At 50.2% G+C, this 71,864-nt stretch overlaps 1 long non-coding RNA gene across 1 annotated transcript; it reads right to left on the bottom strand.

Moving 5' to 3' along the window:
- Nucleotides 1-31,053: 31,053 nt before the first annotated feature.
- Nucleotides 31,054-66,683, bottom strand: LOC117090938. The gene is made up of 4 exons (XR_004440155.1): nt 66,623-66,683; nt 36,710-36,945; nt 31,747-31,934; nt 31,054-31,162 (listed from the first exon to the last, which is right to left on the bottom strand). It is a non-coding gene; the product is annotated as an uncharacterized LOC117090938 (long non-coding RNA).
- Between the last annotated feature and the right edge of the window lie 5,181 nt (nt 66,684-71,864).

Below are 71,864 nucleotides of genomic sequence, written 5' to 3'. Positions count from 1 at the left end.
TTCATCTGGGTAACTGCCCAGAAGTGAGATGGCTGAAACATACGACAGTGCTAGTTTTAATTTTTTGAGAAGCTGCCATATTGTTTTCCATAGCAACTACATCATTTTACATTCTTTTCAGGGGTATACAGTGGTTCCAACTTCTCCATCTCTTCACCAGCACTTACCTCTTGTATTTTTGAGAAAGGTCTCCCAACAGGTGTGGTTTGGATTTGCATTTCCCCCATGATTCATGATGTTGAGCATCTTTTTCATACACCTGTTGGTCATTTGTATGTCTTCTTTGGAGAAATGTGTATTCGGGTCCTTCGCCTTTGATTCCATTTGTAGGAAGCCTCTAAAATAGTCAAACTCATAGAAACAGTAGAATGGTGGTGGCCTGGGACTGGGGAAGGGGATGTGTGGAGTTGCTGTTCAGCTGGTATAAGTTTCAGTTCCCCAAGATGAGTAAGTTCTGGGGATCTGTTGTACAACACTGTGCCTATAGTTTACAACACTGTAACGCACACTTAAAATGTGATAAGAGGGTAGATCTCTAGTTAAGGGTTCTTACTACAATTAGAAAAGAAGATACATTGGGTTCCTGTCCTCTGATAACATCTACCCATCCATCCATTCTAATGCCTGTTCTGAGCATGTACTATGTGGGAGGCATTGGTCTTGGCACTGAGGCTACAGCCATGGACGTGGGCCTACAGCAAGCTCCCGTGGGGTGGACAGTGTCTGTGCATCTCTGGGCAGCCACATCCTGGGTAGGAGGTGGAGATCAGCAGCACCCAGCTGGGGCCCAGGCAGCTCCACCTGCTCTTTCTCTTCAGCCCCTGACAACCCCCTCTGCTGCTCTTCCTTCAGGGGCAAAGGGTGGCTTATAACAATGGGTATTTATATGGGTATTTATTCTCTCACAGCTCTGAAGGCCAGAAGTCCAAAACCAAGGAAGGTGCAGGGATTGTTCTTTCTGGGGGCTCTGAGGGACAGTCCATCTCACTTCTCTCTCCAGCTTCTGGTGGCTGCTGGAAACCTTTGGTGTTCCTTGGCTTGTAGATGCATCATTTCAATCTCAGCCTATGTCTTCACACGGCTTTCTTAGGTCTTCAGGTTTCAAATATTCTGTGATTTTTCTCTTGTAGGGACACTAGTCACTGAATTTACACCCTTAATCCAGAATGATCTCTTTTTGAGATCCTTAAATTAGTTACATCTACAAAGACTCTATTTCCAAATAAGGCTACATTCACAGTTTCCAGGTATTAGGATGTAGACATATTTTTTCAGGGACCACGATTCACCCCACTACACCCTCCATCCAGACTTCTAGCCAAGGAGTTAATGAGAACTTAGATTAGGCCACATGTATGGATCAACAGTGCAGAAATGTCTCCCCATCAGATTGATCTAAAATTCTTTTTTTTTTTTTTTTTTGAGATGGAGTCTCGCTCTGTGGCCCAGGCTGGAGTGCAGTGGCCAGATCTCAGCTCACTGCAAGCTCCGCCTCCCGGGTTCACGCCATTCTCCTGCCTCAGCCTCTGGAGTAGCTGGGACTACAGGCGCCGCCACCTCGCCCGGCTAGTTTTTTGTATTTTTAGTAGAGATGGGGTTTCACCGCGTTAGCCAGGATGGTCTCGATCTTCTGACCTCGTGATCCACCCGTCTCGGCCTCCCAAAGTGCTGGGATTACAGGCTTGAGCCACCGCGCCCGGCCTGATCTAAAATTCTGACAATCACAAAATTTTCTTTGCACCAGCATAAGAATTTATCCTGAAACTCCAGGCTCAAATTAAAGTGTTAATGAGACATTTATTCATTTGAGGTTTTTTTGTTGTTTTGTTTTGTTTTGTTTTGTTTTTTGAGACAGAGTCTCACTCTGTCACTAGGCTGGAGTGCAGTGGCGCAAGCTTGGCTCACTGCAACCTCTGCCTCTTGAGTTCAAGCGATTGTCCTGCCTCAGCGTCCTGAGTAGCTGGGATTATAGGTGCTCACCACTATGCCCAGCTGATTTTTGTGTTTTTAGTAGAGATGGGGTTTCACCATGTTGGCCAGGATGGTCTCGATCTCTTGACCAAGTGATCTGCCTGCCTCGGCTTCCCAAAGTGCTGGCATTACAGGTCTTTATTTTTTTTTTTAACAATCCCAACTGAAAATCCCACATCAGATAGAATAAGACACAATGAAGATATTCAGCTGCTGTCGATGGTCGTGACTTACATAAACCCAAAGTCAATAAACCCCTTTCAGTACTGAAGGTGTTAAGCATGTAGTTTAATTATCTCCAGGGTAAGTCTTGGGATAGATGAGGGACAACTCCTTGGTCAACCCAGAAGTGAACAAACACCCCTGCCCTCCACACCCCTGCCCTCCACACCCCTGCCCTCCACACCCCTGCCCTCCACACCAGCCCTCTTCCCTCACCAGGTCACTATTAACATTGAGATTTTCTCTGATCATCACATGCATGTTTAATAGGTGCTTGCTTGGCACAGTATGGGTGCTCTGTGAACAGTTCTTAGATGAGTGAGCTTATGCCATCCAGGGGCTCTGGTCAAGGCTCAGGCAGCCAGATTCCCCATCCAGGCCCCTGGCTCACTGGCGCAGTGCTAACGTGCCTCCAGGATCCAGGTGCTCTTGGGGTGGCCGGCCAAAGCAGTCAGGACTTTTGGGGTCACCAGCAATGGAAACCGAAGGGGAGGGTGGAACATCTGGCTGGGAAAGGACAGCTCAGGGTCCACGAGCAGGAGCTGCTCACAGAGCCTGTTCGGGGTCTCCCTGGATGTGTGAGCCCCACTGACTCACTCTGCCCATGCGGGTCTCACTTAGGACCCGAGGCATTGGAAAGTGGAGGCTGCTCGGGTGAAGAGGGGCATTTTCACCTGGATTGAATGGTGCCTGAGAGGGCTCTTCCCAGCAGGAAATGGGATGTTGTTGTTGAAGGAGGGAATGGACGTGGACGTGAGTGACTCGTGCAGCAATTGTCTACTCATGACGGGTCCACTCACGATGGGTCCACTCATGATGGGTCCACTCATGACAGGTCATGCAGCAATTGTCTACTCACGACAGGTCCACTCACGATGCGTCCACTCACTGACGGGTCCACTCACGACGGATCCACTCATGATGGGTTCACTCATGACGGGTCCATCATGACGGGTTCACTCACTGACGGGTCATGCAGCAATTGTCCACTCACTGACGGTTCAGATCAATAGATTTGTGCAAAGTTAATTACAACGAGACATGGCATGAACTCACAGGGCATAAAGGCCAAAGCTTAATCACCAGTGGTACACGTGTTGTGTCCCTGAGGGCTACAGGGCATTTCCTCCAGGGTATGGGTGACCAGGGACCTGGTGGCAGCTGCTAAGTGAAGGAGGACGTATCCCCGCGGTGTGCAAACAAATCCTGTCCTCGGCCCTCCACGGTGAGCTGGAGTAACCTTTCCTGCCTTCTTTCTTTTTACTCTGATTAATTATCCTCCGTGGAACAGTAAATCCCACCGCCTTTCAACAGCCAGGAACAGGAGCTGCTAAACAGAATTTACTGCAGGACAGTCTGCTTTCCTCCCAGGCATTTGCACGGGGCTTCCCACTCAGAAGGCTGGGCAGGAGCTTGTGCAGAGAAAGCTGGAACTCTGGGAAAACACGTTTCATCACCATGGCTGATTTGGAGTGAAAAACACATTAACTAGGAAGCTCAGTCTGCAACCCCATGTGCAAGAAAGTAACTTGGAAATCATCTTCCTATAATGGAAACGCACTTCCGTTTCTTCCTCCCATCTGCGTCCTTGGTGGAGAGGTCATCCCAGCCAGGTCAGGGTCTCCACTCATTCTTTCCCTGGTGTTCTAAGTTCTGCAAGGGTAAAACGAGCATTTCTAAAATACATATGTTTGGCAAATTTGCAGACATATGAATGTGAGCTGGATCAGAAATCCCATCTCCTACCCTAGCATCCAGGTGTGTGGAACTGGCAGCAGCAAGGGCTGATTCCTCACCTGGCTGGCTCTGTGCATCCTCCCAGCCCTGTCCGCAGCCCTCCCGAGGATGGTTCTGCACACTCCCCAAGACCCTTTACAGGAGCCCATGTTCACCTAATCAGCCAATGTCATCGTTTGTTTTTAAGGTAAGGGCTTTGACACATGTGTGGGGACCATATGGTGCCGTGACATTGTCTGGGAGGGCACCTGGCCCAGGTGTGGCTGTCCTTGTGGCCTCACTGGGACATCCTCACTCCTATGAGTCCCTCAGAGGAGTCTGGCCTGCTCAGGTCTCTGTGGCCTTCTCCTCTTCCCCTTACCTTCCTCTCCCACCTCCTCCTCCTTCTCCCTTCTTCCTCCTTTTTCTCCTCCCTGTCCTCCCCAGCTTCTCCTTCTCCTCCTTCTCCTCCTCCCTCCTCCTCCACCTGTCCCCTCTGAGCCACCTGCAGAGTGGTCTGTGGGTGCAGCATGTCCATGATGCCCTTGCATGCACCCCTCATGGGCAGAGGACGGGGGAAGGAGGAGTGTGCTGATAGCGGGCAGTGGGGGGCCCAGACTGTGCTACCACTGAGCCTCCTGGGGTCTCCCCTCCCTGCTGGCTCAGGAGATTTGAGGAAACTCCCTGTGGCAGGCTGACATAGGGACAGTAAATCAGGATCCTTCTGAGTAGGGCCTGGAGATACGAGGGGCAGCTCCCCAAGCCCGGTGCTGGGCCATTCAGAAGCAGAGTCTCCAGGGCTGGCAATTCCCCTCCAGGAAAGGCCAGCAATGCCCACGCAGCAGGATAATATTGTGAAGCTTTGACTGATGTATGTTTGCCTTGGGGTGTCTCTTTTATTCCCTGACCCTTCCCCATTGGGGTCCTCACTGTTGAGGCTTTAGCTCCCAAGAGGAAGCTCTTCAGCCAAAATAGAGAACAAAGCAATAAATTGCTGCTTTTAGAATGTGCGTGTTTCGAGTACATTCCCCTGCTGCAATGCAGAGACACTTGGAAAATGTTTTCTAAGCCAGATTTTTTTCCTAGTCCTAAAATAGGTAGAAATTATTTCTGGGTTGGGGAAGAGAAAAGAATCAGAGAAGAAACAGAGACAATGGGGAGGGTCTGCAAGAAGGGGCCCTGCACCAAATGCCATCCCTTAGTCCTCAAATGGAAAATGACGCCTGACCCTGAAACATCTGGGGTCTGAAAGCAAAGAGGACTTTGGTTCATTTCCTACCTGGGAATCTGTAAGTGGTGACCTCACAATGGGCCCCACACTGCCAGATGACGGTGGACAGAGAAGAGGTGGCTGGGGAGGCTTCAGGGCACAGAGACTCAGGAGAGGCTGTTTGGGTTCTTATCTTCCAGTACCTGGGGGAGGGAGTGATGTACCCTGGGCCCCAGAGGACCAGGTCAGGCCGTGGAGGAAGGATGTGGCAGCAGGGCTGCTCTGGGCTACAGGAGCTGGCACCAGGCACGCTGAGCACTGCACAGCCAGATCCTGAATGGGACAGGCACGGACAGCAGGTGTCGGCATGGGAGGGGATGGCTGAGGATCTTACCCTGGCTACATGAGAACTAGCAACATAGAGGCAACAGAGCAGGGAAGGGAGAAAATCCTTAATGGTCTAAAAAAAAAAAAAAAAAAAAACGACCACCCCAAATTGATGCCATTCACCTGGAACTGAGTCTACTCTTTTCTGCCATTAGGCAGTGTGTGGGCTCTCCAGAGAGACTATACTCAGTTATAAAGGAACCAGGCGATTCTCCACATGTGAGTTGATGGCTTGGGAATAGATGCCCACTGCATTTATAAGAATGCTTTGGGAGAGACAGTTAAATTCAGTGTAACAAATGTCAAATTTGTTTTAAGGCCAAAGAGAAACAAACATATTTTTTTTCTTAACCAGGAAGTAAGACTGGCCCAGGGCCAACAAGGCGGATGTGAGTCTGATACCACTCTGGATTTAGGGCAGTAGGAGTTAGGGTGAACACTCAGGGTGGGCACACTTCAGGGTGGGCACAGGGACTGCTCAACCAAGTTCTGGGTGCAGCTGGGCTGAGGAGGAGATAGCAGAAGCAGTAGACAAACGTAGGAAAGAGGAAGAGAGACAGGGCTGGGCTGGGAGAAGTAGCACTGCATTGAGGAAGCCACGGGTGGAGATCTGATTCTTTCCTCACCCTCATGACTTGGGAGGACTACCTCCTTACAGTCCAGGGAGGAGGGAGGAAGGCTTCATAGCAAAGGAGGAAAAACCAGCAGAGTTTCTTCATTAGACTCATAAAAACTTGCTTAATTCATTCATTTGTGCACTGGTTTCTTCATTGCTTCAGGAGAGTTTTGTCTGCTTCATCACTGACACTGTCCAGGTACTGTTGACCAATGGAGATCAAGGCTAATAAGGGCCCTGCTCTCTTAGAAAACAGACACAAAATGACAAAATGAGTAGCAAAGCAAGATAATTTTAGATAGTGATAATTGCTACAAAAGCAACCAAACAGTGAAAAGATAGAGAAAAACTTGAGGAGGCCACTTCCATAGGGTCAGAGAAGTTCTCACTGAAGCGACTTTTGTGCTGAGAACTCAACACTGAGAAGGAATCAGACATGGATGTATCAGGAAGAACATTCTAGACAGAGGAAAGAGCAAATGCTACATTCCATGAAGAGGGAAAAGACTCACTTATCCTTTAACTCTCAAATAAAGACCTATTAAAAGAAGAGGCATGCCAATTTCCAGGTATAAATACTATTTATCTCAATTTGTATTGTCCAGTGTTTATCTTAATTTTGAATTATATATGTGGATGTCTACCTTCCAACCAAAAATGACAAGACACAGAAAAAAAGCACAAAAGAGTTCATTGTCAAGAGACAAAGCAACCAACAGAATTAGACAAATATGTCACAGATGTTGGAACTGTAAGTCAGGGAATTTAAAATAATGATGATACTATGTTAAGGGATTTAATGCAAAATATGAAAAACATACATTAACATGACAGGAATTTTACTAAAGAGATGGCAACTGTACTGAATTAAATGTTAATGTAAGAGAAAATAACATAGTGACAGCAGGTGCAGTGGCTCACACCTGTAATCCCAGCACTTTGGGAGGCTGAGACAGGCGATTACCTGAGGTTGGGAGTTTGAGACCAGCCTGACCCACATGGAGAAATCCTGTCTCTACTAAAAATACAAGATTAGCCAGGCGTGGTGGCGCATGCCTATAATCCCAGCTACTCGGGACGCTGAGGGAGGAGAATCGCTTGAACTCGGGATGCAGAGGGTGCAGTGAGCTGAGATCGTGCCATTGCACCCCAGCCTGGGCAACAAGAGTGAAACTCCATCAAAAAAAAAAAAAAGGAAAAAGAAAGAAAAGAAAGAAGGAAGGAAGGAAGGAAAGAAAGAAATAAAACAAAAAAAGAAACCTAGCTCATGCAGAAATGCATTGGAAGGTTGGGAAATGGTGTGTATTTAATTTACTTTACCTGTTTCCTAGAGAACCCAACACAGTGACTCAGGTGCTTGTTTACATTGGCTGATTGCCCAGACTTTGGAAATGCAATTATCCCCCACCACCCCCTCAGCCACTTTCTTCAGGGGACTAGGAGGGACTGAGTGGTGCAGCCTCTGTGAAATGCTTGGGCCAGGAGAAAGCAATTCCAACAGGGCTGTGAGAGCTGAGGGGGGAAGGTGTGGCTGCACAGAGCCCATCAGGGCTTGTTACTGGAAGTAGAGGGAACAAATGCCAGGCAGGCAAAACGCCACAGGACCTGCAACCACAGGCCTCTGCAGCTTCAGTAAATGTATCTGCCTCCATATGGCTGCAGACAGAAGCTGAACGCATGTCTGTGACCAGAAATGGACCTGCCCCTTGGTGTCCATGACAACAGCCCCTCAAAAGCATCTCTGAACTAATCCTACCTGGCCCAGGTGTGGCTGTGGTGAGACATGTGTGACATGTGGGTGCCCCATGCTGGGACAATCCCTTTGTTGAATCACAGAAGATGAATTAAGACAACAACATGCCTGGAGCTGCCCTGGGGACACGGAGGAATTAAGGATGAAAATCGTCAGAGCCAGGTTGGAGAAATTAATTTTGGTGTGTGAGCACACGGTCAGGAGGACTTATTAAAGCTGAAGGGAAATTAAATCCTGACATTCCAGGAGGGCAGTAAAGCACCTAATGAGAAAGAGGAGACACACACAGCCATGCGGCACTAACAGGAGCTGCAGGTAACCAGCTGCAGGGCAGTGTGGCCTGGGTCCTAGACCAGTGGACAGCCGTGCCGGGCAGCTCTTCCTGGCTGACTAAAGTCCCAGCTATGCCTGGTCTGTGCCACCTGTCCTGACTCATGTCTCACCGCTTAACAAACCACCCAAAAAAAGCTGTCACTTCAAACAAAATCAATAATCCATTATTTCTCACAATTCTGTGATCAGGATCTCTGGCAGGGCCCAGCTGGGTGGCTCTTCTGCTGTGGCATTGCCTGGGTTCACTTCCTCAGTTGCATCCTGCTAGAGGCTGGGCTGAGCTGGAAGGTCCTGGAAGGATTTTATGCACCTGCCAGCATTGTTTTCAGGATGATTAAAAACAGCCCGTCTAATCCATCATCAAGACCTCAACAGTTACCATGGAGACCACTTTATTACCAAGAGAATTCAGGGAAGCATCTGTCAAATGAACGAAGGCTGTCAGGCGTTTACTTCTCCTCCGTCTGAGAGATGGCTCTGATCCTCAGGGCTGGGCTGTCTCTTCATGAAGTGGGAGCGGCTACACCTTGGTGATGGATCAGGATCACCCCGAGCCTGAACCTGAGGCTTTAATTAAACTTCTCAAATCTCCACCCTGTGCCACCCTCTGCCCTTCACTCTCCTTCACTTGTCCAGCTGGGATGAAGGGAGATTTGAGACACTGAAAAACACAGTGCTTGATTTGCTAATTCCCAAGAAAAGGGAGTGGAGAGAATTCATGTTCAGGGCTCTAGGAAATGTGGGTGTTGGCTCCGTCCTAATGCCTGAAACTCACTGCACCCCTGAGGGAGAAGCAGGTTTCCTCCTGCGAATGACTGAGATCCCTCAACTAAACTCCACCCGGGAAACCTGTGTCCACGTGAGGCAGGCGAGAGAACAATGGCTCAGAGACCCAGCAGAAGCCCCTGCGGACCTTGGGGTGTCCCCTAGCACCAGACAGAGGACACACCAGGAGGACCACGCGGCACTGCCAGCCCAGACTTAAAACATGGAACTAATCCCCAATAGGTAAAGAGTGGGAGATGTCCATGAATTCATCTGTTCACACATCATTTATTGCCCCCTCGCTCTGAGCTGGGCACTGCTGTGGGTGCTGGGGATAGATACTCGGGGAACAAAGACCGTACCTGTGTGCAGACCCCCTTCGTGGGCCCACGTTCAAGCCAGATCCCTGACTGGATCCAACAGCCTGGGCAGCTGGCACGGGGCTCTCCTTGCTGGAGCATCTGTGGGTGGAGCCGCTGCTTTGGGTGGGGACTGCACCCTCTTGGCGCCACCGTCCCCACCACGCCCTGTCACTCCCACACTGGGTCTGATGCCACTTGCTGTTTGTCACCACATTGGGTGACGCTTCCTCAGAATGGACCAACAGAGAAAGGGAAGGTTTTTTTTTTTGTTTTGGTCTTGTTTTGTTTTGTTTTGTTTTGTTTTATGCTTACCAAAAATAGGAAAACAGAAGATAGACTATGAGTGTTTCCAGAACCTCTGGACAAACATTTCCGCACAATTGTGGAAAATTCGCGATTGAAAGTCGAAACTCCGAGAGCAGGTTGGCCTGGGCTCTCCCTCAGCCTCCTCGTCCTGGCTGGAGGATCAAGCAGCTTCCTGTGTCTCAGACCCTCAGGTTCCTCGTCTGTGAGTGGTGATGAGAACAGCACCTGCCACTTCTGGCTCTTTTTAAAAACAATTTTAATAGAGATGGGGCCTCACTCTGTTGCCCAGGCTGGTCTCACACTGCTGGGCTCAAGCGATCCACCCACCTCGGCCTCCCAAAGTGCTGGGATTACAGGGGTGAGCCACCGCATCCGGCCCCTTTTCTGGCTCTTACGAGGGTTGAGTGAGCCCGTACACCTGAAGAACATAGATTAAGTTTCCTCCTCATCATCATCACTTTAACCTGCAAATAAGACCCCACACTGCCTGCAGGTCACTTCCTGGCCCCTGACGGTTGATTTTTCAACCCTGTGGGTGGGCGTCGGGCTCAGAGCTTTGGGCAGATGAAGCCTTAGCTTGTTGTGAGTAACATCATTTTGTCTTCATTTCACATTCAAGCCACCTTCTGTTTATGGTAAGTGAGAATGATTTTCTGCTTATGGTGGTGAAATGATGTTTCATCTTTAGAGGAATTTAGTGGAGTTGAAAATGAGATGATTTAAAGAAAAACACGAAGTAATGTGTATGGAACATGGAAGGTGGGAAGTGAAGACTGGAGTTTGGGAAGCCAAGACGAGTCCAATTTCCTCATTTTACAAGTGGGGAAACTGAGGCCCGGAGACGGGACAGATCTCACCCAGGGTCACAGAGCGAGGCTAAGGCAGAGGCAAGACTAGACTCACTGCTGATGGCTCACCCACCAGGGACAGGAGGAGGAGGAGAAGGGCAAGGAGGAGGAGGAAGAGAATGAGGAAGAGGAAGAGGAGGAGTTGGGGAGGAAGGAGGGAGGATGAGGAGGACAGGAGGAGAAGGAACTGGAGAAAGAAGAGGAAGAGGAGGAGGAGGGAAGTAGGAGGAAGAGGAGAAAGGGAGCAGCAGGTATCTGTGGGCTCTCATTGCCCAGTTTCGTCCTCTGTGGGGAAGGTCCCTGGGAGCCTGTCACGGCTCACTGGTCTCTGCACTGTCTGGCGGCTTTCACACAGTGGCAGGTTTCAGTGGCTGTGGGAGAGCCTTCATGGCCCTCGAAGATGAAGGTATTTCCCATCTGGGTCTTTACAGAAGACGTTTTCTGGCCCAGCTCTACCCTGTGGTCCCCCCCCGCGTCCCCTGTGTCCCCTGCATCCTCTCTCTGGTGTCCCTGACATTCCCCTCATCCTCTCCCCTGTGTCCCAGCATCCCTGGTGTCCCCTGTGTCCTCTTCCCTGTCTTCTCGGCATCCCCTGCGTCCTCTCCCCTGTGTCCCGGTGTCCCCTGCGTCCTTGCTCCTGGACACCAGCCACCAGGGAAAGGCCACACCAGAGCCAACGTTCCCTGTCACAGATCAGTTGACTGGGCTTTTGTGGGTCTATTCCTGGGCTCCCTGTTTTGTCCCAGTGATCCATTTATCTGTTCTTTCATTGATACTGTTACTGGAATGAATGCCTATGGAACACAACTGAATTTCTACCCTGCGCTAACTCTGCTTATCTTTAGGAAACAGGACTCCGGGGATAAAAAGTTCCCTTTGTAACCAGACCAGCTCAGACTGGTTCAAACCAAGATAGCCGACCAAACAGCTTCAAAAAGACCTTCAGCCTCATTATCATCTCATTTCCATGCTCAGTGACACTCCCACCAGTGCCATGATAGTTGGAAATCGCCATGACAATGACTGGACAAAGCCATAAAAAGACAAAAAGGAAGGTCGCACTCCAGTTCTGGGAAGCTCACTGCCCACTCCGGGAAAAGACACGAATATTCTTCCCCTTGCTTGGCGTGTCCAACCCTTTCATGAGAGAGTCCTCGTGTGTCAGCCTCCCCACCCCTCCCAGGCTGAGTGGATTTGTGAGCCGTGCTCCCGCTTCTCAATTGCATGGCCATGGAATAAAGCCTGCACTGCGGGGTACTCACTCACTTTCAGTTTCACGTATTGGCTTTGTGACACCCAACAGGGAAAGCCCCTCTCTTTGGGGGCAATGACTGTGTTGGAGACAAAACCATGCTGTCTTGATTACTGTGGTATTATGGCAGGGCTTGAAGTCAGCTATGTGGGTTCTCCAACTCTGTTCTTTCTTCTTCCTCACGGTGTTGGCTGTCTGAGGACTTTTGCCTTTCCATATGAACTTTAGACTCAGCTGGCATAACCTGCAGAATGGCTGGGATTACAGTGAGTCACCCCGTGGCTCTAATAGCCAAAATTCATAAAATGTGCAGAACTCTCTTTGAAAGAATGGCCAATGATTACACAAGAGAGAATCCAATTTCCATTAACAAATCTTAATATAATACATACAACAAAACTATGTCTAGAAACTAAGTGACATCACACATATGCTTGTCATAATCACGTGTGTTGAAAACCGTGTTGGAAAGTGCGCCAGACGCCAGTAGGGGCCAAGGGACGCTAACGCACGCTGACCTGCGCTGGTGTGGGGCGGGGGGGCTCCATTGCAAACAGGCGACAGTTGGCTGACAATCGTGTTGATCATTTATTTGCTGATCAAAAAGGGATCCTGCCAGCACTGTGCACCCTAACACAATATTTGGACCTTCATAGGTGTATTAGTCGGTTCTCCTGCTGCTAATAAAGACATACCCAAGACTGGGTAATTCATAAAGGAAAGAGGTTTAATGAACTCACAATTCCACATGGCTGCGGAGGCCTCACAATCATGGTGAATGGCAAAAGAGGTGCAAAGCTGCGTCTTACATGGCGGCAGGCAAGAGGCCCTGTGCAGAGGAACTCCCATTTACAAACCATCAGATCTCATGAGACTTACTCACTATCACAAGAACAGCACGGGAAAAACCCAGCCCCACGATTCAATTACCTCCCGCCAGGTCCCTCCCACAACACGTGGGAATTATGGGAGCTACAATTTAAGATGAGATTTGGGTGGCGACTCAGCCAAACCATATCGACATGTAAGCATTTTACTGGGCTTTGACTGTATTGAGGGATTGATTGGCGATTTTAAGATCATACGTTATAATTTTTCCCATTTAAAATAATGCAAAATGTGTTCTTAGTTGGTGCTTCCAAGCACAGATTCTGACATTTTGCAACAGGATTCCAACGTTAAGAGAAAGCTCCATGACACTTCCGGGTTCTGATGGGTCAGACCTGGACTCGGGGAATGGAGGGGCAGAGTTCGTTCCTCCCAAACCGCGGGGACTGAGGTGGGGCCCAACTGATGACCCAAAAGAACACTGGGGTTCATTTAGCAACAGAATGGGAAATGGATACTGAAAAGCAAAATAACAAATTTTACAAAAATGTTTTCTGTCCAAGAGTTAAATATGTGACACATCAATGTGCTCAATGTCCTTACATATTATACATGAGACATCTGTGCACAGATAGGAAGGCAGGACAGGTCTGAGCACCTCCCGCCACCTGTCCCCTCCGGGCTCAGGACAGCTGCTCATGGCTGCAGCCAACTTGGCCTCCCTGCCCTCACCTGCCCCCCAGCTGCCTCCAGAGACCCTGGGCTTTCTCCCCGTCCACCTGTTTCCTCTCCTCGGGCTGCCTCCCCCAGGCCATAAACATGCCCGGGGCACATCAGTGTTGAAAAGAGCTGTTTCTCTGCTGTCCTCACTGTCAAGCTATAGGCTACACCTTGTTTCCCACCCATAGAGAGTCTTCTAGGGAAATTAGTGCACAGGATAAGCTTTTAACAGATTATCAGAAGTGTTTTCATCCTAGTGTTTCCTGTGACCGTGTGGCCCGCCCATCCAGGATGGTCTGCATCGGGGAAAGACGGGGAAGCCGGGAGGGCAGGCCCAGTGGAGGCCTCCCCACCCACAGGCTCCTCGTTCTCCTGATGGAGAAGCCTCATCTGCTGCGAGGGGTGGGGGTGGGGGTCATACTTAGAGCAGCAATCCTGCCTGTTTATCTGAAATTCAAGTCTGCATCAGGTACATTTATTCACTCACCTGCTCCACCTGGATGATTTGGGACCGCACTTCCCATCTCCCTGGGAAGGGTCAGTGGTGTCTGGACGGGCACTTTGCACCCTGGGTGCCTGTGAGGTGGGCTCCCCTTCAAGAAGAGGCCTAACCAGTGCTCCGGCTCCCTGGGTGGGGTCTCCTCACAGCCCAGCATCTGGGTGGTCCATGCGGTCTGCAGGGCAGGCTGTTCTCTGTCCCTCCAGTAAGGATGGCCGCTGCAGGGGGCGCTGCAGGGAGGCCGGGTGCTACCAGGTTGAGGCCAGAGCTGGGGTGCTCAGTTCGCTCTGCTCTTGTCCTCAGACACCGATGCCGGCTCTAGAAAGAGGGACCCTGTTGCCTTGGCCTCTCCTGTGGCACAGGCCTCCCTCCCCACCCCACCACGGCAGTTGGGGCAGGAGCTCCAGGGACACCTGCTTCCCTCACAGCCCCGCCCTAAGGACACTGATTTGCCTTCTTGGCCACAGGTCCAGAAAAGTCTGGATTTGATCCTGGCACTGAGGGTCTCTGTGAGCTTGGACTCCTCTCCCCACAGAGTCCAAGGGGAAGGGCAGGGCCGGTGTGTCTCACGGCCGTGGCAGGCTGACGGGGCTGTCACACAGCTTTCCGGCCCTGAGCTGAGGGCTTAATGCTATCATATCACTTAATACCCCCAGGGACCTGGGTGAGGGACAGCCCCATTCCCATTTGACAGAGAGGAGGCTGGGGTGTACTGAGAAGTAATCACAGCTGTGTTGGTAACATTTAACAGCCAACTCTCCAGAAACACAAAGCACCCTGATTTGTGGAGATTGCCAGGTTCCCTGGTGCAAATGTTCCCTGCATATCCAATTTCAAGTGCGAGCAGCTTAACAACTGGCTTGTAAAACCCCTGAAAATGTGAGAGTCGGCTCCCACAAGCTGCTGTGGGACAGCTACAGCTCCCCGATAACCTTCTAGGACCTGCCTCAGTTGGGGAGGAGAGGAATCCCGACCCCGGGGGCCTGGACGCCAGGGGGCTCCACTCAGAGCTTCCGGCCCTCACCATTCCCAGGACCCCCTCTTGGGGTGTTCTTCTCTCTCCAGGGCTGGCTCCTGACACTCCTCTCTGGACAACTGTCCTTAGGCCACGGAGCCCGACTGGCCCCATCGCGGGGAGCTGGAGTGGCCTGGGGGCCAGCCTTGCTGAAGCCGCCTCCTCCCAGCTTGTGGGAGATGATTTCAGTGTTCACAGTTTTCAGGAATTATGTAAACCAGGTATGACATGGGCTTAACATCAGTCATGGTGAAATTATTCACACCCCAGGAACCTGGCAGGGGCTCTGCTGCTGCTGCCCCTGGGAGCAAGTTGTTCCACACTCAGCAGCTCGCCCTGTCTCATCCTCCCCACCCAGCGAGGCCTGGACCAGTGACGGGGTGTGGGAGCCTCCAACAGGGTGGCTGAGGCAGGTTCACGCTCCAGAGCACCCCTGCAGGACCACAAGGAAGTCATTGTGGTCAGGAGACCTGGTGCTGACGGCTTCACTTGTCCTGACCCGTCCCTGTCCCAGCTCCCAGGCCCTCCCTTCACGCGTCACCTGTTCCCGAGTCCTCATCCCAGGATCTGCTTCCAGGGACCAGGCCCGATAGGCTCCAAAGCTCTGCTCTTTTTTTTTTTTTTTTGACAGAGTCTCACTCTGTCACCCAGGCTGGAATGCAGTGGTGTGATCTCGGCTCCCTGTACCCTCCACCTTCCAGGTTCAAGTGATTCTCCTGCCTCAGCCCCCTGAGGAGCTGGGATTACAGGCACACGCCACCATGCCTGGCTAATTTTTGTATTTTTAGTAGAGATGGAGTTTCACCATGTGTTGGTCAGGCTGGTCTTGAACTCCTGACCTAGTGATCTATCCTCCTCGGCCTCCCAAAGTGCTGGGATTACAGGTGTGAGCCACCACGCCCGGCCCCAGAGCTCTGCTCTTAACCAGCACCGCAGCTGAGGGAAAAGAAGGAGGCATTTGGCTGTTGATGATGATGACGTTTTCATTATTCTGTGTGGTTTGGATTTATTTTCCCCAAGGAGCACAGTGCACAGAAAATAGAACATTTCAGGAATACCAACCAAGCTAAGTAATATGTTCACATGATATTTATGAAAACTATGATGAAACCGGCTCCACAAACAGTTGATAGAAGATGGGCTCTGTAAAACTGGTACTGGGAAAACGGGTTGTCTGTGTGGAGGAAAGTAAGACTGAATCTCTAACCAATACTGCAAACAAAGGTAGAGTCTAGATGGATTAAAAACCTGAATATGAAAAGAGAGAAACTAGGAAAACATACAGAGTCTTTGGGAATCTGTGCCTGGGAATATTTTTTTAAACACATTTGGAAAGCATAAACCATAGAAAAATGATTAGTTTTGTCACATCAAAACAAAGGATGCCTGCTTAATGAAGAAGACTATGAACAAAATTATTAGACACCTGGCAAAATGAGAAAAGAGATTTGCAAAGTTTAAAACTGGAAAGTGGCCAATGCGTCAAATATACAATGTAACTTTGTTAATCAACAAGGAAACCAGGAGAAATCCCAAAGAAGGGACAGAGTGATGTGAGCAGCCAACACCCGGGAGAGGAAATCCCCACAGGCCAACAGGCCAAGATGGCACACCCAGGCTGTCTCCTTTCACTCCTGGCGGTGATTAGGAAGCTGGCGCTGCCCGGCCTGGGCAGGGAGGCAGGGACGCAGGGGCGTCCTGCAGGCGGGGGTGGACGGAGGGCCTTGGACCCAGTGGTCCCACCTCACGTAGACACCCAGGGAGGTGCTGACCCAGGCCCAGAGATGACCTCTGAGCCTGTTTTGGGGGCCGGGAGGGGCACAGGACCTGGGTGGGTGTCCCTGGGAGAACAGAGAGGAAAACGAGCTGGACGCACACCGAGAACCATGCAGCAATGAGACAGCATGAGCTGATGCACACGGAGCGATATGGAAGCATCTTTAAAACATGATTATTTGTAAAAGTTTAAAAATACACAGAATGAAATTAATCACATGAGACCATTGATGTTTGTGCCCAGAAACAGCAATGGACACTCTCCAAGAACACGTCCCAACAAAAAGATCGTCATTAAACACGGCTCAGTGATTTCCTAAGGGCAGGGAGGAGAATGGGAGGAGGAATGGGAAGGAACGAAAACACATCATAAAGCCTGAAGCCTGAAGGAATCCACGCGCAGACAGATGATATGTGATGTGTCACGCACTGTGCAGTGGGGTTCGTTCAGCCCTGACTCTTGAGGGCCAGTCATGAAGAGGAGGAAAAGATGGACACAGTGATGTAGGCCTGTGAGACCTGTGGAGACTGCAAAGGCTGGGCGTCAGGATGTGTCCTCCCTCCCCTGCTACAGGACAGTGTGACCCCACCCCCTGCCTGGCCCCGCCCCTCCAGCCTGGCCCCACCCATGCCTGACCCAGCCCCCTCCAATCTGGCCCCACCCCTAGGGCCTGACCACACGTCTCCACCTTGGCCCCACCCCGTGGTTTGACCTTGCCCCATCCAGGCTTCCCCCAGTGCTTGACATGGCTCCATGGTTAGACTATGCCCTTTATCCTGGACCCACCCATCTGTCTGGCTCCTCCCTTCATCCTGGCCCCACCCCTATCTCCACACCCATGGCTTGGCCACCCATCCTGTCCCTACCCCCTATTTCTAGCCATTTCCTTCTCTGATCCCTGGCCTCCACCCTGGCCCTTATGGTTTAAACACACCTCTCCACCCTGACCTTGCCCCTGTGGTTTGATCCTGCCTCTCCATCTTAGCCCCATCCCTTTCTCCACACGCATGGCTTGATGACACCTGTCCATCCTGTCCCCACCCCCCTCTAGCCATTTCCTTCTCTGATCCCTGGCCTCTACACTAGCCCTGCCCTATGGTTTGACCACGCCTTTCCACCCTGACCTCACCCCTGTGGTTTGACCCCATCCATCCATCCTGGCCCCACCCCCTATGACTTGACCAGGCCTTGACCACGCCTCTCCACCCTGACCGTGCCCCTCTAGTTTGACCCTGCCCCTCCATCCTGGCCCTACCCCCATAACTTGACCCGTGTGTGCTCAATGTCACAGATGCTTTCAGCCTGCAGTCCCCCGTTGCCCACAGCCCCAGCTCCTCATGAGAGGAGCACTGGCTTCCTCAGCTCAGCACGGTGTCCCCTGTGCAGCTGACACAGAGCTGTGCTGTCTCCAGTGTGGACAGTCCTGCAGGTGGTCCCAGCTCAGGTTCCTAAGCGCTTTCTGGGGCCTGGAAGCAGAGCCCTCCTTCTATTCTTTTCTTAGGACAGGCGTGCCCTGTGGGGCCAATGCAGCCTCCTGCAGGAAACCCTCTAGGGTGGGATGGAGATGTTGAGACCCTCTGGCCACACCCAGACTCCTCTCCGGGCCACTATCCCTCCACAATCAATTAATGAATGCCCACTCTGTGCGAGGCAGGGCTGGGCAGTCTGTGAGCACAGGGTCCTGTGTCTGGGACGGAGTTGAACCGGACGCCAAGCAGTCCTGCAGTGCTGAGTGGGTGGAGGAGGGGCTGAGGCCTGGGGATGTGAGTGGGGACACCCCCCTGGGGAGGGTCTGGGCAGAGAGGGTGGCAGGGTGAGCAGGACCGGCCAGGACATGGAGGGAGCCTTGCTGGCAGAGGGCACAGGGGTCAGGGCCTGTGGAGGCTGCGGTGTCCTGGGATTAATGAGGTCCAGCAGGGCTGGGAGAAGGTTGGGGGAGATGGACCCCAGGCTCAGGGTCAGTCCCCTGAGGACTGAACTCTGCCCGCTCTTTCTCTTGCCCAATTCTTTCCTAAGAGTCCTGGGGAGTCACATCCTACAAACCACAGAATCTCACAAAACAGGTTTTTCTATTCACCTGTATATGGGGCTCACCTTCCAGCCTGACTGTGGTGCAGCTCATGGGACAGACAGCAGACCCCTCCTCTTAACCCCAGCACCCCTTCCCCGGACTCCAAGGCTTCAGACAAAGCTTGGCTCTCTCAGCCAACTCTGAGCTAAAGAATCCCGGAAACCCACCGGTGATTGGTAAGCCCCGGCCTCCCAAGGTCCCCTCTTTGTGGGCTAAGCCAGCACATCCCTTCCCTGCATGGATTCGTGATTGTACCTGCAGGCCCTGTCTCTCTGCAATGCATGAAAGCAGCTGTAACCAGCCCCTGGGGCACTCTCAGGAACTCCCCAGCCTGTGCTCGCTGGGTGTGGGCACGCACACTGGCTCAGAATAGACCTCTTTCCGTATCGTGGTAGAATTTGGGTTTTCTGTCATTAGCTTTCAGGGCACGGTCTCAGTGCTGAGTGTGAGTGTGTGTGTGTGACCTTGCGTGCGTGTGAGAGGGAATGTGTGAGCACATGTGAGAGTGTGAGCGTGTGTGTGAGTGTTCATGAGTGTGCATGGATGAGACTGTGTGTTGTGTGTATATGAGTGGTGTGTGTGAGAGAGAGAGAGTGGTATCTCCTGCTGACTCAGACACACCACCCCTGCTCTGCCCTGTAAAGTGGGCCTGAGGCTCCTGGGCCATTCTCCCAGGTCCCTGCCCCTGCCCTGGGCCAGGCCACCATCCCAGCTCACTGGGCCAACGGCAAGGGCCCTGCCTTTACAGGTGCCAGACATGATCCCATCGCGTGGCAGGGCTGAATCCAACCATGGCTCTTGGAAAGGAACAGAGAGGCCTGCACAGGACTCAGTAGGGACTGAGATGCGGCGGAGATCCTGCCACGCTGGGAGGGAGGGAGGGAGGGAGGGAGGGAGGGAGGGAGGGCACTGCCAGAATTCTCATTTCACACCTTTACGTTCATCCTGAGATAGGAACGGAGCCCGTTTATGGGGCAGAGCCACACACACTATGTGGACTCTGTCCTAATGCTGGCACAGAGGGAAAACTGCTTAGTCAAAATTGCCCTTACAAATCACCTCCAAAACACAATGCTCAACGGTTCTCCAAAATAGATACAGAACAGATGTAAACATATTCAGGAAGCAGAATACATACTGAAATGAACAGCGGATAATAAATGGTGTATGTGTTAAATCTAACTTGGCATTCGATTTGATTTCTCTCATTTTGTCTTGCAAAATGCATATCTTGGAATTCCCATAACTCAGATGTGGATATGTTGAGAATCCAAAGTTGCGGAATCATGGAATGGCCAATCAGAGCCCAGGCTCCCTGAACAGCACTAGACAGCCTCTGCCTCGCAGGTGCGGAGTCTCACGTCAGCAGAACCAGGAAATCAATGACCACCCGCCTCACGGCTCCACAGTGAGGGCTGCTGGGAGCTGAGGGGCATCCTGGGCCAGGCCCTGCTCTGAGCACCTTCCACGCAGGACTCAGTCAGCCCAGCAGCCCGGGGAGGTGAGCTGGCTGCTGTCCTCATTTTATAGAGGAAGAAACAGACATTAGGGAACCCGTCCCAGGTTCTCTTAAAATTACAATTGAGGAAATTACGACAGTGAAAGAAATCAGACCTAACCGACTCCATCTTGCTTGTAATCTTTAAGCTGTCCTTGTTCATTCCTGGGCATAGGCCAAACTAACATGGGGAAGGAATTCAGTTCATGGTTTGACTCTAAAACAAAATCGATCAAGGCTCTTTCCCGAAAAGGCCCCCTTCTTGCCTGGGGACGGGTCTGCCTTTGCAGGACTAACAAATTAGCTACAAGATTAGAAATTATGGTTTAGGAGTCAGCCTCCGGCTCCAAGAGTCTGAACCTCCCCAAATTGCTCCTGAGAATAACACCATTGTTGTAAAACCTGAAATCAGTGCTTGAGATATTCTGCAGACCCTGCACTGGATGGATCAGCTGCCACCATCCAGACCGGTAATCTGGCCCAATCAGTTCTGCCATCACACCCAGGAACAGCAGACAGCAAGAAAATCTCACTTCAACCCCCTATGATTCCATCTCCAACCTGACCAATCAGCACGCCCCACTTCCCAAGCCTCGACCCACCAAACTATCTTTAAAAATTCTGCTTCCCAAACGCTCGGGGACACTGATTTGAGTAATAATAAAACTCTGGTCTCCTGCACAGCAGGCTCTGCGTGAATTACGCTTTCTCCATTGCAATTCCCCTGTCTTGATAAACCAGCTCTGTCTAGGCAGCAGGCAAAGTGAACCCCTTGGGTGGTTACACAGGGAACACAGGAGTGACAGGGGAGTGGTGAGGGGCCTGTGAGGTCTGGATTCCTGCTCTGAACTGGCCACACTTGTGTTCAGTCCCCCACGAGGTCACCTGTGCACGATTCCTCTTGGTAGCCTCAGTGACACACAACTTGTGAGTGAATGACTGAATGACTGAAAGAACAAACCAACACGTGTGGGTCACTGTCCTCAAGTGATGCTCTTTCAGCCAAGCTCAACCCACCCGATCCGGGTTGTCAGGAGAACATTCTCTGCTCAAAGAATCCTCCTCACTCTGCCAAAGACTCGCTGGGCCCGCGGAAGCCACGCCCAGGAGCCCCCTTAATGTTCGAAGTGGCTGAGTTTCCCCGGGTCACCAACGCCAGGCCTGCGTGGCCGGTTTTCCTGGGAGCCTGTGGTGCTCTCTGGGGTCACAGAGCTGGGGCACCTGTGCGGCTCTGCCAGGCCTGGCTGTCCCCGCTTGTGAGGGGCTCACTTCAGGGGCACTGAGCCTGTTCACCGGTCCCATGGCCCTGCCCAGGGGTGCGATGTAGAGGCAGGTCCTGAAAAGAGATGGGCCCCCTGGGGGACTCTGGACTCTATTTGTGCCTTCCTGCCAGGAAAGACCCCAGGGCCTGTCAGGTGGCCGACGTCTGCGTCTTCTCTGATTATTTTATCCCACGGTCACCTCAAGTCCGCGCTCCTCATCACAGACATATGGGTGGGGCTCGCTGTGGGGTGGGCTGTGCCGCAGTCCTTCCCAGGCACTGGAATTGTGCTGGTGCCGACAGGAGGAAGCCCAGAGCTTCACGGGGTCAGCAGAACCGTCGTCCTGGAAGCTCATGCTGAATGCAGTGCAGCTGGGGACTGGCTGCGCTCATCAGAGCCACTCAGTGTCATGCGGCAAACATGCCCACAGGGCCAGGACACAAGGGGCCGGGTCCACAACACAGTGCTCCGGTGACAGCTCCAGCCCCGCTCTGGCCACGTGTCTCGCAGGTGTGAAACTGTGGGGAACGTTCCCCCACACGTCTGCCCTTCCCTTCCTCTGCTTAACCCCTGGGCTGACTCCACCTGTGGGGGACGCTGCAGCTGGGGGTCTCTGTCCCCATCCCTCCCAGGCCCAGGCCTGTGCTGAGGTCCCAGTGTCCCGGCCAGCAAGGGGCAAGTCTTGGGACCACCCTAAGCCGTGGGAGCCCTCTGGTGTCAGCCAGTGAGGAAGGGCCCTGACCAGGTGGCCTCAGGGTCAGCGTGGGACAGGAACTGGGAGCTGCTGTCAGAGGAGACATCTGAGGTGACCCCAAAGTCCACAGAAAACCAGACAGGCCAGGGCAGGCTCAGTCCAGCCTCACATGGGCAGAGACCCCAACCTACCTCTCAACCCGTCTCCACACCTGCCCCCCATATTCTGACACCTGCACCCGGGACACCCTTCTGCGAATGGCTCCTGAACCTCGGCCTGTGTTGATGACTCAGGGACGGTGGGCTCTGAGCGGTTCTAGCCGGTCCCCTCCACCAGGGGCCCCAAGTCCCTCGTGCCGGGCTGAGGGGAGCCCATGGCCGGTGAGGCAGGAGGAGCAGCTCTACCCTCAGGAGGAGACTTGCTTCCAAGCAGCCCCGGGCCCATCTTAGGCCATGGTGGGACCGAGGCTGGCAGTACCAGGACCCAAGAGCGCTGGGGCGGCCCGGGAAGCCAGGCCTTGGCGGATGGAGAGGCTGCCGCCTCGGGCTCTGCTCAGCGGCTCCTCAGCCTCCCCGGCTGTGTCCAGTGGGCTGACCCTCGGGGTCCAGGCTGTAAGTCCACTGGCCTCTGCCAGTGTTTGGCCAACAGAGGGCAGAGTCAGGAACTGGAGGAAAGAAGCAGGGGGCACCGGGTGGGCCCCATGCCCTGAGATTTCTCACTGCGTCCTCCACAGCCCAGTGTCCCTGGGACAGCCCTCTGCGCCCCCACCTCCCGCTGACCTGGGCAGGGCCCTGCATCCTCCCTCCTTGCCCCCCATGGCTGTGGCTGTGGCTGCTCTCTGGGTGGCCCTGGGCCCTGCACCTAAACCTGCAGTGAACTCCCCCTGTGCTCTCCTGCCTCCCATCGAGTCACCTTCAGCCTCCCGAGGAGATCAGGGCAGTGGTGCCAAGAGGCCTGGGTGGGGTGGGGCTCCCCGTGGGCACCGGCTATTCTAAACCATGGCCCTGGGGCAGCCTCAAAGGACAGGGGAGGATGCAGGGCCACAGGGTGGAGCTTGTCCAAGGCAGGCAGATGAGAGGCCTCTCCCCACTGGTTCTGCCTCATTCCTCCACCTGGGACGGGCACAGCCTCCTTCCCACCCCAACCCAGGCCACCCCTCACTGGAGCCACTCAGGGTCCCCTTCCTCCTGCCTTAATGCTGTTCAACTGCCCTGAAGTATTTGTCCTGGGCTGCGGAGGCCAAGGGCAGGGCCCGACCGGGTGAAATGCAGTTTCCTCCCAGGTCTGGGCATCCCCTGGTCTCTCATTCGAATTCCATTTCATTTCAGAATTCTGGTTCTCAACACACATCAGTCCTCGCCTCGGGGCAGCAGCTCCTCCCCGCACCCAGGTCAGCTGTCCTGGAGGCGGCTCCCGCTGGCAGGGCAGCTTTCCCTGCAAAGCCATTTAGGAGGAAGGGGAAACTCCCTCAGAGCCCTGTGGGGAGTGAGGAGTTAACTCTAGCACGGTCCCTGGTCTGGGGCCACAAGAGCTCAGGAAGGATTTTCCTGCCTCTCAGGGCCTGGTCCTAATCTGACTTGTGAGCTGGAGGCCTCAGAACTTGGAAAAAAAGAAACACGTCGTTCATGTAACAGAAAATCAGACACGTCTTCCTGAGTCAGCTCAGAGCCCAAGTGAAGGTGAAAAGTGAACATCGGCTTTCTCTTCTTGCTAAAATTTCAAGTTCAGATTTTATGTTCTCAAATAATTTGTCATGTAGATCAGGTATCTCAGGTCAAAAACGTGTCATGAACATTCAGACACAGATGACAAATGACTATGAGAGGAACGGCATGCTGTTTCCTTAACAAATCCCAAGCAGCCCTGACACAGGAACCTCTGGGAGCTGGGCTAGGTCATCAGAGCAACCAATTAATTAGGCGGTCAGTATCCCTTAGCAGAAGGAAGGAGGTTCCCTGTGCTCGCTGGAAAAATAAATCCAAGGGAGCAAGCAGAGTGGGATGAAGGACCACCTGCGGATGGTCACAGACTAACCCGCCTACGGTACCAACTCAACCCCACCCCAGGAATACATCAGAGCTGCAGCTGAACCGATCAACAAAAGCAAACACACAGAGCCTCCTGTGCTGCCACAGTTCTCACGGCGACTTTCTCCGGGTGTAGACCGCTGTGTGTGGCTGCCTGGGGAATCCAGGGTCATGACTTAAGACAGAGGGCAGGACACTCCGGACAGTTCTGGTGTCTAAATGGTGTTGGCCGCCCCTCCTGTGCCGTGCTGGGTCCCAGCAAGGGGAAGACGGAGAGGGAGGACCGTCCAGAGTCCCACCATGCGGCCCCAGGACTGTAGGAAGAGGAGGGTCTGAGCAAGTCCCCCACCATCCCACCTCTGCTCCCCACACGGGGCTGTGGGGCACCTGCCTGGGGCCCCATCCGTTCCCACCACCTCCTGTCAGAACCCACAGGCTGGGGTGCTCAGAGACCCAGAGCATCTGGGAGGGATGGAAACCTCTCAGGAGAGACGTCAGGAAAACGTCACTTCTCTAACGGCTCTCCTTTTGGGGCTTCCTCGATTAGGATAACCAGCCTCGAAGCTTCCTGCCTGCCAAGCACAGCGGGTGAATTTTATATTAGAAACATTCATTTCCTCCCATAGTAGAATTATTTTTAATTTACTTTGAAGTGTGGTCTCTGCTTGAATACAAGCCTAATTAGATCACTGTGTAATATATCAAACCATAAGAATGAAAAGTTATTTGAAACCTCTCTCTTGTTCCCACACCCTTTATAATTCAGCAGTAAACAGCATATTTATGGGAGTGGGTGAACAGTGACCGGGTGCCCCACCGCTGCCAGACACGTATCAGGGACCCTGGGGCTCTGCGAGGAGCCAAGAAACCCAGGACATTCAGAAGCTCCTGCTTCAGGGGTGAGCACGGCTGGGGAGGGGGGACGGGATCCAACACCAGAGAGGAGCTGGGGTCTTGCTGAGCACAGGGACGTCGGGAAGAGCAGCTGGGGGCTCATCAGAGCAGACAGAAACCTGGGGAGGGGTATCCAGTCGTGGGTGCTGCGGCACCAGGGTGTTACCAAAGGCTTTGACGGAAGTAGCATTTCCTAAACATCGGCCCACCTGTGTGGCGGGAGGGGTGCAGCGGCCACAGCCTCAGAACCTGGCTCTCCACGGCTGCCTCATTTGTCTCTGAATTTCCCCAGGCTGCTAAGACTGAAGTTGGGGTGGGAGGGACAGAGCAGGGTACCAACTAGGACTCCATTTGTCAGGGACAGAACCATTTCAAGCTGGCTTGAGAATGAAAGGGATGTATTGGTTCATGTAACTCAGAGGGGCAAGGGTAGCTACCTTAGGTGTGGCTGGATCCAGGGGCTCAGGTGATGCAGCCGGGGCCTCCCCCAGCCCTCAGCTCTGCCTCCCTTCATGATGGCTCCACAGTCAGTCAGGCTCCCCTTGGCATCTTCATCTGCATCCGACAGAGGTGGGCTCCTGCAAGGCAAAGCAAAGGCTGTTACCAGAGTTGGGGAGGAAGCTGGTGCAGAAACCAGTGCCCCTGGTGGACAGGAGGGAGATTTTCCTGAGATGCAAAAGGCAGACTGAAGGGCACAGGATGCCGTGACTCAGAGTGGTAAAGCCCTCGCCGTCTGGTCTGTCTGGCCTGTGGGGACCCTCCTGGGCCTCAGTGCCCCCTCTGCAGCAGAGCCCACCCACCAGGGCCCACTGATCCCCATTCCCAGGGCTGCAGGGCTCCTCTGCTGGAAGAGGGTTCTGGGCCAGTTTGTCTCTGGGGCACTGGGGAGGGCAGGTGCTGCTCCACCCACCCCGCTTCCTCACAGAGATGCCTGGAGCTCAGCTCAGGTGAGTTTCTGCCTCAGGAATGAGGGGTCAGGTTCTCCATGGAGACGGCGCTGGGGGATGCTGTGCAGCCGCTGAAACAGAGGCCCAGAAGGCTTATTTTATTGTCGTGAAGAGCCGTTTAGAAAACACCATGCCATGAGAAAGTCAGGCTTAAGAATAACCTAGACGTGGTGGTTACAATTTTTGTTAACAAAGAAACACATATCACTTGTCTGTATTTGTACAACTCGGGAAAGCGTTGGCCACGGATGGGGACATTTTTCTTTCTACTTCTCTACATTCTCTAAATTTCCTGAAATGATGAGTTGTGCTTAGACTAGGAAAACGTCGGGAAAGTTCATTTTAAAAGGAGAAACTGTAGGGCGGACAGTCTCCCTAAGTGGGAGCAGGGCTTCTTCCAAGATGCCACACCCTGGCTGGGGGCCCTGACCCAGCAGGAGGCCCGAACTTGGGGACTGGGACTGGGGAGGCCTCCCTGGGTGAGGCGTCTCCAGACAGGAACAGAACTGAGTGAGGTTCATGAAAGAGTAGTCAGGCGTCTGGAATACGCAGAAAATTAGGCACCGGAAGACACCAGGGAGCAGGAGGGAGGCCGGAGAGCCCAGGAGAGGAGCCCGTACCAGCCCAGCACTGCTCACCCCACATGCTGCCCTTGCCTCCCAGTCCAAGGAAGAGATGAGACTTTCACGCTGGCCTCCCAGGTGCAGAAGCCTCAGGTGGGGGGGCTGCTTCCTGCCCCCACTGAGTGCAAACACTGGGCCTGTACTGCCCACGCCTGCACCCCCAATGTGTCCAGTTGCTCCCCAGTTCTTTTATTTTCTACACTTTAAAAACAGGGATATCATTCACATACCACATAATTGCACCAACTGCCCAAGTTAGTAGTTTCTAGTACATTCCTAAGGCTATGCAACAGTCATATTTTCATCACCCCACCCCCAAAAATTGCATGCATTCCTCTCTCCATTCCCCAGCCCCTGGCAACCACCAGCTGTTTTCTGTGTCTATGGGTTGGCAGTTTCTGGGCGCCTTATAGGAATGGAATCGTACGGCTGTGGCCTCTGTGCCTGGCTTCCTTCACTTAGCAAAATGTTCTCATGGTTCATCCACTATGTAGCCTGTGTCAGTGCTTCATCCCCTCCTATGGCTAAATAACATTCCGTCGTAGAGATGGACCACATTTTCTAATCCACGCATCTGTTGATGGACATTTGTGTTATTACCCTTTAGCTATTATGAACAATGCTGCCATGACCATTTGTGTATATTTGCATAAACATATCTTTCATTTCTCTTGTCTATCTAGGAGTAGAATAGCAGACACGTGGAATAATTCTATGATTAACTTTTTGAGGAACTGCCCAAGTATTTTCTCTATTGGCATCACCATTTTACATTCCCACCAACAATGAATAAAGGATCCAGTTCCTCCATATCTTCACCAATACTTATTTTTTATTATTTTATTTGGCTTTTTTTTAAATTACAGGCATCCCAGTGGGTATGAAGTGGTATCTCATTACGGTGGTTTTGATTGAATTTCCCTGATGCTTAATGACGTGAATTTTTTCATGTACTTATTGGCCATTTGTGTATCTTCTTTGGACAAATGTCTATTCAAATACTTTGTCTATTTTAAAATTTATTTTTCATTCTACTATTGAGTTCTAAGAATTCTTCACATATCGTGGATACCAGATACTTCTCAGATATTCCCTGGGTTGCCTTTTCACTTTCTTAATAGCGTTCCTTGATGTTTTAATTTTGTTTTAATTTTGATGAAGTCCAATTTATGTTTTTTCCCCTTGTTTTTTTTTTTATATCAAATCTAAGAAAGTTGCCTAATCCAAGGTCACGAAGATTTGTACTTTTGTGTTTTTTTAAGGGTTTTATATTTTTAGCTATCATTTCTAGGTCTTTAGTTCATTTTGAGTTATTTTTCACACATAATGTGAGGGGAGGATGCAAGTTCATTGTTCTGTGGACTATTCAGTTTGTAGCTTTGCAATAAGTTTCGAACTTGAGAGTGTGAGTCCTCCAGTTTTGTTCTTTTTTCAAAGTTGTTTTGGCTATTCTAGGTCCCTTGCATGTCCACATGAATTTTATTTTTTTACTTGTATAAATTTATGCAATTTATAAATTTATGGGGTAAACTATAAATTGGGGTACAAGTGCGATTTTGTTGCATGCATAGATTGCATAATGGTCAAGTTAGGGCTTTTACGGAATTAGAATCAGCTTATTCATTTTTACAAAAGAGACAGTGGGGTTTTCTAGTGATTGCATTAAATCTGTTTCAATTTGGGGCATACTGCCATCCTAACAGTATTCAGTCTCCCAATACATGAGCATGGGACGTCTTTCCATTTATTAGTTCTTTAATTTTTCAACAATGTTTCATAGTTTTCAGTATACAAATATTTCATGTCTTTAGTTAAATTTCTTCCTGTTTTATTCCTTTTGATGCTATTATAGATGGCACTTACTTCTTAATTTCCATTGTAGTTTTTTCATTGATAGTGTTTAGCAGCACAGCTGAGATTGTGTATTGATCTTGTATTCTACATCCTTGCTAAACTAATTTATTAGTTCTAATAGGTTTTTTGTGTGTGTGTGTAGGTTGTTTAGCGTTTTCTATAGATAAGATCATATCGGCCGGGCGCGGTGGCTCAAGCCTGTAATCCCAGCACTTTGGGAGGCCGAGACGGGCGGATCACGAGGTCAGGAGATCAAGACCATCCTGGCTAACATGGTGAAACCCCGTCTCTACTAAAAAAATACAAAAAACTAGCCGGGCGAGGTGGCGGGCGCCTGTAGTCCCAGCTACTTGGGAGGCTGAGGCAGGAGAATGGCGTAAACCTGGGAGGCGGAGCTTGCAGTGAGCCAAGATCCAGCCACTGCACTCCAGCCCGGGCGACAGAGCGAGACTCCATCTCAAAAAAAAAAAAAAAAAAAAAAAAAAAGATCATATCCTTAGCAAATGGAGATAATTTTACTTCTTCCTTTCCAACCCAGATGCCTTTTATCTCATGTCCTTACCTAAGTGCCATAGCTGAAACTTCTAGTACAATATTGAATGAAAATGGTGAGCACAGACACCCTTACCTTATTCCTCATCTTATGGGAAAATAGTTCCATCTTCCACTCTGAAGCATGATGTCAGCTATAGGCTTTTCATAGATGCCCTTCAGCTGGTTGAGGAAGTTCCCTTCCATTCCTAATTGGTCGAATACTTTTATTATGAAAAACTGTTGGATTTGTCAAATGCAACTATTTTTTTCCACATCTATTGAGATAATCACATAGTTTTAGTTCTTTGCTCTATTAATATACTGTTATATTGATAGATTTTCTTATGTTGAATCAACATGGCATTCTGGGGGAAAAAATCTTATTTGGTAATAATTTTTAATTTTTATTTTTATGTGTTCCTGAGTTTAGAATAGTACCTTGTTGAGGAGTTTTGTGTCTATATTCTTAAGGCCATTGAGCTATAGTTTCCTCTTTTGTAAGGTTTTTTGTAACTTTTGTCTGGTTTTAGTGTCAGGGTAATAACTGGCCTCAGAGAATGAGTCAGGAAATATTCCATACTCACATATTTTAGGAGGGATTTTGAAGGATTGGTGTTTCTTCTTTGAACACTTGGAGAATTTCTCAATGAAACCATCTAGTCCTGTAATTTACTTTGTAGAAATTGTTATTATCATTTATGAACTCAATGTCTTTACTTATTATAGGTCTATTCAAGTTTTCTCTTTCTTCTTGGGTCAGTTTTGGAAACATGCCACTTTCTAGGGGTTGTTCCTTTCATTTAGGTTGTCTGATTTGTTGATGTACATGGTACATCTTTTTTTTTTTTTTTTTTTTTTGAGATAGAGTCTTGCTCTGTCCACCCAGGCTGGAGTACAATGGCACAATCTTGGCTCACTGAAACCTCTGCTTCCTGGGTTCAAGCGATTCTTCTGCCTCAGCCCCCTGAGTAGCTGGGATTACAGGCACCCAGCATCATGCCTGGACAAATTTTGTATTTTTGTAGAGACGGGGTTTCACCATGTTAGCCAGGCTGGTCTTGAACTCCTGACTCAGATATCTGCCCACCTTGGCCTCCCAAAGTGCTGGGATTACAGGGGTGGGCCACTGCACCCAGCCATATTTCCTTACAATCTTTTATTCTTCATAAGCTTGGTAGTAATGCTCTTCTTTCATTTCTAATTTTAATCATTTGAGTCTTCTCTCTTTTCTCATGGGTCAACATAGCTAAAGTTTTGTCGATTTTCCTGATTCTTCCAAATGAGTAGAATTCCATTAATTTCTGCTCTAATCTGTATTCACTTTTTTCTTCTTCCTTTGGACTTGGTGTGCTCTTCTTTTCCCAGCTTCCTAAGGTGGAAAGTTAGGTTAATGACTTGAGATATTTCTTCTTGTCTAATCTAGATGTATGTGGCTATAATAAATTTCCCTGTGACACAGTATCCCATAAATTCTGGTATATTGTGCTTTTGTTTTTATCCATCTCAAAGTATTTTCTAACTTCCCTGATGATTTTTTTCTTGACCCATTTTATTGTTCAGAAATATGCTGTCTAATTTTCACATATAGACCAATTTACCAAGTTTTCTTCTATTACAGATTTCTAATTTCACTCCAGTGTTGTTGGAGAACTTACTTGGTATAATTTCATTCTTTAAAATTTCCTGAGACTTATTTTATCACTGGAATAGGATGTATTCCTTGTACCATGTGAACATGGAGAGAATGTGTTTCCTGCTGTTGTTGGGTGAAATGTTCTGCCCATGGCCTGCCCCAGATGAAAGCCACTGGGTCATCAGGAACAAAGGGCTCATCAGTAATTAGTCAGTTTGCTGGCTGCTGCAGATACTGGTTCAGTGATGGTGCCAGAGACACTAGGGGAGGAGCAGGCTTCCTGCTGAGAGCTGTGCTGGAGCTGCCCCTTGTCAACAGTTAGAATAGCAATGGCTTTCAGCATGCAAACGCTGCAGCTGTGGGCCCAAGCAAAGGCAGGCAAGTCCCTCCCCCACGGTGCCATTCTGATATAACCACCTTCCAACTCTCCCGTGAAGCACCTTGCACATGAATTGGGAGCGGGGTGTCCACACCGGCCATGGGGTGTCCTCTGCACAGCTGTGCCTCTCAGCTCCACTGCCTCCTTCCTGCTTTGGAGTTATTTGCTTCGGAAGAAATTACATTTTAAAAATAAAACAAAGAGCATTTGCAGTGAGAATGGGCTGCAGTAGGGGGAGCACTGACGGGAACTGAAGTCCACAAGCTGGCAGGTGGGGCCCTCGTCCCCCGGGGACATGGCACAGGGAAGCAGGACAGGCGCCCAGGCCTTGTGGGCCTGAGGCTTATATGACTGGGAGGGTGTTCCTGGGGAAGACACTAGAAAATCACACAGACAGAGTCGCAAGGGACCCTGTCACACTCTGCGGAGGCCCACGTGACACGGCAGGGACAGGAACTGCAAGCAGCTCCACTGCAGGAGCACCTGCCCCACCTGGGGCCGGGCCATGCAGGGCAGATGCAGCCCAGCCACGCAGCAGCCCCCAGCCACTCCTCCTCACATGCCCACCGCAACTATCACTGAAGGAAGAGGTCTCCCGACCACAGTCACCAGGCCACACGCTCCCTCCGATGGCTCCCTTCCTTCCTGGGTCAAAGCCTGACACTCCCTGGCTCCTGCCCTCACCCCTGCCTCAACATCTGTGCCCAGCCCCACTGCTCCATCTGCTCCTTAAACCCCCAAGCGCCTTACCTGGATGTCATCATGGTGGGGAAGGCTAGCGGGGAGACTTAGAGGACACGACTTTTAAGCAGAATCCTTAAGAAAGACTGGAATGTGGCCAGGTGGGCCGAAGGGAAGTGTCCAGCAAAGGCAGGCCTGAGTCCCAGGATCCCCGATGATTAGGAGCTTGGATGGCTGAAGACAGGTGTGGGCAGCTCCTGGTGAGGCAGGAGAGGTAGGCAGGGCCAGGCAGTCAGGGCCTGTTAGGACAAGAACTCACCCAGCCTGAGGAGACTCTGAGGAAACGTGTGATGCAGACAGACTTAAAACTGTAAGAGGCCCCATGGCTGCTCTGGACAGGGAGGGTTGGCGGGACAAGGACAGGTGGAAGTGCCTCGGAGGCTGTTCGTGGGGGTTCAGCGGAGAGTGATGAGGGGGGGCTGGCACTGAGGGGGCTCCAACAAGGGAGGATTATGAGAAATTCCCTTGGGGCCAAAGGGGATTGACATGTGGTCATGGGGAGGGTGGCCCAGAGACTCCCTCCTGAACAGTCACTAAGGTCCAGCTCCCTTGTGCATGGCGGAACCCAGGCCTGTGGGCGGCTGTTCCACCCCATGGGGTGGGGGCACAGGACAGGGAGGAAGCACTTTGGGGACCCCTCAGAGCCCCGGTTCAGTGAACCTCAGGAGCCCATGCAACCCACCACCCATTCTGGAAATGGCAGTATCCACCCGGGGTCCCAGTGGAGAGGGGAGGGGCCGGGCTTTCCTCTGGGCCCTCCTTGTCATCCTCAGCTGAGACCCCAGCCCAGTTTGCTCCTGTGTCTTCTCGTCCTAATCTCTGACGTGAGTTCAGCAGGACTCACCCGACAGCGGGTGCTCTCAGATCCCTGCCCGTTTCCGGCCAAAAGAGCCTTCAGGACAGCCCGGCAGTGCCAGGAATTGGGGGGCTCATGGGGACCACAAGGTCTGGAGATGGGAGGTCAGGGGAGTGTGTATGTGTGTCTGTGCATGTGTGTCTGTGTATGTGTGTGCATATGTATGTGTATATGTGTGTGTGTGTGTCTGTGTGTGTGCATATGTATGTGTATATATGTGTGTATGTGTGTCTGTGTGTGCATATGTATGTGTATATATGTGTGTCTGTGTGTGCATATGTATGTGTATATATGTGTGTCTGTGTGTGTGCATATGTATGTGTATATGTGTCTGTGTGTGTGAATATGTGTGTATATGTGTGTGTATGTGTGTCTGTGTATGTGTGTGTGCATACGTATGTGTGTATATGTGTGTGTGTGTGTCTGTGTGTGTGCATATGTATGTGTATATGTGTGTATGTGTGTCTGTGTGTGCATATGTATGTGTATATATGTGTGTCTGTGTGGTGCATATGTATGTGTATATATGTGTGTCTGTGTGTGTGCATATGTATGTGTATATATGTGTGTATGTGTGTGTGCATATGTATGTGTATGTGTCTGTGTGTCTGTGTGTGTGCATATGTATGTGTATATATGTGTGTGTCTGTGTGTCTGTGTGTGCATATGTGTATATATATGTGTGTCTGTGTGTGTGTGTGTGCATATGTATGTGTATATATGTGTGTCTGTGTGTCTGTGTGTGTGCATATGTATGTGTATGTGTGTGTATGTGTGTCTGTGTGTGCATATGTATGTGTATATATGTGTGTCTGTATGTGTGCATGTGTATGTGTGTGCATGTATGTATATATGTGTCTGTATGTGTGCATGTGTCTGTGTCTGTGTGTGTGAATATGTGTGTATATATGTGTGTCTGTGTATGTGTGTGTGCATACGTATGTGTGTATATGTGTATGTGTGTGTGTGCACATGTATGTGTATATATATGTGTGTATGTATGTGTGTATGTCCTTCCTGGAGCTTCTTAGTATAACTGCAAATGCCCCCAAGAGCAACTCACCTGCCTGTCCTGGCCTGTGGCCCTGACACCCTCCCATCCACGACCTGCCCTTCCTGATCGGTTGTGAATTTGTAGAGCTGGGCTTGCCACACCCCTGGTCAGCTGGCCTCAGGCTGGGCTCAGGCAGTGAGAGGCCCTGGTGGGTGATGGGGGAGGGGAAGAGCCAGGCTATTCCCCATCCTCCTCTGCCTCAAGCACCCCGGGCAGCTACCTGTCTTCCTGGCAGCTCCATGTCTCAGGGGTCCTGGGGCCACCACACACTGCGTGATTAGAGAGTGGACTCCATGGCTTATTACAGAGAAAAGTCATGTAGCAAGATCAGCAGGGGAGGAAGACCCAGGGGAGTCTGGACTGGCCAAGTGTGGGCTAGAGCTCCCCCTCGGGGAGGGTGCATCACACCAAACACGTGGCTTGCTCCAGCAATGAAGTCAGCAGCACATCCAGAGTGTTGCTTCTCAGGGAGGCTGTGTAGGTCTCTGAGTGCAGAGCTTCTACAGAGGGCTGGTCACATAGGCACCCTCTACCTGTGCAGCCACTGTGGTGACAGAAGTCGGGCATGCCCTGATCACACTGCCGAGTCCAGGCAGCTGGTAGGGCAGGGCTTAGTTCCCTGAGTGCACAAATGACCTGGTCAACCAGTCACACAGGAAACGTCCCAAAAGCCAAGTTCTCGGATGCTGGCTGGGGATCACCCAGATGCTGGCTGGGGATCATGGCTGCACACAGGTCTCCGTGAACATGTGTGAGAATCAGGCAGCCTCCGGCCTGCTGTGTACGTCATTCCTGCACACCGAGGCTGCTGTGGGTCCAGCTTCCCCAGAGACCCCAGCTCTGGGCTCTGCCAGCACCACCCACTCCGCTCCATCCCAGGGACGGAGCCACCGCCTTCTCTCCTGGCCTCTGAGTTGCCTCCCAGCTCCAGTCCGACTTCTCAGCTCTCCCATCCCCTCCATCCACTCCTTGCCTCAGTCTCCTGTGTGGTAAATACATGAGTTCTCTAGTGAGGCCCCGACTGCTGCATCCTTGGATTAATTTAAGGATTAAGGACAGAGGCCAAAGAAGCCTGCATGGACCTGGGTATCAGACGCAGAAGTAATGGAGCATTAGTCACCTTAGTTACCACATTCTCAGTCAGCGAGGTCAGGAGCACGTCCAGACCTGATGGACACTCCTTCACAGCGACCTCTTGTGTGCAAACAGAACTCCGTGGAGAGCAGCTTGGGGGCAAGGACAGGCTTCTCTAAAGCAGGGTTAGGCACCACAGTCACTGAGGATGCACAGTCCTCTCCTTGCCCTGGAAGCAGAGAATGGGAATGTGCAGCCGTAGCGAATGTGCAACCAACCCCAGGCCAGCTCAGTCCCCTTAAGTTGCTGAGCAGCGGAGCCCTGACTGCCTCCAGCCAGGTTCTCCCTCCACAGCCACAGTATTTGGGTCTTGGAGCGGTGCTGACGGCCAAGATGGGGAGGGCGTAGCAGGAAGCTAGATATGGAGCAGGCATTTCCCAGCCTGGCAGAGCCACGGAGAGACCCCCGGTCCCCGCCGCCGCCACCAAGAGCAAAGTCAGAGCAGGACACGGTGGGTGGGGGTGGGGTTCCCAGGGTCCTGACCCTGAAGCAGCAGGACCCCAGGCACAGGCAGGACCCCGCCTCCCACCCCATGCAGGCTCCTCCTTTCTCCAGATGCCCCTCAGCAAGGAAGAGTGGACCCGGACCGGTGGGAGCTATTTGGTCCAGACTCCCTAGCACCTACGCGGCTGGACCCTAAGGATTCCCACGCGGTTCCAGATGGACATTTCCAAACACATGCCCAGGTCCTCCAGAAGGTGACTTGAAGATAAGAGTCCTAAATGAATGCAGAGCAGTTTCAACACAGGAGTTCACATACGTGCTCCCAACTGCTTCTAAATGTTAGGGAAAATCCCAACTTTGTCTTTGAAAAACACCAGAGTGTGTTAGTCTTTTATAGTTCGTGATTTTTTTTTTTTTTTTTTTTTTTTTGAGACGGAGTCTCGCTCTGTCACCCAGGCTGGAGTGCAGTGGCCGGATCTCAGCTCACTGCAAGCTCCGCCTCCCGGGTTCACGCCATTCTCCTGCCTCAGCCTCCCGAGTAGCTGGGACTACAGGCGCCCGCCACCTCGCCCGCTAGTTTTTTGTATTTTTTAGTAGAGACGGGGTTTCACCATGTTAGCCAGGATGGTCTCGATCTCCTAACCTCGTGATCCGCCCGTCTCAGCCTCCCAAAGTGCTGGGATTACAGGCCTGAGCCACCGCGCCCAGCCTATAGTTCGTGATTTTGAAACACTCAAAGACAAATTGCCAGTTTGCCGTATGTATTTCAAATCTACTTTCTGTTTATTTAATTTCTTGGCTTCTTTAACTTGAAGCTTCCCACCAGGGCTACACACCTCTTTTTTACTACAGAACAGTGTGACTACCCAGGCTGCTGAAGGCACCCCTTGTCATCTATCTAGAAATTACCTTCTCTGCATGTTGCCTGGAAGCGTGGAGGGTTCACCGTTGTAAATTATAGTTCAAATTACAAAACAGGGCCCCTATTGATTTCAGGTTCTACATGTATAATTTTGGTGCTTTTGCTAATGACATAATGAAAAGAGGTGATTATGTCATTAAAATGTGATGTTTTTTATACCCCGAAGAAGCCGCCTATGTGTAGTCATGACCATCCTGGGTGCGGTGTCAGAGTGGGCTCTCCCTGGAGGACCCTGAGGCCACCCTACAGGGAAGAGGCGGGGGCTTTGCCGTGGTGAAGTATTTCCTATCACAGGCTGCCCTGCTTACTCCTGGGAACGAGACACTTTCAGAGTTAACGCCACGAATACTGTTCTTCTGCTCCGTAATGTTAGGACCAAACAAACCCTTGTTCATCTAATTGTGTGAATTATCCAGTTGAGATTCCGGGCAGTCTTGTTCTGTTTAATGACAATTAGGCTTCAGTGGCTCACGCGGACAGGTGCCGCATCGCCCGGCGTGGGGCCTCTCCCGTGGCTTCCGCCCTGCCCCCTTCCCCCCGCAGAGCCCGCTCTGGGACTCACCTGCTGATGGAGGGCGCGTGGGAACACGTGAGCCTCTCTGCACAGGGAGGTCCCAGGACTGGCACCGACACGGAACCTCCTCGCCTTCCAGGGGTCCTCGGGTCCCCAAATCCAAACTCACGCCGGGAAACCCCTCAACGCACTTCCGCCCTGGCCCGGGCTGCACAAATCCCAGGTGCTGCTGAGCTGGAGACACGCTCTTCAATGAGGTTCATCTTCTTCCACGCCAATGACACCTTCAAGGGGGAACATTCCGTTATGCGCTGGAGGCTCAGCGCCTCGTGAGCAGCCGTGGGTCGGAGCCCGGCACAGAAGCTGGCGGGGGCTCTGGGGGTTTGGTTCACCCACACTGAAGGGGCCCGAGCACCTTCTCACCCACCCACCCACGGGGGTGTCAGGAGTCCAGCCACAGGCCTGCCTGTTTTAGAAGGAAATGAAATCTGAGGAGATTCAAAGCAGTGATGGTGGGAGTATTCCCCATTTCCTCCTTTTTTAACACAATGAAAATGTAATTATCCTCCCTTACAAGAACTCTGAGCCACTTGAAGGACTGTCAGCCCAGCTGCACTGTGACGGTCACATATTCTTGTTTGCCTGTGCCTTTTTACTGTTTTCACAGAAGGAAGCTGAGTTTCAGCTAGTTCCATTTCACCATCAAAGGCAGGGCATGAGGAGGGACGGGGACAGAAATGTGGATGCAAAGGGGCGCCTGCCGCCTGTGTTCTCACAAAGCCACAGAGTGTGGACCTGCCCCACTGGCCCCCAGCGCCAGCCTGGCCTGGGTAGGTGACCGCAGTCTGAAGGAGGGGATGGGGACAGGAGAGGATGGGGACAGGAGGGGATGGGGACAAGGGAAAGCAGGGTGGGAGCTGACCCTGGAGCACCTCCTGACAATTCCCTGATTAACCGGCACGCAGATAGACAGGGCAGGTCTCCATGGAGAAATACACGTGGCTTATTTAATTAATCCCGAAAAGTAACTTCCCCAAGCCTTGCCCCAAACCGCAGTCCCCCTTCTAATGATGAGAATAGATCATTAAATCAGATTTCATGAAGTCTGCCCAGATTTTTCTTATTGAATTTCATGAAGGTGTTACTTTCAGGACTCTGCCCCAGTGCCCATGGTTCAGGGACATCCTACGAGCACTGGTTCCTGCTGCAGCACGGAAGGGCCCGGGGATGCCGTCTATGGGATTTCTGCTCCCAGACAGGCTGCCCCATCCACCGGTGCCCTCCTTGTGCCCCCACCCACTCCTGCTTCTCCCCTGCCCTCTCCATTCATCAGTGTGAACTGAGGACTCCACTCTTAATATTTAGCCAAGTCAGGCATTTTAAAATGCCATTCTCCTGGGAAGAGATCATTATTAAAAAGGGAATTAATTTATTCTGAAGCCAAATATAAACCCTCAGTCATCCACGGACTGCTCTTAAATGACTCGTCTTCCGGTATCTTCTCCACCAGGACGAGTAAATGAGGCGAACCTAAGTGTGGGTGCACAGAGTGTCACCATATTCTGGAACTCGAGTTGTGTTTGGATCTGTTTTTCTCTGCTTTTCTGATTGACTTTTCCTTGCTCTCAGCTGTGCCAGGCAGAGCTAATGTCCATGCATTTCACAAACATAGGACAATTCAGAAGCTGTTCTTGCCAGGGGATGTGCCCAGAGAGGAAGATGCCAGCCAGGAAACAAAGCCAAGTTTTAAAAGCCTCCTATTTGTTTAACTGCATAAGTAATGCACATTCATTACTCATAAAGGCAGGAAGGGGAAGGGGTCAGAAAATACTGACAGGCAAAGAAAGTAAACCCTATAAATTTGTATTATCAGACAAATCACTGTGAACAATTAGGATTGAATTTTTACCACCTTTTAGAGTCTTACTTTTAAAAAGGCACACATAGAATGTAATAGACGTAACCTTGTTTATACTTAGATGGGACCACTTTATAAACAGTATTTTGTCACCTACCAATTTCACTAGATCGCAGACACCATTGCTTCTAATTAACGCAGATCTGTGAGACCCCCTGATTTCTGCAGAGCACTTGTCTGCCTCCGTCCTAGAGTTGAGACAGTTCCCTGTGTTCGGTTCTTAGGTTTTCCCCGTGTTTTTGGAATCTTGCACTGGGATGTAAGCAGTGTCCTGGACGGCTCATGAGCTCTCAGCACAGTCCCGGGCAGTGGAGTGGGCACTGTGCCTGATGACACTATGACCATCCTCCCCAGGTGGCCCGTTTCCATCACACGGCTGAGAGGGGCTCTGGAAAGTTCCCTGGTCCCCCTCCTCTGCCCACGAGCTTCCCTGCCATGGTGGGCTAGATTTGAGAGGGAAATGGGACAGGAGCCCTAGAGGGGCTTTCGAGCTGCAGGACAAGGCCCTGTGGTCCCAAATGTCCACCCCTGGCAACTGTCTGCTCTCCTCCCAGCCGGGGTCAGCCCCAGAGAAGGGCCCAGCGATGTCCTCTCCTTGGGCTTCATTATTAACTGAAGAAAAAGGGGTGCCCTTTAAAAACTTTTTAAGATGAGGAAAAAAATAAGTCAGAAGGAGCCAAATCAGGACTGAAAGGTGATGCGTGATGATTTCCCAGGGATGTTGTCAGGATTGTCCTGGTTTGGCCGGGCATGGTGGCTCACGCTTGTAATCCCAGCACTTTGGGTGGCTGAGGTGGGTGGATCATGAGGTCAGGAGTTTGAGACCAGCCTGACCAACATGGTGAAACCCTGTCTCTACTAAAAATACAAAAATTAGCCAGGCACGGTGGTGTGTGCCTATAATCCCAGCTACTCAGGAGGCTGAGGCAGGAGAATCACTTGAACCTGGGAGGCAGAGGTTGCAGTGAGCCGAGATCACACCATTGCACTTCAGCCTGGGTGACAAAGCAAGACTCTGTCTCAAAAAAAAAAAAAAAAAAAAGATTGCCCCGGTTTGATGGTAAGAAATAGCAGGAGCATCGTGGTGGAGAAGGACTCTCTGGTGAAGCTTTCCTACGCAACTTTCTGGTAAAGCTTTGGCTAACTTTCTTGAAACACTCTCATGATAAGCAGCTGTTACTGTTCTTTGGCCCTCCAGAAAGTCAACAAACAAAATGCCTTGAACATTCCCAAAAATTGTTGCCATGACCTTTGTTCTTGGGTGGTCCACTTTGGCTGTGACTGTACCACTTCCACCTCTTGGTAGCCATTGCTGTGATTGTGCTTTGTCTCCAGAATGGTACTAGCAGAGCCATGTTTCATCTCCTGTTACAGTTCTTCTAAGCAATGCTTCAAGATCTTGATCCCCCTCTGGTGTAAAATGTCCATTGAAAGCTCTGCTCTGGTTGGCAGCTGATCTGGGTATGACAGTCTGGGCACTCATCGGTAGAAAATTTGCTCAACTTTAATTTTTTGGCCAGGATTGGGTAAGCTGAACCAATTGAGATGTCTATGGTGTTGGCTATTTATGCTGCTAAGCACGAGTCCTCTTTAATTAGGGCATCAACGAGATTACTTTTTTCCTCTCAAACTGACGTGGTCTGCTGCTGCAGCCTTCATGTTCAACATCATCCGGTTCCTTCTTAAAATGACTTAACCGGCCGGGCTCGGTGGCTCAAGCCTGTAATCCCAGCACTTTGGGAGGCCGAGACAGGCGGATCACGAGGTCAGGAGATCGAGATCATCCTGGCTAACACGGTGAAACCCCGTCTCTACTAAAAAATACAAAAAACTAGCCGGGCGAGGTGGCGGGCACCTGTAGTCCCAGCTACTCGGGAGGCTGAGGCAGGAGAATGGCGTGAACCCGGGAGGCGGAGCTTGCAGTGAGCTGAGATCCGGCCACTGCACTCCAGCCTGGGCAACAGAGTGAGACTCCGTCTCAAAAAAAAAAAAAAAAAAATGACTTAACCATTTGTAAATGGCTGATTTCTGTGGGGCATTATCCCCCTGAACTGTTTATAAAGCATCAATGACTTCACCAGTCCTCTACCTAAGCTTCACCACAGATTCGGTGTTTGTTCTGCTTCAATTTTAGCATAATTCATGTTGCTTAAATAGGGACTCTTTCCAAACTGATGTCTTACCTTTCTTAATGTCTCAAACTAGATACTTTTCAGACATTTTTTTTTTTTTTGAGGCGGAGTCTCGCTCTGTCGCCCAGGCTGGAGTGCAGTGGCCAGATCTCAGCTCACTGCAAGCTCCGCCTCCCAGGTTTACGCCATTCTCCTGCCTCAGCCTCCCGAGTAGCTGGGACTACAGGCGCCCGCCACGTCGCCCGGCTAGTTTTTGTATTTTTAGTAGAGACGGGGTTTCACTGTGTTAGCCAGGATGGTCTCGATCTCCTGACCTCGTGATCCGCCCGTCTCGGCCTCCCAAAGTGCTGGGATTACAGGCTTGAGCCACCGCGCCCGGCCCTTTTCAGACATATTATAACAAGTTAGTATGAGTTTATTTTGGTGCAAAAGAAATTTGAAATTCATGCATGGTTTTTTTTGTAAGACACATTTTCCATAAACTTTTGAAAACACCTCATAAATATAACTGACTCTTGAACAACACAGGTTTGAACTGGTGGGGGAGCCACTTATATGTGGATTTTTTCCAGTAAATATGTTGGAAAATTTTTTGAAGATTTGCAACAATTTGAGAAAACTTGCAGATGAAACACATAACCTAGAAATATTGGAAAAAAATTAAAGTTAGGCATATCATGAATACATAGAATAAATGTAGATACTAGTCTATCTTATCATTCACTACCACAATATTAGACAAATTATTATAAAAGTTAAAATGTATCAAAATTACACAAATAAACCCTCACAGACTTTACATGGCATCATTCACAGCCAAGAGAAATGTAAACAAACATAAAGATGCAGCATGAAATCATAACTGCACAAAACCCACTGTAGTACCTAACATACCACTGTCACAATTTCATGGCCCCTCCTGTTGCTATTATGGTGAGCTCAAGTGCTCTGAGTATTTGCTTGAAATGCGATGCGATGCTCATCATCCCCACCTGTGCAGCTCATCGCTCCAGTCAATTACATATTGCAGTAAAGCGTGATCTCTTGTGGTTCTCATGTATTTTTGAAATCATATTTACTGCAATACCCTAAACCTTGAGTAACACCGTGAGACCCATGAGAAGTGCCACTAGTGGTGCTGGAAGTGTTCCAAGAAGCAGAGAAAAGTCATGACATTACAATACAAAGTTGAATTGCCTGATATGTACTCTAGGTCAAGGTCTGCAGCTGAGATTGCTTGCCAATTCGAGATAAATGAATTTAGCATAAGGACCATTACAAAAAAAGAAAGAAAGAAAAGGAAATCCACGAAGCTGTTGCTGCAGCTACGCCAGCAAGCACAAACACCTCACACTTTTTGTGGCAGACGTTTGAATTTTGTATTGAAAACGCAGCTTCTGTGTGGGTGTAGGATGACTATGAGAAAGGCATACATGTAGACTTTAATAAGATTTGAGAAAATCTGACAACTTAAAGCAAAAGGAAGGTGAAGAAGCTAAAGCTGGAGAGTTTAATGCCAGCCAAAGATGGTTTGATAATTTTAGAAAGAGAGAGAGGTTTGGCTTTCAAAAAATGTCAGGATAACAGGAGAAGCAACTTCTGCTTACCAAGAAGTAGCAGACAAGTTACCAGACACCATTAAGAAAATCAATGAGCATAAAGGCTATCTGCCTGAACAGATTTTTAATGCTGATGAAAGTGCTCTATTCTGGGAGGAAAATGCCACAAATGACATTTATTAGTAAGAAAGAGAAGGGGGCACCAGCACTGAGGCCAGGCAGGGAGAGGCCAACTCTATTGTTTTGTGCAAATGCAGTTGGGTCTATGGTCAGAACTGCCTTTCTCTATAAAGCCACTAACTCCCGAGCCTTGAAGAGAAAAGATAAACAGCAGCCACCAGTCTTTTGTACAACATGGAGGTCTGGACAGTGAGCACCCTTTTCCTGGACTGATTTCATGGGTGCTTTGTCGCTGATGTAAGGAAGTACCTTGCCAGTAAGGGACTGACTTTTAAAGTCTGTTTGATGTTGGATAATGCCCCTGGCCACCCAGAATGCCTTGGGTTCAACACCAAAGGCATCAAAGTGGTCTTGTCTCCAAATACAATACAATGTCTCTAATACAATACAAGACAAGACAAATACGATGTCTCTAATTCAGCCTCTAGATCAGGAGTCATAAGGACCGTTAAGGCCCATTAAGCTCCATACTGTATGGCAAGGATTGTCAACATTATGGAACAGAATTCCAATAGCAAGAATGTCATGTAAGTCTGCAAGGATTACACCGTGGAAGATGCCATTGTTAGAAAAAGCTGTGAAAGTCATCAAGCCTGAAACTATAAATTCCTGCTGGAGAAAACTATGTCTAGATGTTGTACATGACTTCACAGGGTTTAAAACAGAGCCAATCAAAAAAAATCATGAATGTGATTGTGCATCTGGCAAAAAGAAAAAAAAATGATGGGGGATTGAAGAATTTCAAGATATGGATCTTGGAGAAATCCAAGAGCTAACAGACACCACACCAGAGGAATTCACAGAAGACAAAAACCAGAAGACAACTTGAAGGAGGTGAGTGCTTCTGAACCAGTGACAGATGATGAGGAAGAAGACAAAGAAGAAGCCATACCAGAAAATACATTGACCACAGACAATCTGCCAGGAGGGTTCCAGTATTCCATCCTGCTTTTCCCTTCCTTACTGACACGGGCCCTTCTATGACGCAGGCACTGAATCCAAAGCACACAGTGGCAGAAGGATTCACATAAAAATATTTTTAGAAAAATGAAAAAGCAAACAGGTCAGACAAAATTTTCATGAAATTGCACTGAGTGTGCCTGCCTCTCTTGCCTTCCCTCCTTCCACCTCCTCCACCTCTTACATCTCTGCCACCTCTAAGACAGCACAACCAACCCCTCCCTTTCCTCGTCTTCTCAGCCTACTCAACACGAAGACAATGAGGATGAAGATCTTTACAATGATGCACTTCCACTAGTGAAGAGCAAATAGATTTTCTCTTTATGATTTCAAATAACATTCTCTGTATGCTAGTTTACTTTATTGTAAGAATACAGTATATAATATAATTTACAAAATATATGTAAATCTACTGTGTTATCAGTAATGCTTCTGGTCAACAGTAGGCTATTAATAGTTAAGTTTTGGGAGAGTCAAAAATATACACGGATTTTTCAACTGCATGGGAGGTCAGCACTCCCAATCCCTGTGTGGTTCAAGGGTGAACTGTATATATATAAACACACACACCACACACACACGATTCTCTCCTTGGATTTTTTTCTGCAAAACTCCTACTCATGTTCTGTCTACCACATTACTTTGATCTTGTGTAAGTTTCTTTAGAATTTAATAAATTATACTTTTACATCAGTCATAATATTGGCTCAAGGTATGAAATGGATCCAATTACAGGAAAAGAAGGAAATGTACCTTCTGGCAGCTGAGTTTACGGTCTGTACGACCCGGCATCCTGCTTAGCTGTGGTAGAAACCACCGAGCCTCAGCCTGTCCTGTGCTCATCCCAAATGCACTTCATTCCTGGAGACTTTGTCCATCCAAACCAGGGCTGTCTAATCTTTTGGCTTCCCCAGGCCACACTGGAAGAAGAATTGTCCTGGGCCACACATAAAATATACTAACAATAGCTAATGAGCTTTAAGAAATTGCAAAAAAATCTCATAATGTTTTAAGAAATTTTACATATTTGTGTTGGGCTGCATTCAAAGGTATCCTGGGCCACACGTGGCCCACACGCCACGGTTTGGACGAGGCTGATCTAAACCTAGAGCATGGCCCTCGTCCCCAAAGTGCATGTTCCTGGGTTGTATTTACGAGGACAATTCTGCCTCAGGACAAATGAAACAAGGCCTAGGGGTGCTGGCCACTCAGCCCATTCGTTTTGGGAAGGGACTTGTTCAATCAGCTTTTGGAATCCTCAGTGTCTCCCCCAGACCTGGCAAGTGAGCCAGACTGGCTTTAGTCCCTGAGCTCGAGTGGTGACAGCGGGGCTCCTGGTCCATATCCCACGTCAACCCAGCAGTTCAGGGGATGCTGGCAGAGGGAAGGATACAGGACTGAAGGGGCTGTACCTGCTGCTCAGCCACAGGAGCCTGTGGGGAGGAAGGCACAGGTGTATTCTCCCCTCTGCAAGAAGACAGGGCTGCCTTTTCCTGTTGGACAGAGAGAGTCCAGCTCTCAGAAGCCTGGGGCTGCCTTTCCAGAGGAAGTGGAAAGGCAGCCACCAACTCCCCCGCCTACCTGCCCACAGGCCCACGGCTCCATCCCGCCCCCGCCTCCACTCAAGGAAGAGCCAGTCACCCTCCTACACCTGCTCTCCAGCCTCACCTCTTCCTCTGCCCAACACCCTTTTTCTCTTCTTGGGGAAAGTCTGCCCTCACCCTGTGTATTGGGCCAGGCTTCACTGTGTTGGCACAGAAACATCCAAAACTCAACAACCTCATGAGGAAAACACTCGTTTCTCTCTCACAGGAATATAGAGTGGTCATTCCAGTCAGTAGGAAGACTCTGCTCCACGTGGTCATTCAGGGGCCCAGGCTGATGGCTGCTCAGCTACCACCAACATGCGGTTTGCAGGGTCACCTGGGCATCACCACCTCAGTCAACAGGAAGATGGGAGGGGCATGTCAGGTGCCTCCACAGGAGGTTTAGGGCCCATCCCTGAACATGCATCGTTTCTTGCCCAGCACTGACAGCCCCTCTGCAGGGAGGACTGAGCTGAGACCCTCCAAAGTCATAGTGCCATGGGTGACAAGGGAGGGCAGGCTTTGGAGCTGCTGCACAAGCCCAAGCCTAGGTGTCTTCTGACTGGTTGTTAAAGTTACAGAGCCCTCGTCATGATCCTGGGGTGGAAAGTGATGCTCCTCCACTCTCCATTTGTGGGTGTTTTGCAGTGACTTGGTTTATAGGCACTGTTAATGGGGAGTGGGTAGCATGGAGATTGGGGCAGACAGAGATGGGAGCAGGGTCTATCCAGTTCATTTCCAGCACAAATCACTGCTTTGCCAAGAATAAGTGTTAAATCCTGACAACAAACTCTCCTGGAGACTCATCCCTCATATTAAAGGCACTGACAAGTTCTGCAGTTAAAAAAAAAAAGTAATGCATTCACTTTGCTAATCCACTACTTGTAAAAAATGAAAAAAAAAACACAGAATACTGTTTTTGTGCAGTGTCTTAGCATTCTGTAGAATTAGTGTTGGCAGGAGACACTGTGAAAAAGTCAGGCCTTTTTTTCTTCTTCTTCTTTTAAGAGACAGGGTCTCATTCTGTCATCCAGGCTGGAGTGCAGTGGTGTGATCACAGCTCACTGCAGCCTCAACCTCCTGGGCTCAAGTGATCCTCCCACATCAGCCTCCCAAGTAGCTGGCACTATGAGCATGTACCACCATGCACAGCTAATAGTTTTTTATTATATTTGTAAAGACAGGGTCTCCCTACATTGCCCAGCTGGTCTCAAATTCATGAGCTCAAGTGATCCTCCTACTTCGGCCTCCCAAAGTGCTGGGATTATAGGCATGACCCAACGTGCCTGGCCAAAGCAGGCCTTTGAGATGAAGACCAAACTCCTGAGCCTGGTATTGAAGGCCTTCAAAAGTTTGACTCCCCTCATTATGGCCAACACCAACACAGTGACTACATTGGCTACACACTGATCTAAAGCTTTACTATGCTAACTCATTTAATCTTCACAATAAGTAAATGAGGGTTGATGACGAGGATGATTCTCACGATTCTCACTATAGAGATGAGGATGGTAATATCCAGAGTTACCAAGATGCACCAAGCTAGGAGGAGGCCCAGGTCTGGGACCCCTGGGACAGCTTCTCTAGTAACAAATGGCCCTGAAATCCCAGCAGCAGAACAAAACCTCAGCTCTTTCTCACTCACATCCCATGAGCACAGTGGGCCGGGACTCAGCTTGGCTCCTCATGGTTACTGGGGGCCCTGATGACCAAGGCTGCGCTCCTCATGCCCACACTCAAGAGAGCATGTGGCCCCTTAGGGCAGCAGGAAATATGCAGCTGGAGGGGCCTGGGGGGCTTTTCTCCACCTCAGCCAAGTGTCACCAGGTCCCTCCTGCCCTCAGCCCATTGGCCAGCACCAGTCACATGACTCTGCACATCAGCAGGGGGGTGGGACATATGTGGATAGAGGGAAGGTCAGGCGGGCGCCACACCTCCACCCATCCTCCTGTTCAAACCACACAGAGGAGTCCTAGAGGGTCTTTAATTTATGATCCTGTTTCTGAGATGAACACAAAGACCTCTTGGACACCAGAGCCAGAGGACAGAGTGTGTTTGAGCAGCCTTGTGATCGAGATTGTTTTTCGTGCCTTTGATTTAATTTGCACAGCACCCACCCAGGGGGCAAATGCACCCACGAAAGCTCCTGCTGAATCCACTGAAAATGGAGAACCCACACCCCAGGGGAAGCTCAGAGCCTGCTTCATGGCTGGCAGCCAAATGCACACGGAGCCTCTGGTCAGTGTTACAAGGAAGGTTTTCACTTCACAGCAAACTCTCTTCTCTGGACTTGAGAAACAACCACAGTGATGGCTCGTGGTGGATCTTAGCACCGTGAGGCCCAGGAAAGGGGAAGCTTCCAAAACCAGGGAGCAGGGGAGCAGGTGGAGGCGCAACATCCGCACCTGCTGCAGAGCAAAGGGCCGCACATCCCAGGGGCGGAATGCGGGGCTTCCTTTCCAGGTGACTGCAGTTTGGCTGCGGTGGCTCAGATCTCAGCGGGGCTGGCTTGGGGTTCTGAGGGTCCGATGGGTGTCAGCTGACCTAGCGCCACTCAGATGAACAGCGCCCGCAGCTGCAGTGGGGCCAGCTCTCTCCCGCACCGCGTGTCCTCCCTGACCCCGGAGGCAGCTGGGCAGGTCCTCCTGTGCTGATGGCAGAGACATAGGGAATGAGCCTCAGGGAGGAGTTCCCTGGAGCCCGGGCAGCGCCTGTCCACCGACGTTTCACTAGACAAAGTAGGTGACATGGCCAGGCCCAGGGCTGAGGATTGGAGCAGGATATTCCACACCTGGAGGATGGAGCCAGGAAGAGAAAGAACATTGCAGGAAAATCATCTCATCTCCCCCAGAACACAGCAGGGTGTGGGCCTGGGGCTGCCAGGGCCATGGGCCACCCCTCCCAGCACTCACAGCCACACACCTGCCTGTGTCCTCTGCTGGACCTGAAAGGCTCCACTCCCGCAGCCCCAGCAGGGAGCATACCCGATGATGCCTGTGTGCCTGGACCCGCTGCTGCCAAGACCTCCCAAGGCGACCACAACACGTGCCCAGCATTTGTGTCCATTCCTTGCCCCATGCTGCAGGGCCTGCCTCCTGGGGGCATCCGAGCCTCCGAGTCCCATGCTGCTCACAACGCTGAGAACGCTCCTGATCAGGAACAGACCCCACCCGCACGCCCGGTGCTTCACCAGCTCAATCAGGCCATCACCTGACGATGGCTTCCGGGTGTGCCCTGCCTTCTGAACATAAAAGCTGTTAAAATCCCATCGCCCATTGTGAGCAAACGCCACGTGCATGGCTGCTCAGGAGGAGTCTGTAGGGAGAGAATCTTTCTCTTTAATCTTCCGGTAAGAGGCCTATTTTCCCCACTGCAGTCGTGAGACACCCATAAGCAGTGATGCGGTGTTCCTGATGAGCTGTGAATTATCTCGTGTCTAAAAAGCGCCTCAGCCCACAGCAGCCTGCTGCCTTCAGAGGATGCCCTAGAGAACGGTCTCCCCAGCTGCTGGCAGGAGTCCTGTTCCAGTGTGGTGAGGAGCCAGGAATGGTCTCCCCAGCTGCTGGCAGGAGTCCTGTTCCAGTGTGGTGAGGAGCCAGGAACAGTCTCCCCAGCTGCTGGCAGGAGTCCTGTTCCAGTGCAGTGAGGAGCCAGGGACGTGGACACGGGAAGCCTGAGGGATTCTGCACTGTCCCTATCCTTTCTGCTGGCCAGAGCCACTCCCAGGCTCAAGCCCGAAGCCAAGGGCAGAGGATGGGGGCTCCGCAGGAGGGGTGAAGCCCTGGGGCCACGAGCTGGGTCTATCGCAGCCCCCACAGAGGGTTATTTACAGGGGGGCGAGAGAGGAGCTGAGATGTTCCCGAGGGGTCCCTGGGGAGGAACAGGCCTTGCAAGGTGACTCCAAGTCAACCTCTTAGGAGGACACCATCTCGCAGGATCCCGGAGGCAGCCACACGTTTCTGAACAGGGCCAGATGGAAAGTAGAAAGTATGAGGGGTAGATGAGACTAGAACTGTTTTCAAAGATACAGAAAAAGGAGGGATTAACTCCAGGACCCTCTCCCTATTAGAATTCCTGAAGGAAACGCATAAAGAAGATAATTTGCTGAGAAGTAGTTTGAAATACAGTAAGTTACGGTGAGAAAGAAAATGATGTATGTGGTACAATATTAAATAATTATTAAATAATAATATCGACAGAGGAAATAAAACCAAACCCAGCTAGAAGACTGCATGTTAACAGCCTGTCAGCCAGAGGGCAATAGTTGAAATTAATAATCATAATTCAGAAAGGAGGCAGAGATGGCTATTAATGAAAGTGTAATGAACTAAATGCACTTGTCAAAAGGTAAGCAATAAGAGATGCAGAATGTCCATCCTAAAAACCAGTAGGGGAAGGAAAAGAATGAAAAAAATTCTGAGGAAGACAAGTCCATGCTATGCTATATTGTCTTAGAAAACACATCTCCGGCCGGGCGCGGTGGCTCAAGCCTGTAATCCCAGCACTTTGGGAGGCCGAGACGGGCGGATCACGAGGTCAGGAGATCGAGACCATCCTGGCTAACATGGTGAAACCCCGTCTCTACTAAAAATACAAAAAACTAGCCGGGCGAGGTGGCGGGCGCCTGTAGTCCCAGCTACTCGGGAGGCTGAGGCAGGAGAATGGCGTGAACCTGGGAGGCGGAGCTTGCAGTGAGCCGAGATTGCGCCACTGCACTCCAGTCTGGGCGACAGAGCGAGACTCTGCCTCAAAAAAAAAAAAAAAAAAAAAAAAGAAAACACATCTCCATGTTTCTGTATGTGTTTAACATCTCTCTGGAGGTTCACAAAAGACAGGGTTGTCCATGGAGGGAACATGGAGCTTCCTATCTAAGTGGTAGTTGTTAGAGAAAGAGGACATTCATTTAAAATCACAGCATAGTCTTCCTGGTGAAAATTAATTTTAAAACCCATCATTTAAGAGAATGGAAAAGTGTGGCTGTAAACTGGAGGAGAACTAAAGGACATGCCAGGAGAGAATGTGGGCTTAGGGAGGAGTTCCCTTGAGACGGGCACTCCTGGGCACATCCCGAGGAGATGGGACACTGCCAGGACAGAGGAGGAGGAGTCGGGAGAGGAGACAGTGGTGCAGGGGAGGCAGGACGGGGCCAGCGGTGCTGCCAGGGCCTGCTCCTGCTCTCCCAGAGCTCCTGCTGTGCCTGTGGTCACACTTCTCCATACCTCCCTGAAGCCAGATGGCCTGGGCTCTAGATAGGCGAAGGCCCCTGAGTGGTGTAGCCACGCCAAGACATGCTTTAGGAAGGAACCTGCCCAAGCATTAAAGGGAAATGAGGTCACGGTGAACTTTGTCACCTCTGGGCTTGAACAGAGGAGAGCATCTGTCCTGGGATGGAGGACGTGGGTGGAGCGGGACCACGGAGCGTGGCACCTGCAGGAACACTCTGCCGAACATTCTGGCCATCAGTACACATCTGGGGCCAGCTCTCCCCACCTGCTATTTGATCCAGGGCAGAAACTAATCACACCCAAGCCCAGAGGCTGTGAAAATATCACAGAGGCTCCGAGGAAATTGATCGAAACCAGACGCATTTCCACAGTTCAGTAGGGTGAGCTTGTCACTGCTCCTGACCTGCTCCTGGGGCCTCCTGGGCGCTTCAGGCCGGAGTAAGGAGCACGTGCGGTTCTGGAGGCTCTGGAGGGGGAAGGAGCGACCCAGAGCCCAGGGAAGCAGGAGCAGCGTGAACAGTGACTTGGGGGTTATTTGTTGGGTGCCCTGCAGACTTGGCTCTGTGGGGAAACAAGCGCCAGAGATCCCCAGGTCCTGGTCCATGGCAAACGCGCACTGTGTGCGTAAGTGGGAATCGGCTGGGACGTGCTAGGCTGCCCTGCGGTAACAAACATCCCCGATCCCAGCTGCTCACGAAGGGAAAGGCTCGCCCCCGCTCACGCTCCTCCTCCATTGTCCCTTGGCTGGGCGTCTCCCCCTCGCCATCTGCACTTCATGCTGCTCAGAGGGAAGAAGAATGTGACGAATAACTCATGAAGTACTAAAGCTTCTGCCCAGAAGCAACGCCCCTCACTTCCTCTCCTGTTTTATGGACAAAGGTGGTCACACGGCCCGGCCTGATGTCAGTGGTGGGGAAGGTCCTCTGACCATGGAGGGGCTGTGAGTGTCTATGAGCAGCTGTGCTGTGGGCTGTGCCAAGCGTTGTCTCTTCCCTCTCCCTGGTGAGCGCAGGCCAGCGCCTCCCTGGTGAGCTGTCCCTTCCTGCTCTTAGTCCTGTCTTTTGGAAAAGGCTCCAGAAGGCCTCAGACAAGACCACGTGACTTCCCCAAGCCTAAGTCAATCAGGGCATTTATTCCACCAGCCACTGTGATTGGCTCAGGGATGGACACGTGACCCAATCCGACCCAGTGGGATCCAATGAGATGATTGCAGGGAATGCTGGGGCCTAGGCCGGTGACTTCCCAGTGGACTTGAAGCTAGGACAATGTGAGGTCTGGAGCTGCTGCGGCTATTTTGCATTGATGAAGGAGGAGCCTGTCAGAGAAAGGAGTCAACGTGAAAGAACCTAGGAGACAGTGGTGTGGGGAGAGAGGCATCGGGCCCTGATAGCGCCACGGAGCCTGAATCCAGTCTTGCAGGAGCCAGCTCTAGCCCTGGACTATGCAGGAGCTTGAATCCAAAATCCTCTCATTAAAGTTGGCTTTTCTGTCACTGGTATCCCAATGAGTTCCAGCTGCTCAGAGCACGTAGGGCCCTGTCTGGCCTTCCTCACGACACAAGACAGGGACGGGGAAGGGTCCTCTGACACAGGGTGACCTCCTCCCAGGCTGGGGCCATGGACTAGCATGAGAGTTCAGGGCTCAACCCTGGATTCTGATGGCCTGGGGTGAAGTCCGGCCTCTCCTCTCGCTCACTGTGCAATGTCCACCTCACTTTATCTATGTTCAATTCAGGAACAGAACAGAACACACCTCACAGGGCTGCTGTGAAAATGCAGGGGATTAGACAAGCAAATTCCTGGTGCCTGTAAGGGGTCAAGTAATGTCAGCCGGGCTGTCCCTATGTCCCCAATACCCAGCCCAGTGCCTGGAGTGGGAGGGCCTCAGGACATGTGTGACAAGGGTGTGGGATGAGATCACATATGGGCTGTAAACCCTCAGTGAGGAAGAGGATCCCAGAGGACAAGGGAGCAAGGGTCCCCTGGTGTAGGTCAGGGGCTGATATCAAGGAACAGTGAGATAAAGATGGAAAGAGGGAGGTGGGGAACAAAGGATTGTCCCACTGACCAGCCATGAGGACAGGTGGGAGGGGCTGGCCAGAGTCATAGGTGAGGAGTCCCTATCACGAAGCATGTGTACAAGGACCACGGTGGCATGATATGGCATGATGTGTTATGACATATTACCTAGTCGGGGAAGCTCATTGTGAAATATCATGGACTGCCTTCTCCCCTATTTGGTGAAAAAATTATTTGCATATCAATTCATTAAATTAAGACTGGAAGGAGAGCTATCAAAATACTACTAGTGAAAATGAGTGACCAGACTTTTTCTTCTCTTATTTTAGGCAAAAAGTTATCTAGTTTTAATTTCACCCTATCTGAACATATTCCCTTTGTAAATCTCTGAATAGTGCATATATATTTTTAAAAAGAGGGCTGGGCATCAGGGCTCACACCTGTAATCCCAACAGTTTTTGAGGCCAAAGCAGGATGATCTCTTGAGTCCAGGAGTTTGAGTCCAGCCTGGGCAACACAGAGAGACCTCGTCTCCAATAAAAATCAAAAACATTAGCCAGGCATGGTAGCGTCTGTAGTCCCAGCTACGTGGGAGGCTGAGGGGGAAGGACTGCTCCAGCCCAAAGGGTCAAGGCTGCAGGGTGCTAGGATGGAGCCACTGCATTCCAGCCTGGGTGACAGAGTGAAACCCTATCTCAATAAAAAAAAAAATTTTTAATAAAATAAATAAAATTTAAAAACAAGTGAATCAACACACAATGAAAAATTATTCACTTTCTCAAAGAAATCAATGACATATAGAAAAGATATTTGGGAGGCCGAGACGGGTGGATCACCTGAGGTCAGGAGTTCGAGACCAGGCTTGCCAACATGGTGAAACCCTGTCTCTACTAAAAATACAAAAATTAGCCAGATGTGGTGGCAGGCGCCTGTAATCCCAGCTACTTGGGAGGCTGAAGCGGGAGAATCGCTTGAACTGGGAGGCGGAGGTTGCAGTGAGCTGGAACCACATCACTGCACTCCAGCCTGGGTGACAGAGTGAGACTCCATCTCAAAAAAGTAAAAATAAAAAAGTAAAAAAAAAAGTCATTTAGTAAAAGAAAGGAAGGGGTGACTGTGATGATGATGATGATGACGATGACAACGGTAATGGTGGTGGTTGTGGTGATGGTAATGGTGGTGATGATAGTAATGGTGGTGATGGTAATGGTGGTGGTGATGGTAACGGTGGTGGTGATCGTAATGGTGGTGACGGTAATGGTGGTGACGGTAGTGGTGTTGGTGATGGTAGTGGTGGTGGTAGTGGTAATGGTGATGATGGTAATGGTGGTGGCAGTAATGGTGGTGGTGATGACGGTAGTAGTGGTGGTGGTGGTAATGGTGATGATGGTAATGGTGATGATGGTAATGGTGGTGGCGGTAATGGTGGTGGTGGTAATGGTGGTGGTGATGGTAATGGTGGTGATGGTAATGGTGGTGGTGGTGATGGTAATGGTGGTGGTGGTGATGGTAATGGTGATGGTACTGGTGGTGGTGACGGTGGTGGTGGTGGTGACAGTGGTGGTGGTGACGGTAATGGTGGTGGTGATGGTAATGGTGGTGGTGACGGTAATGGTGGTGATGGTAATGGTGGTGGTGATGGTAGTGGTGGTGGTGATGGTAATGGTGGTGGTGATGGTAACGGTGGTGGTTGTAACGGTGGTGGTGGTGGTAATGGTGGTGGTGGTGGTAATGGTGGTGATGGTAATGGTGGTGATGGTAATGGTGGTGATGACAATGGTGCTGGTGACGATAATGGTGGTGACGGTAATGGTGGTGGTGACAGTAATGGTGGTGGTGATGGTAATGGTAATGATGGTAATGGTGGTGATGGTAACCGTGGTGGTGATGGTAACGGCGGTGGTGATGGTAATAGTAGTGGTGATGGTAGTTGTGGTGGTGATGGTAATGGTGATGATGGTAATGGTGGTGGTGATGGTAATGGTGGTGATGGTAATGGTGGTGGTGATGGTAATGGTGATGGTAATGGTGATGATGGTAATGGTGGTGGTGATGGTAATGGTGGTGATGGTAATGGTGGTGATGATGATAATGGTGGTAGTGATGGTAGTGGTGGTGGTGATGGTAATGGTGGTGATGGTAATGGTGGTGGTGATGGTAATGGTGATAGTAATGGTGGTGGTGACAGTAATGGTGGTGGTGATGGTAACGGCAGTGATGGTAATGGTGGTGATGATAATGGTGACGGTAATGGTGGTAGTGATGGTAATAGTGGTAAAGGTAATAGTGGTGGTGATGGTAATGGTGATGGTAATGGTGGTGGTGATAGTAATAGTGGTGGTGATGGTAATAGTGGTGGTGATGGTAATGGTGATGGTAATGGTGGTAGTGATGGTAATAGTGGTGAAGGTAATGGTGGTGGTGATGGTAATGGTGGTGGTGATGGTAATGGTGGTGGTGATAGTAATAGTGGTGGTGATGGTAATGGTGGTGGTGATGGTAATAGTGGTGGTGATGGTAATGGTGATGGTAATGGTGGTAGTGATGGTAATAGTGGTGATGGTAATGGTGGTAGTGATGGTAATAGTGGTGATGGTAATGGTGGTAGTGATGGTAATAGTGGTGAAGGTAATGGTGGTGGTGATGGTAATGGTGGTGATGGTAATGGTGGTGGTGATAGTAATAGTGGTGGTAATGGTAATGGTGGTGGTGATGGTAATGGTGGTGGTGATGGTAATGGTGGTGGTGATGGTGGTAGTGATGGTAATAGTGGTGATGGTAATGGTGGTGGTGATAGTAATAGTGGTGGTGATGGTAATAGTGGTGGTAATGGTAATGGTGGTGGTGATAGTAATGGTGATGGTAATGGTGGTGGTGATGGTAATAGTGGTGGTGATGGTAATAGTGGTGGTAATGGTAATGGTGGTGGTGATAGTAATGGTGATGGTAATGGTGGTGATGGTAATGGTGGTGATGGTAATGGTGGTGGTGATGGTAATGGTGGTGGTGATGGTAATAGTGGTGGTAATGGTAATGGTGGTGGTGATGGTAATGGTGGTGATGATAGTAGTGGTGGTGGTGATGGTAATGGTGGTGATGGTAATGGTGGTGGTGATGGTAATGGTGGTGATGGTAATGGTGGTGGTAATGGTAATGGTGGTGGTGATGGTAATGGTGGTGATGATAGTAGTGGTGGTGGTGATGGTAATGGTGGTGATGATGGTAATGGTGATAGTGATGATGATGGTGATGTTAACAGTGATGAAGGAGATCTTGATGATGACAAAGATAATGATAATGATGATGGTAAGTGATATAATGATGATGAAGAGAATGACAATATAACAGTGGCCATGACAATGACAATGGTGGGGATGATGGTGGTAATGAGGATGATGATGATAATGGTAATATTGGGGAATAACTAGGAGGTCAGAATAAAATGCTTGAACTCCTCCCCCTTTGCCTTCCAGACCTCCATCCTCAACTCTATTCCTATCTATATCCTTTCATTTCCCTGAGGCAACAAAACACGGGGCATGGGCTCGGGACGCATGTCCCATCCATGAACTCAGGCAACCTGCTTGCAAGCTAGAACCAATGTTGTACTGAGGCCTTATATGGCTGTGGAAAGAGGCACAGGCTCTGGTTAAATCAGACTTGGGTATGGCTGCAGGCCCCACTATCAGGAGCTGAGCCTAGCTCCCGCCTCTGTAGAATGGGGATAAGATAATCATCATACCTTGCCACAGGATTACCTTAAATACACATCAGAGGATGCACAAAACACAGAGTCAGCATCTGACGCGCGCACACACACACACACACACCCCAGAGAAATAAATCGTGCCCACATGGCCTTCCCTCTCCTCTGCCTGTAGTTCTTCCATCATGAATGTCAGTAGGAAGCCATTGCAGATCCTGGAGCAGGGGCTGTGCGTGCTGCATCTTGTACATGTATCCCCTTCTCCCCTGCCCTATAGAAAAGCACCCTTGACTTTCACCCTCCCAGGACAGGGCAACAGCGCCCACTGCCTGCACGACCAGGATCTGAGGAACTGACCACCCTCTGAGGATAGCTCCTCCCTTCTGAAGCCAGGGATACATCCCCATTAACCACAGGGAGGGTGTTCTCTGCTATAGGCAGGGAGGGGACTGTTTATAGACTGAGAGCTCCTGCTAGTTTATGTCATCAATAAAATGCTGCAATTACACAAAGCTATAATAAAGAAGCTCTTGGCCGGGCGCAGTGGCTCAAGCCTGTAATCCCAGCACTTTGGGAGGCCGAGACGGGCGGATCACGAGGTCAGGAGATCGAGACCATCCTGGCTAACACAGTGAAACCCCGTCTCTACTAAAAAATACAAAAAACTAGCCGGGCGTGGTGGTGGGCACCTGTAGTCCCAGCTGCTTGGGAGGCTGAGGCAGGAGAATGGCGTGAACCCGGGAGGCGGAGCTTGCAGTGAGCTGAGATCCGGCCACTGCACTCCAGCCTGGGCGACAGAGCGAGACTCCGTCTCAAAAAAAAAAAAAAAAAAAAAAAAAAAAAAAAAAAAAAGAAGCTCTTAACCTTATTGTGTTGGAAAATGTTTCCAGCGATCTACTGAGGAGATGCGATAAAATCATATACTCTGTGCCACTCATGTGACAAACATCACACTAGATAAGAGACATTCTGCCTTCAGGGAAATGGACACTATTTTATTTCTATTTTAAAAATAATTTTAATTAACAGAGATGCATGAACACATGCCTAGTCCACCATCTTGGGAAACTAATTTGCAGTTGCACACCCGTGTAAGAACATTTTCTCCTCTAAAGCTAACCTGTAACTCCTCCAATCTAACCACACCTCACAAAACCCCTGTAACCTGTGGCCTCTGTGGCGAACCTCTGCCACCCTGTGCAGTGTTCTTACAAACACACTGATGCATGCACAGAAGCATATGGCGCATCTGACAACACAACCAAGAACTATCTGCTGACATTTTTCCACCCAACAAGGCCTCACTGGCGATGCTCTGGCTGTGATATTGGGCTGCAGTTTTGCCAGAAGTTACTACTGGGGAAACTGGGTAAAAGTTGCAAAAGGTCCTGTATTACTTCTTACAACAGCACATGAATCTACAATTTTCTCAAAATCAAAGTTTGAATTGAATATATGTAATCTTTCATTGTTTACACACATGTATTTGACTTGCCTGAAATGTATGCTTGGTTCATTGGGCCTGTGAGTCATGCACAATCAAAACCCTGCATTCCCCTGGCCACTTATAGGAACACAGATGGATGTGTGACCCAGACCAGACCTTTGGGAGACAAGGAAACTAAAATTTGAAACTCAGAGGAGGTTTTGAAGGACTGGAGAAATCAAGCACCTCCCCTTCCAGCAGGGTTCCTGGGAGGCTGAGACGCAAGCCTCACGATCCCTAGAAGATATTTTGACACCACAGTGAGGGATTCTGTCTGAGGATGCAGCTAATACAGAGGAAGCACAGTAAGAGGCAACAAGAGAGAATTCTGGAGATCTCCTGGATTCAGCCATGCCTGAAGATAAACTATCCCTGGGTGGTTATTTGCATCAACAAACAATGGTGTTTAAGCCAATTCTAGAGATTTCTGCCACTTAGAACTGAAAATAAATTCTCATTATACTGTTGCAGCTCCATCACCAACATGAAGTAGAGCCAAGAAGGGCAAAGAGACAGCCTTCAGAGACCTAAGCTGATTTAGATCCAGCCATGCCTGAAGCTGACCTATCTATGGATGGTTATATGTCAAAAAACTTTCCTTCTTACTCAAGCCAGTTTGAGTTGAGATTTCTGCCACCTACAATGGAAAAAGTCCTGATTACCCTGCTGTATCACAGTGGTTAACACACAGTCAGCATCAGTGAATACTTGGTGAATAATTGATACATAAAGAATGAAAGCGAATGTGGTCGTGACCACCCCAGGATGCACTCTTTCTAAGCACCCGCAAGGGGACAGACAAGGGCTCTGGAATGTCCCAGCAGATCCCATCTGCAGGTGGGAGGCTTAGGAATGGTGACTTCCAGAGGTCACACATAAGCAGGGACTTCACAGAGGAGCTGAGTTTACAGTGGGGACTCCAGACAAGCAGGCAGCAAGAGCAAAGGCACTGGGGCTGGTGTAGAGGACAGAAGGAAGTCTGGGTACCAGGGCAGAGGGTGTGTGAGGATGAGAGGAGGATGAAATGGGCTGGGGTAGAGACCTGAGTATCCTGTTGAGGGGCACCTCTGCACCAGGCTCCAACCAAGGAAAGGGGGGTCACTGCAGGTGCTTCAGCCAGGAAGAGACAATACAGGGATCTGCATGGAAAGCTGAGAAGGCAAACAAGGGCCTGTGAGGCAAAGATCAGTGACAACCTGTCATTGACCCTGGGGTAGAGGAGCCAAGAGAGAGGATTCAGTCTTCAGCTCAGGGGCCACAGAGGGGACTGGCGCCATGGTGGAGACATGGGCACTGTAGATGCGGCCCAGGCAGTGGGGGACACCCTGGGTCCTCTTGCCCCCACCCTCCACCAGAGCCCCCAACCGCTAATCCAGGCAGACACCAGCCCAGTCAGAGCCTGGGAAATGTAGCCCAGGGGGGTGAGCCCAGAGACTCATGGGAAGGGGGATGAAGGGGCCTGAGGACAAGCAGGCCCAGGGCAGCCCCCATGTCCCTCCAGACCAACCCTGAGTCCCAGAGACTTCCAGAAGCCCCTCATGGTGCTGCTCTGAAAACCTTACTCTTCAGGAATGAGACAGTCGGCCCTTAGAGAAGCATCATTCCTCATCAGAGCAACAGGAAATGTAGGTTAAATAACCAAAACTCAATCTCTTTTAGTGTAGACATAAATAATGAGATTTCGTAGAATTCTAATTTCAAGTGCAATATATTACACAATTACTATCCCTCCAGTGCAATTTTATTCCTCTGAAAAGGATTCATGGATAGATTTGGCCTGGGTATAAATCTGTGTTTACAGTTGGATCATGGGCACAGGCTGATGTCCCCTGTCTCTGTGCCCAGTCCCCTGATGCTGCACAAATGGCACGTATCACATTGTGCCAACCTGGGTCTCAGCAGGTAGCCTGAGATGCCCTGTGGAGGGCAAAAGTGCCCCCAGCAAACACACTGCCCATGGTCCTGCACTGGGCTCTAGCAGCCCCAGCTGAAAAGCCATTAGCATTTGATCCACATTGATCTGTGACCCTCGGCAAGTGGGCCAAGTGACCCTCCCGGACAGAGGCTGGAAGCCTGCATTTCATCTGGCCTGGAGCCGTGACACTTATTACAGGACCCATTCTCCAGAACCCCAAGGTCACGGGCTTGTGGATGTTCAATTTCACTTTCAAGGTCTAGTGGTGAGTGAGGGACCAAAGTCAGGCAGGCTCAGCTCCCTCCTGCAGATCCAGGGAAACAAGAAAGGAGATGTTCTGGGGTGAAGTCACCCCAGCCCTGCTTGTGTCTTTGTGGTCCTGCACGCCTGTGTAGATGGTAGTTTCTGGGTTTGTGTGTGTGCATGTGTGTCTCAGTTTCACCTGCAGGTGTGTGTGTCTGGGTCTTTTCACAGGTTTTGCGTGTTTGTCTGGTCAGAGATGTGTTTTCTCTGGATATGCGCTGGCCTCCTGTCTCGCCCCTCTGCAGTCCAGCAGCAGGATGGATAAAGGATGAACCCGATCATCTCACTCCCTAGTCACATCCCTCCCATGGCTTCTGTACCATCTGGTTCTTTGCTGTAACCACAGCTGCATTAAGCAGGAGGAGCTCATTACAGATCACGCTTCTCCAACTCCCATGACACACAAATACCCAGGGGTCTTCATAAAATGCAGGCCCCGACTCAGAAGGTCTGGGCTGGGGTATGAGATGGTGCATTTCCAATGAGACCCAGGGGAAGCGGATTCCTTGGGGCCAGTGTGGACATCAGGAAGGTCTCAACGCTTCATGCGGGCAAAGACTCCATGGCTACAAATGCCCGGCCCACACCAGGGGCTGCTCCAAGGAAGGCCACTCAACCTGACCCCACAGCTCGCCCTGCTGGCCCCAGGAGGGGACATCAACCTTCTTCTTTCCCACTCCCACTGAGTCCACCGGCCCCGCCAGCCCCCATGCCCACACAGGGATCCACCCAGCTGCCATCTTCCTCCAGTTCTTTTCCGAGGCAAAGGCTCATGGGAGGTTTCTGATTGGTTGAGCCTGAATCACATGACCAGGCTCAGGTCACATGAGGGACCTGGCTGCAAGCAATCCTGGGAAATGGAGTCTGGTTTCCCCCTTGGAACTGTGAGAGACATCATGAGGGATGTGTGCCCATAGGAAGGGCGCTCACAAGGACCATCAGAGGCCACAAAACGCCCATGGCAGCTTCACCCAAACCCTGAACTCAGAAAAGATGGGCCTGAACTCGGCCCATCCCCATGGGCTTGGTCTAGAATATTCTCCCCCCACATCTCTACCCAGGCCTCAGCCCGAATGTCACCTCCTCAGAGAGCTTTCCTGAGCATTCCAGTCATTTCAGAACACGATACCCAAATCCAAGGCTGCAGCACTGAGAAAACTGCCCAGAAGGTTCCCCAATGCCCTACCCCCTTTCAACACAAAACTAAAATGACTTTCCTGGGCCAGCCCAGCGAGACACCATGATGCCAGTGGATCTGGCCCATGGATGCTCCCAGGCATCTCCCAAACAGAGGCAGGGTCCTCCCAGAAGAAGTGTTCTGGAGATGAAGCTGAGTCTGTGCTGCTGTGTCCACGTGCGCGGCTCCTTCAGAGGTCTGGTTTCTTTGCCAGTGCCCTTCTCCGCTGGCGTGGTCAGTGTTCTTGGCCCCAGCATTTAACAAGAATCCACTGTCCATGCATGACACTTTTAAAGGGTCTTCCCCTCAACCAACACAAATGCTGTTGGCAATGCAGGTGCCCAGGGTGGGAAGGAAGCCTTGGGATTGGGGTCTGTGGGGTCTGTCTGCCTGCCTGATTGCCTGAAGCAGGGTGACGGAAATACTCTTCTGTATTTGAACAGCAAATCATCTCCCCATGCTCAAAGAAATAAGTCCAGTAATTCAGGGAAGGAAGGAAGATAGAGGCCAGTGGTGCTGGGTGTGCTGGGGCTCTCAGCTGCTGCCTGTTGTGGGAGGGGCTGTGGAGAACACAGTGAGTCCATCCCCACAGCCACTCTCAGGAACAGCTGAACAACCATCTGACATCTCCTGCATGAACTGGAGACCTCTAGCTGGTGTGTCTCCAGGAACGGCACTGGCTCTGGCAGGATGTATCCAGGGGCCTGGAGCCCCTCTGTGTGCAAAGAATGGATCACACTTGAAGAGCATGGACAGTGGGTAGAAGAGATGCCTGCTGGGACTGAGCCACAGGAAAAACTGGCGTGGTGCTGGATGCTAAGGGACTGCTGGGGGCTCCCCTCATCTGTCCATGCACTCACTCCCTTACTAGGTTTGGGTAAAGTGAGCCACGGCTCAGTAATGTGGAGGATGGAATGGATGGGGTTGGGGAAAGAGAAGGGAGTGGACAGAGGAGGAAGTTCCAGCATCACCCAGGTGAGTGGAAAGTAAGTCTGGAGGCAGCTAGGAGCCATGAAGATGGAAGCTAGAGATGGGGAGGGGGAAGATGAGGGCAGAGCTGTTGGTGATATGGGAGTGGGGCGCTGGGCAGGGAAGGGCATGGTCCCTTTAAATGATATGGAAGTGGGGAAGTGCTGGGTAGAGAAGGGCATGGTCCCTGGCCCCACGGAAGTAGGTGAGGACAGGCATTTCCTGCCCAAATGTTGCATTTCCCAAGACCACCCTGGCCTGCCATGCCCCCATCCTGTGCCTACAAAAACCCAAGACCCTAGCAAGGCAGACACACAAGTGGCTGGACGTTGAGAGGAACACATCAGCGGAGAAACACAGGAGTGGCTGGACGTCGAGAGGAACGCACTGACAGGCACCGGCAAGCCGCAGGCCACCCACCGGCAGAAGGATGTGAAGTTTGGCTGGGGCAGTTGGAGGACAGCCCAGACCCCAAGCGGCCCAACTCCAGGCCCAGTCTCCCTTCTGGCTCCCCCATCTGCTGAGAGCTACTTCCACTCAATAAAACCTTGCACTCATTCTCCAAGACCACGTGTGATCTGAGTCTTCTGGTACACCCAGCAAGAACCCTGGGATACAGAAAGCCCTCTGTCCTTGCGATAAGGCCGGGGTCTAACTGAGCTGACTGACACAAGCCACCTACAGACAGCTAAACTAAAAGAGCACGCTGGAACACACACCCTCTGCAGCTTCAGCTGTAAACATTCTCCCCTAGACACTGCCGTGGGGTTGGAGCCCTGCAGCCTGCCCGTCTGTATGCTCCCCTAGAGGTTCACGCAGCAGGGTGCTGAAGAAGCGAGCCACTCCCCCACTGCACACCTGCGAGGGGGACAAGGGAACCTTTCCCGTCTTACTGGGATGATGGAGGAGTCAGAGGTCACCCAGTGTTGAGCTTAACGGAACTAAAGGTCAAAGCATAAAGGACAGACGAATCTCAGTTCTAAAAGTAAGACTCTTTTTCCTGCCTATGAGCTTCATATCAGAATAGACATCTCTTTAGTTGGTTAACTGAATAAAGCTGGGCAAAGTGGCAAATCCTGAGAAAAAAATAAGATCTATACTTGTTTGTTGTTTTTTTTTTCTGAGATGGAGTCTCACTCTGTCGCCCAGGCTGGAGTGCAGTGGCCGGATCTCAGCTCACTGCAAGCTCCACCTCCCGGGTTCACGCCATTCTCCTGCCTCAGCCTCCCGAGTAGCTGGGACTACAGGCGCCCGCCACCTTGCTCGGCTAGTTTTTTGCATTTTTTAGTAGAGACGGGGTTTCACCGTGTTAGCCAGGATGGTCTCCATCTCCTGACCTCATGATCCGCCCGTCTCGGCCTCCCAAAGTGCTGGGATTACAGGCTTGAGCCACCGCGCCCGGCCAAGATCTACACTTCTTTAAAATATTTTCACACAATGCATGGAAATGTACAATTGTTTGTCAATGTTCTCAGTGTGGGTTTCGTAACTGAGGTCTACTCACTTTCTCTTCCATCAACCACAGCCACAGTATGATACTCAGGAAACAAGAGTTTTAGGGGTTTTTGTTCATGTTTTTAAACAAAGCAACTAAACTGATAATTCCACTACAAAATCCTCCAATAATTATACCTAGTTCTCTACGGTTGCTTCAGCTACACTTAAGACAAAAGAATTTTTTTTAGTGTGTCTATTAAGTAAACCTACTGCTTTCAATTTAGTTTTCATAGAAATAACCCTATTTTGCCCTCTTATCTCATTGACTTATGATGCTTTATTGAAGCACCTACATTCAGTAACACACACAACCGGCATAAGCAAGTTAGGAATTAGACACGCTGACTTCTGGCCAACCAGCACCTTCCCTGGCAGGAACAGACGTGGCTGGGAATGGAGAGGGACTGACCCCATACATGGTCGCATGCCCTGGGCTGTAGTCAGCATGTGCAGAGGGAACAGAAAGTCAATGTGGGGGGGTTGCTCTGTGAATATCGACCAAGGAATCTTCCACTAAGTTATTATTATACGGTACACAGTGGAATCCTGCCACACTCATGTGATTACTAAGTCCAAATATATATACCCAAAAACAGAGAGAGAGAGAGAGAGAGAATGAATGTAATTTGAACTGTTCAGCTAATTCAAGTCAAGAAGCCCAGCCCCCAAATGGAGAGGAGCTGTCCCTCATCTGTCTCTCCAGGGGGTGAACATCTCACCATTCAGAAACTGATCTTGATGTTTAAAATTAAGTTTTTCATTCAAAATAGCCCTATGAAAAGGAAGCTACTTCATCTGATACTGGACAGAAAACAAAAGCAAAACAATGCAATCTGCTCTAATGCCAGGCAAATGGTGCTGTTCAAAGGCCCTGAGTGTAAACCTAATCCCTGAGTGATGTAAACCTAATCCGAGTGATGTAAACCTGATCCCTGGCTCAACTGCAGTGTCCGTATTTTTAAAACCTCCGCATATTGTGCGTCACCATGCCACTGTGCCACATTCTGGGTGTTAAGGACCCAACTCGGAGTGGGACAGACTTGTGTGGGAATCCTGGCTCTCTCCTTTGCTGGATGTGTGGCCTTTGTCAACTGTACACCCTCTCTGCGCCTCGGTTTCCTCAAGTAAAATGTGGATGATAATAGCACGTACCTCACTAGGTGAAGATTAGATGAGATAATCCATCTAAGGCCTTTAGCACAAGGCCTGCCACACAGTAGGTGCACAATAAATGCTGTGGTTATTCACTTCAAGTTCACAAGATGGACTCTGCATAAAGGATGCAGAAATGATTATTTAATTTGTCATGCCTTGTTCCAAGGCTTTTGTGAATAAAGCACTGCATTTGAAGGCTTTGTCAAATACTTTCTCATCTTTCTCATTACTAGGACCCTGGATGCAAATATTTCTTCCTGTTGAATGTACATTTTTCTTCCTCTCCTGGCTGCATTAACCTGTCTTTCTTATCAGTTCAGTCCTAACGCTTCAACCTAGACTTTAGAAGAATAACAGCAACAGGAAGTATCATTGCATTTTTCCCTTCAGATTAAAATTGATTTTTTGATGTTATACAATCTTGCCTTTCACACATGCCTATGGGTCATTAACATTTACTCAGAACATCTGTTTCATTTCTAGACCCCATTTCCTCTGCCTACCAACTGGAAGAAAAATCTCCTGAGTTTTCCATCAACCCCCTTTAGGTGATTTTTGATTTATCCCTGAGTGAGAGCTAAAATTGCTCAGCCTTCCCCAGTATTCCCTCAAGCTCTACGTCAGCCAATAGCAGCTTTCTCTCCCTCCTCTTTGCCTTCTCTTTCTCACACTTGCTTACACAAAGCAAACTTAACCCCAAGTGCGAGGGGACATCTCTCTAGGATCTGTCTTAGCCCAGGTTGCTATAAGAAAAGATCGCCAGGCGCGGTGGCTCAAGCCTGTAATCCCAGCACTTTGGGAGGCCGAGACGGGCAGATCACGAGGTCAGGAGATCGTAGACCATACTGGCTAACACGGTGAAACCCCGTCTCTACTAAAAACTACAAAAAAAACTAGCCGGGTGACGTGGCGGCGCCTGTAGTCCCAGCTACCCGGGAGGCTGAGGCAGGAGAATGGCGTGAACCCAGGAGATGGAGCTTGCAGTGAGCTGAGATCTGGCCACAGCACTCCAGCCTGGGTGACAGAGCGAGACTCCGTCTCAAAAAAAAAAAAAAAAAAAGAAAAGATCACAGACTGGGTGGATAAGCAACAGCAATGTATTCCTCGCAGTTCTGGAGGCCAGAAGTCTGAGATCAGGGTGCCAGCAGGGTGAGGGCTCTACCAGGTTGCAGAGAGCAGACTTCTCACCATTCCCTTGCATGGTGGAAACTTGCTGGGGCCTCTTTTATAAGGGCACTAACCCGGCTCATGAGGATTCCACCTGCACAACCTCATCACTCCCCAAAAGGCCCCACCTCCTGGTGGTGGTTAGGATTTTAACTTATGAATTTAAAGAGACACAAACATTCCGTCCACTGCAGAACCTAGTTTATAACACTGGGGCAAAGTCAAAATAAAATACCCCCCTCCTGGTATTCAGATGGTGCCGACTTCATCCTGCCACCATCCCATTGTCTCTGCTCCCCAAGTCTCTGACATGTGAGTTGGTTTACAGGACTTGATCTCCCCACTGATGCTCACACCCAGCATCTAAGGGAGGGCCTGGCCCACAGTCCACACTCAGGAAAGATCAGGTGAAAGAATGAATGTCAGAGAAGTGGAGGACGGGCCCAGGTTCCCAGAACCATTCCGTCATGTCCTTGTCACAGACATAGACTTGTACACAGGCTCCAAATCATCATAAGAACTCAATGTGGGCTCCTTCCAGGAAGTCGTCACCTGCCACAGGTCACAGACAATGTTCCAGGATCCACACCAGAGCTGGTAGAGCTGGTGATCACCAGGGAAGCTGAGAGAAATTGCCCAACTACTCTATAAATAATGGTGTGTGATTCAGACCTGCCAACGAAAAAAACAAGACCCCCTCCCTGAGAACCTTTCAAAAGTATCAGATCACAGCAAGCAAAGCACAGTTTCTTAAAACCAATCTTTCGATGTATCATTTCACAGTCAGGACATAAAAAGCACAAACACGACATTCTCGATAGAAAAGAAAAACATTTCAGCAGATCACACACTTTCCAACCTGTTCCTTTGCCCCAGCATTTCTAGGAAGCCGTTCTGCTGATCCTCTGCCAAGTCTGCTAAGCAAATGGCAGCGTCAGTACTCTGCTAAGTGGGTAATTAGCTCTCAGGATTCCACTTCACGGTGGTGGTTATTCGGGGCTGACTCACCCTGTTCTACCTTTCAGGATACTGGTGAACACTGCCGACGTTCTCTCCTGGGCAGATGGATGCATCCTTCTCACCACATCTGTTTCTATTCTCCATCCTAAGGTCAACTCTCCCCACCCAATACCTTGCACATATACCCCTGGCCTCAGGTGGAGCAGCATTCCAGTCTCTGCAAGCTGAAGGGCAGCTTTCCTTTACTTCCAGAACCATAACCACCTGTATTACATTCCCACTGCTGCCCTAACAAGTCACCACAAACTTAGTGGCTTACACAACACAAATCTATTTTCTTGCAGTTCTGTAAGTCAGAAGTCTGATGTGGACCTCACTGGACTAACATCAAGGTATCCACAGGCTGTGTTCCTTTCTGGATCCCCTAGGGGAAGATCATTTGCTGGTGAACTCAGGTTGCTGGCAGAATTCCCTTGATGGTTATTGAACTGAGATCCCTGTTTCCTCGTTGGCTGGCTGGCTCAGGGCCTTCCCAACTTCAAGGGGCCGTGTGTATGCCTTGGCACCCTCCTCTACCTACCGGGCCAGCAATAGGGTAAGGCTCTCAATCTCCCTTGCTTCTGGCTCATCTCTCTGGCCCAGCTGGGGAAGTTATCCTATTTTAGGGACTCACATGATGACATGGGGCTCACCTGGACACTGGGCTCACCTGACAACCCAGGATGCTCTCCCGATCTCAGGGTCCAAACCCCTCATCGCAAAGCCCTTTATCCTCTGTGAGGTGACATAATCACAGTTGCAGAGATTAGGGTCTGGGCATATTTGGGGCCATTGTTCTGCCAAACACACCATGATGGACTTGAATCAAGGGTTGCTCAGAGCAGCAGCTGGGTGAGCTCACCTAAGGACAGCGCAAAGCCAGGGTGAGAAGGGGGCTGTAGACTGAGCCCCAGGCTCTTCACCTTCCCACGCCTGCCTACCGACTGTGCTAATTTCACCACTGACACATTCCATTAGGGAAAGAATTGCAGTATTTTAATTGTCTATTAATCAGAATACCTTTGATAATTCCCAGGCATGGTCAAAAGTAAAGTTGAAGAAATCCATTTACCAGTTAGAAGCACACACTGTGCTAACTCCCAAAGCACTGAAATAAATTTAACTAAACTCTGCAACGGATTCACCATCAGTGCAAACCAAGCATGAAAATTTAATTCTTAAGAGGAACCTTTTAATAAAGTCATGTGTGACTGAAAATGAGGTGGCTAATGAAATTATTTTGGGGACAGTGTCTGAACATTTCACACACAAATCCTGCTCATTGGAAGTTATTTCAATATTCCACTGCCAACAGATGATAGAGAGATTTTCTAATGCTGTAAGGCAGGAATGAAAAGACCCACAGAAGACATCTGCAGTTTGGGGCGACTGAACTGACGGAATATTCAGAGCCCATCGTCCTGGGGCTGCCAAGGAAGAATTTAGATAATGTGACTCTCGAGATTTTACTGGTATTTTCCCAATTCTGGAATGTTTTCCTTTTATAAAATCCACGCGTCTACAGCAGTGCTGCCTTCATGTTCAGGCCAAAAACTGTAGACTTCATCCATTACCTCCCTCATCATCTCACACCCCACGTCTAATCTCCTGTAGGTCCTACAAGGTCTGCCTCTAATATATATCATCTTAGTTTTTGCCCTCCAGGAACAAGCAGGCCTGGGACAAAGATTCAGGACTAGCAGTGTATTTGGTAGGTGACCCCAGGAAATACTGGTAAGAGAAGGGAGAATGGGGCAGGATGAGGGGGCAGTTAGTAAATAATTTGTTTTCAAGTGTTACCTCTGGGGCAACCAGAGCTTTATCCCACTGGGAAATCTGAGAATCCAGACAGGACACATGCCTCAGAGTTATCCTCCTCCCAAGGATGAGGGAATTGGGGTACTGATACACCAGTTCCCATCAGTCATCAGTGGGAGGCTATTCCCGGAGGGTGTCAAATGCCCGCACTCTCTGTTTGTCATGCAAGTGAGGACGTGGTTGGAGGAAGGTTTGGAGAGTAATGGGCTATGTTCACGACCTTGATTGTGATGATGGTTTCATGGGTGTGTGCATGTGTCAAACCTTATCAAGCTTTATCAAACTTAATGTGCAGATTATTACATATCAATTACCCTTAATAAATGTGGTTTTGAAAAAACCCCAAGGACTTCTCATAGGAATCAGAATAGAAACCTAAACTCCTTACTTCAGGCTGCTGCTCCTCATAGGACCTGGCCCCATGTACATTGCTTTCCACATCTCTAATGAAAGTTTCTCTTCTCTCCACACTCCAGCCCAGGTCCCACCTTAGCTTGTTTGTTCTTGCCATTTGCTCTTCCTGTAATACCTTTCCCCAACACCTCAGCTTGACTGAACTCCCAGAAAGCTCCCCTTGACCATTCTTTCTAAATTAGCATGCATGTACACACACACACATAAAAACACAAACACCTCCACACACCTCCACACTTACGGATACACACATACCCCTATAAATTCACATACACACACACACACCTACTTACAAGTCCACCCACACAAACTGCATTTATGTTTGCATATAAACACACATCTACACACTTACACACACATGCACAGACACACTCCCTACTGCTACCCTGCAACACTGTCCTCAGAACACACATCACCACCTGCAATCATTGTGTCCATGATTCTGTTACTTGCTTATTGTCAGCCTCTGCCCCCATAACATTAACTCCATAAGGGCAGGAACCGTGTCTAACCTGTTCAGTGTCTCATCCCCACTTTCCAGAACATTCCCTAGCACGTGGTAGGTGCTCAATGAAGATCTGTTGGGTGATAAATGAGGCTTCAACAAGGTCCAGGAGGGTACCAGTGACCTCACACCCTGGGGATGAATGGGATGAACCACATCCATTCAATACCATCCTCATGGTTCCCACAGTGTCTTCCTTTTCCAATTCTGTGTACCAACCAATCACAGTATCCTAAGGATATGTGCTAGTAGAGAGCTGTCCTGTCTTCCCCATTAAACACAAGACCATGGCCAATTCTGGAACTTAGATTCTTCATCTACAAATAGGGATAACATCATACCTGTTCTATAGGCCAGTGGGAGGATCCACTGAGACCAGGCAAGGCATATGAGTGCCTGGTGCTCCAGCACACGGGAAGCTCTCACCAATATGGGTCATTTCCACACATCAGTCTGAAGCCTGTTCGTCAGCGTTTGTGGGGTAGATTTTCATGTGGTCACTCTAGGCAGGGAGTGTGCACCATCCCAGTGATTAATGGAAACCACTCGTGTTACCTTATAAATGTAGACACTGACCAGTGGCAGATGTCGAATGGTTCTGTGTAAAGTCTGAATGTGATTCTGAATATTGGTTTTATTTGATCTCTTCTAAATTTATTTCTACAGTGTATAGCTTTAAACATGTATGTCTTCTTTAAAATTTACACAGTGCCAACCAGTGTTACAAGATTTGTTTTTCTAAACTTTTAAATTAATGAAATAGTTGTGTACCTGCCCCTCAGTCTTATTGACCTAAGTACAGGTCTCACAGATTTAGAGAGCACACACTCTGAGCCTAAGATCCCCTGTTTATAAATCGTGAACTCTCCATTCAGAGGTGATAACTCATTAAAGATGCTCTAACCCATGTTCATGAGCTTTGAAAAGCCATCTGAGAGCCCAGAGGAGAGATTAATGGACAACAACGCCAGAATGAAACCCCAATTCTATGGCATAAACAGGAGAAATTGAAACAAAATATAAATAAAATATTTAAAAAGTAGTTGGAAATAAGAATAAACAGAATGATAAGGAGAATAAATCAGAATTAATGAAACAGATGTACCAGTTGCAAATAATAAATGAACCCTAATCCTTGCAAAAGAGGTTGTTATAGGGAATAAAGGTGAGTGACAGCTCTGGGCCCTGGAATGCAAGGTAACAGGACAACAGCTGGACCTGGGCAACAGGCAAGCCAAATGTGACTAGAAAGAAACTATGTCTGACTGCTGTCCAAGACTGCTCTTCTATTACAAGAGCTGCCTTTGGCTAATCTATGCAAAGCAAAGGTTTCAGGCAGTAACAAGCAATCCCCAAATCTCCAGGGTTTAAAAGGCCACTGTCAGTTTCTTCTCTGTGCCGTGTCCATGGCAGATTCACAGGGATTCTCTGCTCACTGTAACCACTGCAGGGCCCCTGCTGCTGCTGCCCTCTGCGTGCCGGCGGGAGTGGGTTCTGGAGAGACTCACCACTCAAATCAAACGCTCTGGGATGGAAGCCTCAATTCACCCACGAGGCCTCAATTCAACAATCCCATTCTTCCAGGTGGGGGTGACTGACTCCAATACACGGGGAAAAGCGGTCTCTCCAATGGGGCCACACTCTGCGTTGTAGGGACAGAGAGGGGAGCAGCAGGGTTGACTGGGGGTCTGGAACAGCTTCCAGGGAGCTCAGGTGAAAAGAGCCTTGAAGTTGAACAGTATCTCAAGGAAGGCCCAACCTCGGATGTTCCTGGAGGCACATGGAGGTCTGGGTTCTGCGCAGAGCTCAGCCTTGGCCATTTCAGATTCCAGCTCTTTGACTGCTGACATGGATTCCCTCTCTCCCACTGCACTAAGGGTGGACCGCAGGGCCGTGGGGTCTGGGCCCTTTCTCCACCATTGGACAGACCTGTCAGCACGGGCAGCACCCATCTGGACACAGCTGTGAGGCTGTTGTGGCCCCATCTTAGACCTTGTTTCTAGGAGGCGTTCCCACCAGAGAGTGTCTCTCGTCATTTTCCCCGGGTGATTCAGGAGCTCCGGATGTCATTAGATTGCATTTCTCATTCCCAGATGGAGCGGAAATCCCAGGCCTGGAGCCTCCTCCACGGCGTTCACGTGCATAGCTGCAGCTGATACTTTGGGACATCTGGGCGTGAAGTCAGCTTCCAAGTTCACGAATCAGACAAATAGATTAAAAATTCAAAACCCACTTGGAACTCCCAGACCTCCGAAGCTCGGCGTGTTCTGCACTCAGTGGCCACAGAGCCCGGGTCCTGGAGCGGATGCACTGGGGCTGAACACCTACTGACAGCGCCGTCCAGAGAGGTGCGGCCCACGGCGGGGCTGGGGGAGCCAGGGACCCGCGGGCCCGGAGGAGGCGCAGGACAAGGGGCGCCGAGCCCCACCAGGACCGTCCCGCCGGCCTGAACGTGGTGCCCAGTGCCCGGGCAGGCGTGAGGAGCTGAGCCCTCGACAGCAGCCCCTCTCTTCG

This window comes from Trachypithecus francoisi, unplaced genomic scaffold (assembly GCF_009764315.1).
Source record: "Trachypithecus francoisi isolate TF-2019V2 unplaced genomic scaffold, Tfra_2.0 Lachesis_group11, whole genome shotgun sequence".
Lineage (NCBI taxonomy): Eukaryota > Metazoa > Chordata > Mammalia > Primates > Cercopithecidae > Trachypithecus > Trachypithecus francoisi.
Note: the sequence above shows the minus strand (reverse complement) of the source record. Positions and strands in the feature narration are given on the sequence as shown.